Genomic DNA, 72,089 nt, shown 5'->3' with positions numbered 1-72,089 from the left:
GAATATACAAAATTACATAACAAAATGTCAAAATACAACTGATAGTCATTACACAAGATCCTAAGTCCTACCATGTATGCAGTGTAGTGCAGATGACTCTAGACTCCTATGTAGATCTGATGTCTCACCCGGTCGTAGGTCTACTGGGCTCCCCAGCTGTGTCTTCAATACCTACGCGTAGCAAAAGTAATGCGCTAAGCAATTCTGCTTAGTGGTGCCAAATATAAAGAAATATATACTAAAATAAATGAATTGTTTATGAATATATGACATCAATATTCTTTGTAGTTGTTGTTTTTACTTTTATTTGCTAACCTTTCATTTTTGCTAATTTTGGTAGTGTTGTATGTCAATAAAATAAATTTAGCTATTTGAATTTAATAATGCTTAAATTAACTGCCCGTGTAGCCTATACACTGACCAGACTGGATAAATGGATATATTGGCACTGGGTACCTAGTACCTTGAGCCGTCACACCATCGGTCACAAAGTGTCTCCCGGTGTGCAAACAGTGTGGCTAAAAAGCCATATAGTCAATCCGACGATAAGCCAAGTATAATAACACAATATGCATAGCCGTAGGCTATTAAAGTCACAATGCGGCATAATATGCCGTAAAAACACAGTATGGCATAAAGCCATTTACAGAACAGCTGTCAGAATTCTATTAGAATGCCAACCTATCCAAACTAGTCAACTAGGCAAACTAGGGCACATTACAAATTAATTGTTTAATTCTTCAATTTTAGAGTTTACTAGTTATTATGTAATTCACAAGTCAATGCAAATGTTGACCTTTTTAGATATCATGGACAAGTTGATTCTAGTATCAACATGTCACAATTTGTAATTCAATATGTTGCCAATATAGTGCAATTTACCCTTTTCACAAGTTAGCATTTATTGCCAAATTACTTCAAAGCTTCATTGTATATAAATGTCAAATTTTCAGTTTTAGTATGCTAGATTGGTCTAGCTTAATGTCCTATTTCTATTGGTTTTTAGCTTCTGGTCAAAGAAGCAAAATTGTATCTCTATGTCTTATTGAACTTTTAGCACAAATTTTAGGTCATTCTGAGTTGTATAGACCAAGATATTGTCAATTTACTAAAGCTAGACAGATTGCATCTTTAGTGCAAAATTTGGTCAATTTTAAGTCAAATTCAGTTCTGGCAGTTTTGGTACCCTAATTTGGGTAAGCAATTTGATTTGGTTCTGGCCATTTCTGGGCTTTGGTGTCTTCATAAGAATTGTAGCTCTATGTCTAAGCTTTCCATGGTATAAATTTCAGGTCATTTGGACCTGTTTTGAGTGAGTTATAGTCATTTTAGTGGCTACTATTCATATAGTCAAAAATCTGGGCTTGCACATTATCAATTCCGGATTAGGTTATTTTTAAGGTCAGTTTCTAGGCAGAATTTTGGAAACATTTCTATATGAAAGTTGGCCTATTTTGTATTTAGTTTCACCTCCCATTGGCCTTATACCAATTAGGGTTACAAATTTTCACTTATGGTTTAATTTACTTACTGCCTTCACAACACACAATCTGCACATAAAAAAACACTCCCAAATGACATTTCTCCTCCTCCAAAAACTATAATTATACATTCATAACAATTCTATACCATTCATCATATCTCAATCATGTCCATTTGGGCAGAATATACAAGTGCTCCATGTACATTATACAACCCTAATTCACAAAGTTAAATTCAACATAATATATACATGAAAACACTTAATTATTACATATACTTCCCAATCATTACTTCACATACACTGCCCTCTATTCATCTTCACCATAATTCATCAAGAAAATTCATGAAACCAAACATTAATTCATGAATTTAAAGGCTGCCAAAAGTGGCAGTTTGCTAAGGTATCCAATTTACTTTCCAAACCCTTAAATTCAAGTACTTAAGTTACATATACATGGAAATTAATTTACTACAACTTTAAAATGACTAAATCCACATTAATTTCCATCCACTAGAGGTAAGAAAAACTTAAGCAACTTAGGTTCTCATGGCTGCCAAAATTGAACAATTCAATAACTCAATAAATTCTTCCATTCTCTTCACCATTCAACTCACCTCAACCTAAACATGAAGTTTACTGAAGAAAGGGCGGGAATTTGGACACTTGCCTATTTTTGTAGCTTGCTCAAACCTCACTAAAATTCCCTCTTTTTGCTCCAAATATGCTGCCTAAGGTGTGTAGACAAGGTTTAGTGAAGAGAAGTGTGAGAATCATAGCTTGATGATGGGTTGATGAAGCTTACAAGGTGCGGCCATGGAGGTTTGGTTTGGGAGCTCCATTTTGGCAAGAAGAAGAATGAAGAAGAAGAAGATGGAGTTAGTGGGATATGCTGTCCCAAAGTCCCATATATGTGTCCTAAATTATGAGTTAGTGGAGCACTTAGGTTACTTTTATTATTTAATTATTCAAAATTTCACAATTTACATTTTATGCCTCATTTCTTTTACTATTAATATAATGCACCTCATTTTAATTTTTAATGATATTTTCAAAGTGTAATATCATTTATTTTTAATGGACATTGAGGTCAAAAGGCAACTCTAGGTGTCAAATGACCAAAATGCCCTTCTTCGGGTTGTATTCCTGATTTTTCGGTAATACCGATTATTGCCTGTTTCTCGATTTTTCGTTTTTCTTTATACTAATTTATTAATTTTTCTTTGATATTTCTAGTATCAATTACACCTCAATAAACCTTTAATTATGTCCAAAATTTTAATTTTGAGGGTTCTCCGCAGTCCTGGGGTCAGCAATTGCCTTTGCCATAACTTCCCAGTGCGGTCACCCATCGCTACGGTACCGGCTCGTTTAATTTAGTTTTATTTTCTCTCTTTTATTTTTCTTTAATTTTTTTTGTATTTTTTTTTATTTATTTCATTATTATATGTCTGTTCACCATCACCGAAGTATAGTTCCAGACATCCTGACTTACCCGAACTGATATTAGGTCACCGGAGCAACAAAACGTACAGAATACGTACAGGGAAGATGTTACAAATTTCAACTCTTTTTAAATCTAAATCAAACTTTAAACAAAAGAAATAATGATATTAGGCACTAACCTCTTGTAATTATATTCTTGACTTTATGTAAACCTTGGAATTTCTTCCCTTTATAACAATCAAAAACTTCCTCAAGATGTAGGGATCATTTTTAGTGAAGAGGGATATGAGTTTTGGGGTGAGATTTGGTGGGAATTTCAAGCTAAAAAGCTTGAAAATGGAGAGAGCCATTTCTTCTAGGTGGTTCAGCCATGGAGAACATTAAGGAAGAAGATAGCTTTTAAGTTTTATTTCTTTCATCCCCTTTTATGTCTTTTAATTAGATTTGTCAAGATTTAATTGGTTGTAAATTTTTAATGACATCATGATCACTTCATGCTTATGCAATAATTCTATTTAATTTCAATTTTCTTTTCCTTTCTCTTTTTACTCATTTTCAATGTAATTTTTATAAATTTTTATTCATATTTTATGTCATAATAATTATTTACTTAACTGTACAAGTTGGTCAAAAATCATCTCCGAATACGAAATGACCAAAATGCCTTCCGTTTGGCTTATTGAGTCAAAATCGACTGTACCGATCTAAAAATTTTTCTAAGCATTTTCTTGGCATTCTAATGCCATCGAAACCTCAATGACTCTTCTCTGGAGTCCCAAAAATTATTTCATGAATTTTCTCTAGGGTTTAGGGCTCCTAGCTGCGAGGACCGCAACTTCCCACTAGGTTATCCATCGCTAGGGCACTAGCTCATTTAACTTGGTTGTATTTTATTTTTTAAATTTTTCTTAAATTTTTCTTATTAATTTTTGAGTTAATTATGGTTCCTCACTTTAGTCTAAATGTTTTTCCAAACATTCTAGCTATCCAGACCGACACCGATCACCGGAATAGTAGAATGTACGGAATTGCTGCAGTGAGGGTGTTACAGTATCAGCAACAATGCTCTTCTTTTTTTGTTTTTCCAAGCTTCCTTCTTTACTCCTATGCTTTGGAATTCCCTCAAAACACATGAAAATATGCAGAAAACATAGAATTTAGTGCAGGGCGATGAGATTTACAAAGGTTAATGAATTTGATGATTATGCATGAAATTACCTATTTAAATGCTACGAAATGCGATATATATGTGCTTAAAAATATCTATATAATACAGGTGTATCAGTGGGCTAAAGTGCTACCATTCCCACGACTAGTACTCGTTACATTACTACCACCAATGACGTTATTTGCTTCCATTTTTTACGATGATGAGGAGCTGTTAGCCATTTTCTTTATTAGAAAGTCATCGAAACTGTGATCTTTGTTGGCTATTTCTTAGGTCTTTTGGCTATCTCTCTCACTCATTTTCAAAAAAGAAATTAAAAAAAAAAAAGAAATAAAGATGAAGAAGAAGGAAGTAGCAGTTACTTGACCTTCGTTTATCAGAGGGTCACCGGAGAAGTACACCATAAAGGAGAAAGACACGGGGTATCAGTTTAAGCAAGATGATGTCATTTTTGTATAGAGGGTTATATTAGTGATTTTTGAGGGATCTCAAAATTCGAATCTATAGCAAAAAACTTATATCAAGAACTGAAACAAGGCAACTGTCTTTTCAGATTTTCAAGAGACAATTATCAAACGCTATTAATTGCAACACAATTCCATATGCGGTACCACTTAATAATTTTTCGAACCTAAAGAGTCGGACTATAAGGGGGGGACTAATGATATAGTATGCTCAAAAGTCTAAGATAATCCCAAGGGAACATCATATCCTATTCGGATTTCTATAGCTAAGCACAGAATGTTCAAATAAGACATATGGTGTTCGGTTAGGACATGATATGTTTGAATAAGACATAAGGTGTTCAGTCAGGACATGGTATGTTTAGATAACAAGTGATGTTCAATCGAGAGACACAATATGTTTGGACAAAAAGCAAGAAGTTTAGATGAAACACAAAATGTTCGGACAAAATAAGGTGTTTGGTTAGAAGTTGGATGCATGCTAATAGGATGTGATATATTCTCACTGGGAATGTCGCTATACTATTAGTAACATTTCTGTAATATACGGAAGAAAATGATTGGATATGAGTTGGCAAATCCTAAATAGGGTGGAAAGGCATCATACTCAACCCTATAAATATGGCTTATGACACCTGCTAAGGTACGCAATTCTATTTTATTATTACTTTTCAGTATTTGCTCTTTTTTTGGCATTTACTGACTTGATTGTCGGAATGGCCCTATTTAGGCCACTGATCTCACCTCTTTTCTTGTTTTAGGCAACATTAGGATTATTCACTAACCCAAGAATCTCAAGCAACATTAGGAATTGCTGTTGAAACTGCAGTTAAAAAAAAAATCATTTTTTTAAGTATACTAGTTATAGAGCATTAAAAAATAATTTAAAATTAAATTTGATAAGTTTTAATCATAAGAACACTAAAATAATAACAGTTTTTTTTAAACTGTTTTTCTAATAGTATCTAAAATAGTGATTTTATTCAGAAAAATAGTCTTGGCCTCCCAAATCAATGCCAAACAGACACTAAATGGGTATTTATCATCTTGTTTTCATACAATCGTCAAATTTATCATATGATAAAAAAAAAAAAAAAAAAAAAAAAACTTCTCTTATAATTATTGTGCCAACCCAAGGTCTACCTTTGCTGACTTTCACCAACTTCTTTATGATTTTGATAGTTCCCATTATGAAAATTCATTTCATCGAAAATTTTAATATACAAAATATTTGCTTCCATAGTCATAATAGACACTAAAATTTAAATTAATGTAAGAATTTTAAAATTCATAATAAATTTAATTATATTAAATCCATAATTAAATCTAATTGAAAAACTTGATATTAAAAAATTAAATGGATAAAATCTTACTATATTTTTGGACAACTTAATAAAGACTACAACTTATTTAACCTACAAAAGCAACAAACATATGTAATGAAGAGTTCAAGCACCCTTAACTCAGCACAAAGGCCAATAAGCGATTCAATATATATATATATATATATATATATATATATATAATTTCACTCTTAAACTTTATCAAGAAAAAAGTTTCGTGACACCCCGAACTTTTAAAACATTTCAATACACACCTAAACTTAATAAAACTGGAATTAAGATAACTCTAAGAGTCCCAAACCAAAGAGATTGAAATACAATGGCAATGATGTGAATTTTTTAAGCTGATGTGAATTAGTGACAATACAAAAATATAATAAAAATTATTTACATATAAAACCTCGATTGACCCCTAGCATTCCACCATAGGATTTCTTCTCTCCCTTAGCTGCCTAATAGGGACCACGCCCATCAATGTCATAAAAACAAACAGCTTTAGGTCGACCAATTATTAACTTCAAGTGATCACTCATTGTTACACTATTAACATTACATCTTATCTGATCTAGTGTTTGAGGCTGGGTGTTTCATTATGCAAACTAAACAAACTCATAGAATTTGGAGTTACAACAAATAACTGAAGGGCTTGACCGTCCACTTAAATCCAAGACCTCTAATGAATGAATGGCTTTTCTCTAAAATATTATTCACCTAAAGCTTGAAGCGAGTGATACCTTCCCTAGCAAAGTCCACTTTGATGCAGTAAATACCCCATTGTCTCAGCCAATAGCTATGAGCAATATTTGTGGAGCTTCCTCTAGTTCTAAAAAGGATGTTATCTTTGCTTAAGGAAACTGACTATTGAAAATTCACAATATCCAAATTCAATAAGCTATAGATGAGCTTGTGCCCTCTAACTGCATCTTATGAACGTCAAAAACCTTAAGGAACATGGTAGATTATTGTGGAGATATTTGCTCATCCTCCCCAATGATCACAAGGAAGTTGCATTTCTCAAGTGAAATGAAGCTATTTTTTTCTCTAGCTCATTTACAACTCTGTCTGCCCAATTTCATATTCTATGAAGAAACAAAATAAGAATTTATGGAAGCGAGTTAAAGTTGTATTTGAGGGTAACAACTGACAAGGACATAGGGAGAGCAACTGCAAATATATATAGGATGGTCATGTGTCGTGGGAAGTAATTAGGATTGATTATTTGTTTTAATATTTGAGCTTTACCATTTTTGTTTTAATTAGTTTTTAGTTTTTTTTTTTTTTTTTGATAACTTGATATATAGAAGGAAAAATCAATAGCAAATGCTAGAGAAACAAGAAAGAATCAAGTGAAAATATAAATGAAAGGAAATTCTTCTTCTCTTGAGGATAACTAATAGAAGGAAAGAAAAATACAACAAACGAAAACAAGCAAGCACAAAGCTTCCTTTCAGCAATCTGGAAGTGCTTTAAGCTCTACAGCTTCTCCTTTACTTTTCTAATCTAATCCAATGGATATCTAGTGATTACTGAGGATGGCTCTCTTTTTTGCAGCAGCTTGTAGAGACGTAGTACATCGGTTTTAACCAAAAACCGAACTGAACCAATTTAGTTCAGTTTTTTGGTTTGGTTCTTGAGTTGATTGGTTAAGTTTCAAAAAAAAAAATTCAAACTAAACTAATTTTATAAGCAAATTGTGTCATTTTTATGCACCCCTACATAATATGTTTCTTTTTCTCTTCCCTTTTAATCTCACGCTACTCCATGCCTTCAGATAGCAACCTACACTCATTTTCTTTCCTCGAATCCTCATCATCTCATGCCTTCCCATTCATCATTCTTTGCCTCATGCCTTCCATTTCATAATTCCTTCCTCCATTTTAGATGTTCTTCTTCACTTGCCTCTCTTTGTTTTTTTTCGCCCATTTTGATTTTCTCATCCATTCATCTATGAAGGTTATTCTTTGAAATACAAGAAATCTTGCTACCCCAATGACCAAGCAGTGCTTTCTTCAAAGTCTTCGCACATGTAGTAAGTGATCTAGGTTAATGCTTCATCTCTCCTCATAATGGGATCTGGGTTTGGTTCCTTAAAAAGCAATTTGGATTCACCTCTAAGTTTGAGCTAGTCATCTCCTAGCCTCCATTTCCAATAATAACAGGCAACAATACTCAGTGGTCAATTTTCACATCTGTATATTTTGATTCTATGAAATGTGATTTATGAAATGTTTGAGTTAATCTCTTAAATTTCCTTTGTATTTGGTATTTTTGTTTTTGTGCCTGTGATCTTTGTTGTCGTGGTACTAAAATTCACCATTTATTATTCACCATTTATTTTTGCTCTCTGAAATATATTGGTGATTTTTACAATAGGTATTTACACATTTAAAATTGATTTTCGAAAATAATATATATATATATATATATATATATATATATATATATATATATATATAACTTTTAAAATGATCCGCTTCCTTTATCATAGCTCAATGAGTATATTAATATCAATAAATTTGAAAAATAATATATTTATAAAATGTATTTATTTATTACACCTTTACTTTATCATATAAATAATTTTTTAAAAAGTAAAAATTAAAAAATAAAAAATAACTAAACACTACCTAATTTTAGTTTTTTTTTTTCAATTCAATACAATTTTTCGGTAATAATTTCATTGAAAAATGAAATATAATTCAAATTATAAAATTTAACCTACATTTAAATAAAAAAAAATCATTTTTTTAACAAAAAGCTAAATTCCTAGTTGATTAATGGGATGTGATTTTCTTTAGCCATTATATCGTGTAAATGGGCATTTGTTTTGGTTTAATATGAAGATCAAATTTATCATATGGACCTTTGGTCTGTTTAGTATTGAAATTCTGGATAAAAAAAGTGTTTTTCAAAAAAAGCATCATTTTAAATGTTACTAAAAAAAGTTTAGAAAAAACTATTTTATTATTTTAGAGTTCTTATAATTAAAAGATATCAAATTTAATTTTAAATCAATTTTTAATACCTCTAATTAACATATTTAAAAAAGTATTTTTCTCAATGATAGTTTCAACAACAATGTCAAACAAGCCTTACATATTAAGCATGATAAAGCAAGGTTAATCGGTATGCTAACTTTCACCAACTTGTTTATGATTTTAGTAGTTCCTGGTTTGGGCCCGTGGACGGGAATAAAGAGAATTTGGTGCCTTGTCCAGACAGGATATCCTTTTCGGTTCAACTAGTATTAGAGCCTCATAACGTTCTGTGTGGTTCCGGGTTCGAGTCTCGCCCCTGCGTAAAAAATAGCTCTGCGCTAAGAGTGGGCCTGGCAAACCCAGAGTCTGCGGAAGTGGAGTCGTGGTGGGTTTGGGCCTGTGGACGGGAATAAAGAGAATTTGGTGCCTTGTCCAGATAGGATATCCTTTTCGGTTCAATTGCTGATACAAGTCAAAGCCTATCAGCAAATCCTTGTCAGGAAGATCAGACCCAATGACCGAGTCTCGCCCCTGCGTAAAAAACAGCTCTGCGCTAAGAGTGGGCCTGGCGAACCGAGAGTCTGTGCAAGTGGGGTCGTGGTGGGTTTGGGCTCATGGATGAAAATAAAGAGAATTTGGTGCCTTGTTCGGACAGGATATCCTTTTCGGTTCAATTGGTATCAGAGCCTCGTAACGTTCCGTGCTGTCCCGGGTTCGAGTCTCGCCCCTGCGTAAAAAATAGCTCTGCACTAAAAGTGGGCCTGGCAAACCTAGAGTCTGCGTAAGTGGAGTCGTGGTGGGTTTGGGCCCGTGGACGGGAATAAAGAGAATTTGGTGCCTTGTCCAGACAGGATATCCTTTTCGGTTCAAGGCACCAAATTCTCTTTATTCCCGTCCACGGGCCCAAACCCACCACGACTCCACTTGCGCAGACTCTGGATTCGCCAAGCCCACTCTTAGCCAAAGCTGTTTTTTACGCAGAGGCGAGACTCGAACTCGGGACCGTACAAAACGTTACGAGGCTCTATACCAGTTGAACAAAAAGGATAAATGTCTAATGATAAAAAAAAATCTAAACCTTTTCACATTTTGGCAAACTAATTCAAACATTTAAATCTTGACAAAATTAATCAAATTTATAAAAGTTATTAAAATTTTATCCAATTTTTGTTAATTTAATTATGAACTCCATTTTTGTACTAGTTTATAGTCACTATTCAAAATCCAAATTTACCACATTCACCAACTCTTTCATAATTTCATTTTGATAATCACTAAGCATCAAATAGTGATGAGATTTAATGGTAGTGAGGAGAAAATGTGACACCCCTCACCCGTCTATAGTATAGCCGAACAAGAAGTGCACATTCGGTGCCGGAGCACCCTATCTTATCATGTCCTGTCCATTGTTAATTTTTTTTAACTTTATAAAAAATATGTGGTAATACTTTTTTTTATCACAATTTATTTCTATAAAAATTCGGGCAGAGCCTCCTCTGTTTTATTGGCATCTGGCAGGTTCCAATAGTTACCTGTTAAAAACAATTTCATATCTGTATCATTTTTCCATGTACCATATCATATCATTTCAAGAAAAAGAAATTCAGTTCATTCATATGAAAATTTATATACAAAAATTACAAGTTTTATTTACAGTCAAAAATATAAATTCATTTAATTACAATGTTCAAAATTAATATACATCTCATTATACATGAACCAAAATGCAAAACCTAAGTACATGGACCCTACCAAAATAAATACTACTGAGGTGACTCTAAACTTGTAGTAGATCGGTCAACGTGTAGTTAGAGCACTACTGTGGCAACTGCTAGGTCTAGTCTCTAGTACATACGTGATGGAAAAACCAACACGCTAACCGAATTGCTTAGTGGTGCATAGTTTAAAAAAGAATTACTAAATAATTCAAATAATAATTCTATGTATAATGTTGCAATTCTAGGTCAATTGTATATTTTATTACACTTTGGGAATAAATTAATTATCAGGATCTTATCTGTGTATTTGTATCTTTCTCTGTCTTTTTAAACTCATATCAGTGCATTCTCAGTCTTTTAAAATCATATCAATGCCCAAGTAACCTAAAACAGACTATAAGGCTGGATACATGAGAATATTCTATCCTGCATACATCTGTCATGTTAGGCACAAGGCCAGAGGGCAGACTGTTAAAGTTAGAAATACAATGCCAGAACCAAATTAGGTGCCCAGAAATCTAGGTTAAACCAATCCAGCTAGCCATGTTCAAATAGTCATATTTTGGGCTACAAAACTCCAAATGGAGTGATTCAAAAAGGGGATTAAAGCTAAGACAATAAGGAACAACTTCTATGAAGAATACTTAGCCAAATTCCCATAGCAACATGACCAATGGAACAGTGCAAAATAGGACATCAAAACTAAAAATTTGAAATTGTGCCTAGGAGACCAAAAAATTGAAGGGGAACCAAAATCAACTAATTAAGCAACCAAAATGTGGTATGTGGGTGAAATTAAAATTTCCATACCTATTAAGTATAAGAAAGTCAACAATTTGACTTGAATAGTATCGTGAATAGTAACCCCGAAATGCAAAATTCAAAGAATGTTAAATTAAGCATATTAGAGCTAGACATAAGTAATTGTAAATTTATTATTGAATTTATTATACGTTATGATACTAAAACACTGTAAAATTGTATGTTTTAGTTGAAAAGGATACCGGAAAAGAACCCGAGATATCGAGTTGAGGCCTAGAGGCGACTCGCACAAGGTTTATGCACAACATAAAATTTTTCTGTAAATTCTCTTGACAATTTATTTTGATGAATAAATTGTGATTTATTTTTATTGCTAATTTGTGAATGAAATGAATATTATACTTTTGACTTAAATTGTTGGAAATTTAATTGTATGTGTTTGAATTGTCAATAAATATTTAGTAAAATGTTAAGATAGTTTTGAAACTACAGTGTCATGACCATATATCTGAATGCCTCACTAGCATGCCTAGTGGGAGAAATTAGTTTTGAATTTTGAATTTCCTCTCTGGCTGAAGTGTTGAGGTGTGTGCCAGTAGAGGAAGAAATTGAATGGGTACCCATAGTTTGAGCTAGCTAGCCTTGAGATTCCTTATAAGCCTCCGGCTATTGAGATGAACATTGTACTGATGGCATAATATAACTGTATATTTTTATGAAATCGGTTTTGGGACTTCCGAAATGAGATTGTTTTGACTAAAATTATAAATTGTGTTTTGTATTTATTTTCATTTTTAGTACCATATTTGAATAAATGTGATTTAATTTATGCATAAAATTTTATTTTAGTATGTTGTGAACCACTGAGTCATAGTACTCAGTGATGGCTGTTTATTACTGTTGCAAATAGATAGACTAGTAGAACAGCAGAGTGAGCTGAGGATTTCAGAGCTACTTCTGGACCTTTTGTCAGGTATAATTTTATACTATGATTGTACATGTTTATTTTGATTTAATTGATTGTATGTACATTTGTAAATTGGTCATGAGCAGTTGTACAGATTTTGTAATAATATTATTTTGGATTTTCTGATGTAATTTTTGGACTAATAACTATAAATTAATTTTTCTTTAATGCAATGTGTATGAAATTAGTTATTACTATTTTTGGAAATAATTGAATTGAAATTTTCAGTTGTGAAATATTGATTGAATTGTGGAGTTTGGAGGAAATTATGCTGAGTTGATAAAGTGTTATATTGGAAGTATTTTCTACAGGTAAAATTTTCAGTTTTCTCAAATACAGCCGGCACTCTGCCGAAATTTTTTTAAAATTTATGAAAAAATCAAAATGGACAAAAATTTTATCAAATCTTTAAACTTCAAGTAAATGTTTTTAATACTTGCTAGAAAAGCTCACCACTTTCAAAAAGTAAGAAAATTGTTTTAAAATCCCTTGTAGTGTATTTAATGGATTATCAGTAGACGGAGTCGATAATTCATTAGGTAGACTACGGGATCATGTTATGCCTTACAGAGGGGTAAGGTGTGACATGTTTTAGTGATATCAGAGCAAATTTTTTAAGTATGTTTTGACTTGTGAATTTGTTTATTTCTTTGATAAGTATAACTGCTCAATGTCCTTATTTATTACATACAGTGCATTACATTATAAATATGCACTAACGGAGGGAAATCTCCTTGTGTTATTTGTTTAGGAGATATCCTACCCCAAATTGTAATGGAAGAAGGGGACCACTCAGTTGAGCAATCTGTAGAGGCTGAGGCACAAGAGGAAGCTCCAGCTCTCCAAAATGTCAGTGGTTCAATGGCACCAGCCCCACAAATACTGCAGTTTCCTGCACAATTTGCCCATCAGATGGCTGCGATGTTCCAACAGATGGCTGGAAGTATGCCTGCTCAAGCTCCACTCCAGACACCGATGGTGCAACCTTAGGCTCCAGCCAGGCAGTATGATAAACTACTGAAAGATGGGGCTACAGAATTCAAGGGTACAGTAGATCCTCTAGGGGCAGGGTAGTGGCTGGAGAGAATGGACAGAGTATTAAAGAAACTGCACTACCCGAATGAATTAAAATTTGAATATTCAGTGTCACTACTTCAAGGGGATGCGTATGACTGGTGGAAGACCATCCCACGTAGCTTGGTGGAACCTCCAGTATTGACCTGGGACGACTTTATCAGAGAGTTCAGACAGAAATATGTCCCAGATGCATATGTGGACCAGAAAGCTACAAGAATTTTTAAGTCTAAAGCAAGGGAATCGATCTGTGGCAGAGTATGAAAGAGAGTTCTCCCACTTAAGCCACTATGTAGGTAGTCTCCTATCTACCAGCAGAGAAAGATGTAAGAGATTTGAAATTGGCTTGAAACCCAGTCTAAGGATGCAAGTGGTTGGATTCAGACATAATAACTTCTCTGAGCTCATCTCTCAAGCACTTGAGTTAGAAAGAATTGAGTTAGAAGGGGCACCAGTGAAAGAGAAAACAGAGAAGACAGAGAAATCAAAAAAAGAGAAAAGTGGAAAGGCAGTGGATCAAAGTTCCAGTGGCAATACTGGAAAAAGAAAGAAATTTGAGGGATTAGGCAGAGGTGGAAGGTCTAGTAGAGGTAGATTTTCTGGGTAGAGACCCCCTTGGTCTGGTCAGTAGACGTCTAGGAATTCTCACCCTCCCCACCCTTGTGAGACATATGGCAAGACCCATGGTGGTGTATGCTATTAGGCTTCAGGAGCTTGTTTTAATTGTGGAGGCACAGGCAATCTGGCCAAGGATTGCACCAGTGCCCATAGATTTGGGCCAGCTCCTATCATTACAGAAGGATCCATCCAGAGTTCTGCTACTAGAGGTTCACAACCGGTTAGCAGAGGAAGAGGCAGAGGTAAAGGCAACACTTCTGGCATTCAGGGTATTGTTAACCAATCAGAACAAGGGAGTGCTCCGGCCAGAGTTTACATGATGAGATAGTGAGAAGAGGCAGAGACTTCAGATATTGTGGCTGGTACATTTTCTATCTCTGATCAAGAAGTATTTATCTTGTTTGATCTGGGTTTTGCCCACTCATATGTTAGTGCTAGCATAGTCAGTTCCCTTGCTGTTCTATGTGTTAAAATGGGGTTTGAGGTGCTAGTAACTAGTTCGTTAGGACAAGAGGTCCGAGTCAACAGAATCTATAGAGATTGTCCTTTGGTGATCCAAGGACATGTTTTTCTGTCAAATTTGATTGAAATGCCCTTCAGAGATTATGATATCATCTTGGGCATAGATTGATTAGCCAGGCATCATGCAATGATTGACTGTAGACTGAAGACAGTCACTTTTGGTCTCCCTCAATATGGTGATGTGGTAATACGAGGGGAGAGGCAGTTACTGCCATCAAATATCATTTCGGCTGCACTAGCCAGAAAGATGATCAGAAAAGGGTGTGAAGCATACTTGGCACATGTGATAGACACCCAAGTGGGAAGTCTAGCATTGAGGGACATCCCTATAGTATGTAATTTTCCGGATGTGTTTCCTGATGAGTTGCCAGGATTACCTGTGGAAAGAGAGGTGTAGTTTGAATTGATGTTATGCCTAGTGTGGACCCAATCTCCATAACACTATACAGAATGGCACCAGCAGAACTGAAAGAATTGAAAGTGCAGTTGTAAGAGCTACTTGACAAGGGCTTTATCCGCCCTAATGTGTCACCTTAGGGAGCACTAGTGTTGTTTGTTAAGAAGAAAGATGGCACTCTCCACTTTATGTATTTACTATCGGCAGTTGAATAAGGTGACAATAAAGAATAGATATCCATTGCCTCGCATTGATGACTTGTTTGATCAGTTAAGGGGTGCAGCTGTATTCTCCAAAATTGACTTGAGATCAGGTTATTAGCAGCTGAAAGTGCAAAAGCAGAGTATCCCAAAAACTACCTTTAGAACTCGATATGGCCATTATGAATTCATGGTCATGCCATTCGGGTTAACTAATGCTCCGGCTACTTTTATGGATCTGATGAACACTATTTTCATACAATACCTCGATCAGTTTGTGGTGGTATTCATCAATGACATATTGGTTTATTCGAGGAGTGCAGAGGAGCATGATCGACATTTGCGGATTGTACTACAGACTTTGAGGGAGAAACAACTATATGCAAAATTATCGAAGTGTGAATTTTGGCTGAAGGAAATATCCTTGTTGAGGCACATAGTATAGACAGAAGGCATCAAGGTAGATCCAAGTAAAATAGAAGCTATCCTTAATTGGAAGCCACCCAAAAATGTCACAGAGATTCGCAGTTTTCTAGGTCTAGCTGGATACTACCATCGTTTTGTGAAAGGGTTCTCCATGTTGGCATCTCCATTGACCAAGCTACTTCGAAGTGGATGAATAAATGCAAGTAAAGTTTTGATGAGTTAAAAAAATATTTGACTGAAGCTCCAGTCCTCACTTTACCTACACTAGGTAAAGAATATATAGTTTACAGTGATGCTTCTCATAATGGGTTAGGCTGTGTATTGATGCAAGATCGAAATGTCATTGCATATGCATCATGCCAACTGAAACCGCATGATGCCAACTGGAACTATCTGACACATGACTTGGAGCTTGCAGCCATTGTATTTGCTCTTAAGATCTGGAGACACTACTTATATAGGGAGAAGTGTTACATCTACACAGATCATAAGAGTTTAAAGTATTCGGGCACTCAGAAAGAGTTGAATTTGAGATAGAGGAGATAGTTAGAGTTGATAAAAGACTATGATTATTTGATAGACTATCAGCCAGGAAAAGTTAATGTGGTGGCTGGCGCCTTAAGTCGCAAGACTATGGCAAGTTTGAGAGTTTCTCCTTTGTCTATGGTACATGAGTTGAGAGCATTGCATGCCAGCTTAGAGATTAATAATGAGGGGCAGACAGTAGTTGCATGGCATGTACAGTCAGTGTTGATTGATCAGATCAGAATGGCTACTCAGAATGATGAAAGATATCAGAAACTACTGGAAAAAGTCTGGCAGGGCAAGAAACCTGAATTCTCAGTGCGAGAAGATTGTCTACTGCTACACCAGAGCAGAATGTGCATTCCTAATGACGTTGACTTGAGACAAATTATTATGAAGGAAGCACATGAATCTCCTTTTGCTATGCACCCTGGTGGTACTAAAATGTACAGAGGATTGAAAGAACATTACTGGTGGATGGGTATGAAAAGAGATGTAGCTGAATTTGTATCCAAATGACTAACTTATCAGCAAGTGAAGGCAGAGCATCAAGTACCAGCTAGTTTGTTACATCCATTACTAGTGCCTGAATGGAAATAGGAACGAATAACTATGGATTTTGTGATGGCACTTCCAAGGATACAGAAGAGTCATGATGCAGTATGGGTCATTGTTGACAGACTGACCAAGTCTGCTCATTTTCTACCAGTTCAGATGGACTATAGTTTGGAAAGATTGGCCAAATTATATATTAATGAGATAGTGAGACTTCACAGAGTGCCAGTATCAATTGTATCAGACAGAAACCCTAGGTTCACTTCTAGATTCTGGGGTAGTCTTCAGAGAGCCCTAGGAACTAGATTGAACTTTAGTACGACATTCCACCTACAGATAGATGGCCAGTCTGAGAGGGTAATATAGATATTAGAGGATATGCTATGAGCTTGTGTGATTGAGTTTGAGGGCAGTTGGGACACACACTTGCCTCTGATTGAGTTTGCTTATAACAACAGCTACCAATGAAGCATTGGGATACCTCCATATGAAGCTTTGTATGGCAGGAAGTGCAGAACTCCCTTGTGTTGGGATGAAGTGGGTGAAAGAAAGATGATTAGGCCAGAAATTGTTTAGCAAACTGAGGAAAAATTCAGATTAATCAGAGTTCGACTCAAAACTGTATCAGTCCGTCAGAAGTCCTATATTGATCTGAAGAGAAGGGATATTGAGTATACAATGGGTGAAAAAGTATTCCTCAAGGTTTCCCCTTGGAAGAAAATTATAAGATTTGGTAGAAAGGGTAAATTGAGTCCTCGTTTCATCGGGCCATATGAGGTTTTGAAAAGAGTGGGTCCTTTGGCATACCGTTTGGCACTACCTCTAGAGTTAGAGAAGATACATACGTCTTCCATGTGTCTATGTTGAGGAGGTACAGATCTGACCCATCTCATGTGTTACCAGTGGAAGAAATTGAAGTAAATTCAGACCTCACATGTGAAGAAGAACCTATAGAGATTCTGGCTTATGAGGTGAAGCAGCTACGGAACAAGCAAATACCATTGGTAAAGGTGTTGTGAAACTATCATTTAGGCCAGGAAGCTACTTGGAAACTTGAGGAGGACATGAGAAGGCAGCACCCACAGCTATTCAGAGACTAATACCAGGTAAAATTTCGAGACAAAATTTATTTTAAGGGGGGGAGAATTGTAACACCCCTATTTACATAGCCTGGTATATTTCACTATTTCGGTGACCATTGTTAGTCCGCATAATTAAGGGAATTAGAACCACATCTAAGACACCTAAATAAGCCCTGAATTCAAATAATTAGTGATTACTAGATAGTTAAGTATAAATAAGAAAAACAGAACATAAAAGGTTAAATGAGCCGGGAGTCACAGCGATGGGTGACCTTCCCAGGAAATGACTGCAAGGTCAGTCTTAACCCTAATTTTGAACCAGAAAATGTGATGCTGCGGTCCTAAGGACTACTGCGAACATAGTGGAAAAGAGAAAATCATAGAAAAGAATTGTTAAGCAGGTCAAATAATTAGGTCAGAGATCCAGAAAAAATATTGAATTACTTGCAAACCGGATCAGACCGGCGATGGGCAATTTGATCAATTCACCCCTAGAGGTGACTCCTAACCTAATTGTTTAATAAAATTGGAGAAATGAAAATTTCAGAATCGAGAATTAAATTAAAGAAACAAGAAAAAAAAATAAAGGAAAAAGAAATATGATTAAAACTTGAACTATTACATCACCATGCTTACCTCATATATGTGACATCATAAATGAAATTTTAATTTTCCCTACATTTTTTACTAAGTCAATTAATTAAAATACACATAAATGACATGAAAATTAAAATGATAAATCACTTTTTCTTCCCCACTCATTTCGACAGCCCATCTTCCCTAGCTCTTCCATTAACAAACCTCTATGAAAGCTTGTTTCAAGCTTTTGTTCCCTCACTTAACCCTAATTTCCTCCACAATTACCTCATAAAAGCTTGTTATCTTCACTTGAGAAGAAGTTTGGGGAAGGAAAGAAAGGAAGAAAAAGGAAGAAATTGAAGAAATAGAAATCAAACAAAGGTTAGTACTTAAACTTGACATCTTTTGTTAAATTTTCATGTTCTTAGTTAAGTTAACCTAGAATTGAACTTAAACTCAAACAAAAACTATCATGGAAGGACCAAATAAAAATTTCAGCCAGCTATAGGGGGGGACTTGATTTGCAAGATTTTGATGAACTTGAATGGTTAATTAGGTTGAATTAAGCATGTAGACAATGATTATAAACTTTAATTGCATTAGATTGCATAATTGTGTAATTAGGGTTCTTAAGCATCTTGAAGATTGGGGAAAAATTTAGGGAAATAGTCAATTGGTGTAAATGACCCTAATTAAAGTGAGAAATGGTCAAATGGGACCATTTTTTGTATGTTTGAATTAGTAGAAACTAAGTGCAATTCGGATTGGTTAGGGTCACTATTCTGGCAGCTTGACCTAGGTCTATTTCAGGGACTAAAACTGAAAATTTACCAACCCAATTAGTATGAGACCAATTGGGAATGAAAATAGACACATAATGGCCCATTTTTCATTTAGGAACTATGCCCAGAAAATGACATTAACATAGTGAACAATTAGGTCAAACCCAGGGGGAGTGCACTGCCACTGTACCAAAATGATCAAATAAACTTTGTTCATTTGGCCATAACCTGGACTATATAGGTGCAAATGACCTGATTTTTGTGGCACTAGAAAGGTATAACGTAGCACTACAACTTTCATGAAGAACACTAACTCAAATTCTGCCCATAACCCAGTCATTTTGCCACTTAAATTTAGTGGTCCAAAACTGTCAGAACCAAATTAGGTGCCCAGAAATCTGGGTTAAACCAATCCGGCCAGCCATGTTCAAATGGTCATATCTCGGGCTACAAAATTTCGAATGGAGTGATTTAAAAAGAGGATTAAAGTTATGATAATAAGGAACAACTTTTATGAAGAATACTTAGCCAAATCCCATAGTAACATGACCAATGTAATAGTGCAAAATAGGACATCAAAACTAAAAATTTGAAATTGTGCCTAGGAGACCTAAAAATTGAAGGGGCAACCAAAATCAACTAATTAAGCAACCAAAATGTGGTGTGTGGGTGAAATTGAAATTTTCATACCTATTAAGCATAAGAAAGTCAATAATTTGACATGAATAGTATAATGAATAGTAACCCCGAAATGCAAAATTCAAAAAACGTTAAATTAAGCATATTAGAGCTAGACATAAGTAATTGTGAATTTATTATTGAATTTATTATATGTTATGATACTGAAACACTGTAAAATTATGTGTTTCAGTTGAAAAGAATACTGGGAAAGAACTCGAGACATCGAGTCAAGGTCTAGAGGCGACTCGCACAATGTTTGTGCACAACGTAAAATTTTTCTGTAAATTCTCTTGACAATTTGTTTTGATGCATAAATTATGATTTATTTTTATTGCAAATTTGTTAATGAAATAAATATTATGCTTTTGACTTAAATTGTTGGAAATTTAATTGTATGTGTTTGAATTGTCAATAAATGTTTAGTAAAATGTTAAGATAGTTTTGAAACCATAGTGTCATGACCATATATCTGAATGCCTCACTAGCATACCTAGTGGGAGGAATTAGTTTTGAATTTTGAATTCCCTCTTTGGCTGAAGTGTTGAGGTGTGTGCTAGTAGAGAAAGAAATTGAATGGGTACCCATAGTTTGAGCTAGCCTTGAGATTCCTTGTAAAACTCCGGCTATTGAGATGAACATTATACTGATGACATGATATAATTGTATTTTTATGAAATCTATTTTGGGACTTTCGAAATAAGACTGTTTTGACTAAAATTATAAATTATGTTTTGTATTTGTTTTCATTTTCAATACCATATTTAAATAAATGTGATTTGATTTATGCATAAAATTTTATTTTAGTATGTTGTGCACCACTGAGTCATAGTATTCACCAATGACTGTTTATTGCTGTCGCTGATAGAGAGACTAGTAGAGCAGCGGAGTGAGCTGCTAAGGATTTCAAAGCTACTTCTGGACCTTTTGTCGGGTATAATCTAATACCCTGATTGTACATGTTTATTTTGATGTAATTGATTGTATGTACATTTGTAAATTGATCATGAATAGTTGTACAGATTTTGTAATAATATTATTTTGGATTTTCTGATGTAATTTTTGGACTGATAAATGTAAATTAATTTTTCTTTAATGCAATGTGTATGAAATTAATTATTACTATTTTTGGAAATAATTGAATTGAAATTTTGAGTTATGAAATATTGATTGAATTGTGGAGTTTAGAGGAAATTATGTTGATTTGAGTTATAATGATGGTTCTGAGTTGATGAAGTGTTATAATGGAAGTGTTTTCTACAGGTAAAATTTTTTGTTTTCTCAAATATAGCAGACACTCAGCCGAAATTTTTTCAAAATTTGCTGAAAAATCAAAATGGACAAAAATTTTATCAAATCTTTAAACTTCAAGTAAATATTTTTAATACCTGCTAGAAAAGCTCATCACTTTTAAAAAGTAAGAAAATTATTTAAAAATCCCTTGTAGTGTATTTAATTGGTTATCGGTAGACAGAGTCGGTAATTCATTAGGTATACTACGGGATCATGTTATGCCTTACAAATGAGTAAGGTGTGACATGTTTTAGTGTAATGTATTTAATGGGTTATCAGTTGACGGAGTCGGTAATTCATTAGGTATACTACGGGATCTTGTTATACCTTACAGAAGGGTAAGGTGTGACATAACCCCCTAAAAAGAGGTTAAATATTAATGAGATTAAAAATTAACATATTCACTTTAAAGCATCCAAATGACATTAAAAATTACAAGGTTAATTATTAATCCTTATTAACCTCATACCAAACGCACCCTTAGAAGAAAAGAAAAGTTTTTTAAAATATTTAAGCTATATTCGACAGTAACTTTTAAGGTAATGTTTTATGTTTTGATCATAGTCAAAATACTATCTTTTTTATTTATACTATTCGAAGTGTTTTTGCGAGGATCAACGTGTTGACACCATTGTTTTTATATTTAATACTTAATCCAATTTTGTTTTAAATTACTATATAAATAGCTAATTATTAACAGCTAATATCTAATAGTTAATAGTTATCAATTATTAAAACAGTTAAAAGCTATTATAATAGCTAATATTGCCGAATAAGGTGTTAGAGGTTTTAAAAAGAAAAACCATTTTAATGAATGGGTGAAAAATTAAAGTTTTTAGAGATTTTTAAAAACTTAACTTTAAAAAACCTTCTACTCTTTCAAATACACAATTACACTCTATTTTGATAATTTATAGGAGGGGAAGGAGAATAAAATAGGGAAATTTTTTTTATTTTCCCATTTTTATGTTCTCTTTTAGTGTTTAGGTGAAAAGAAAATAAATTTATTTTCTCAATTGAAAAAAAAATGCATGAAAATAAAAAAAGAGTTAAAATTATTATTTTACCCTCACTTTATAAATTGTATTTACCATTATCTAATAAAGATATAAACAAAAAAAATTAAATACTACATATATAATTACACAAATTTTAATTTATAATTTCCCTACCTTTTATTATTTTCTCTCTCTAAATTAAAGAAAAAATAAATAGAATAAAATAATTCTTATTTTTCCTTTTTCTCTCTATTTTTTCTTTCTTTTCTAAGCGAGAAAAAATGTGAATTCTTCCTTATTTTTTACAACTTATTTTCCTTCCTTCACTTTTTCATATCCAAACATGGGATTAGGGAAGTTTCTCCCACACAAAAGCTAAAATGATAAAAAAGGATACACCGTGAAGCACAGCCACCGCAATCATCATTAATTCTAATTACCAACAATTAATTAATAATATTCCGTAAAATGTCGTATATCCACTCTACCTGTAGTGCCCATGCATCTTTTTTATTACTAGTTCACTATTTTATATTATCCTCAATCAGTACACAAAAATATAAAGATTTTACAGTTTAATGTTTAAAATATTATAAAAATTATTATTTTTTTTATAAAAATAAATTATTTATTTATTAAATAATTATCTTATTAAAATTAATTATTAATAAATTAAAAAACTATAATAATTTAATATATCATATATTTTATTTATCAAGGGTACATTTTATTAAAAGAGAATCAAATTTAAAATATTACTTAGATAAATGATATCTTAATATTAAATTAAATCTGAACCGATATATATTATATATTTTACCTTTATATCAGTTTAATTTTTATATTTTAACATTCATAATAATTTAACAATTGCTTTAATTATGATATTAACAATAATTTTTTTTATATCACAAAAAAAAATTTATAGAAAAATTTTTATTAATTTAAATTATCTCAGAATAAATTTAATTTTTATAAAAAAATTAAAAAAATAAATTTAATTAAAAAAATAAACATGAGGGCTAAATCTGCACAAAATGAAAAAACAAATGTCAGTCTGGGTAAGGCTCATCCTTATCTGCCACATAAAAAACGTTTCTCTTCAAAATGCCCATTCGGTGATAAAAATAAATAAATAAATAAAAATAAAAAGCCTGCAACTTACTTCAAAGCCAAGCCAGAGAACTTTTTTTTTGTGTTATCTTGCTCTCTATCTCTCTCTCTCCTCTTTCTTCCCTCTATTCGATAAAAACCCTCTGTTGAAAAAGGTTCGGACTTTGATCGAATCTGAGTTTCGATTCCCAAAATGGCATCTGGATCGTCGGGTCGGGCCAACTCGGGCTCGAAGGGTTTCGATTTCGGTTCTGATGACATTCTTTGCTCTTATGAAGATTACGGCAATCAGGACTCTTCCAATGGAAGTCATTCGGATCCTGTAATCGGTACTAATTCCAGCAAGGTATAGTTTTCTTGCTCAATGTTTAACTTTCTTTCTGGGTAGTTTGACTGTAAATATTCCGATTTTCTTTGTTCTTTTATGTTTAGGGGAATTGGGATTTGCTGTTGTTGGATTTTGATCTAAGAAAAGTGGTTGGTTCGCTTTTGCTTCTAGATTAACCCAGTTCCATAAGTTTGTAATTTTTTGCTTTGTGATTGTTGAAGATTTTCTTTTCATTTCGTTAGGAATCTGATGATGAGATTAATTAGGGTTATGGTTTGATTCTTTGGAATTGAGTATATGTCATTTATGCCATTTCTTAAGAGAAGATTTCCTCTTGACTGACTAAAGTTATAAAATTGTAAAAGAGAATGGTAAAAGGAAGAAAATAAATTGTAAAACCTTTGGTAGTTCAACTTCAGTTTAGTTAGAATGCAGTATCATATGTATTTACTTCAGGGTTCAATACAAAAGTGAATTAAACCTAGTTCATTTCTGAGCCTTTAACCTGCTGTGTGGCTATGCAATGTTAAATTTGCGTCCTTGGAAATGTTTTTCAAGTTTTGATTATGTTCAATGTATTACCATGGCTTGTTATTGAAGTAAGGTTGAGTTGGAATATAGTGATATGTGTGAGGACACTATTTTTTTTTTTTTTTTTTTTTGGCTTTTGGTGGAAAATCATATATTCTACAGCTTTCAGATTTATTGGAAAAGTAGGATAGACGTTTTAGATTTCTTCGTTAATAGGCTGGGAGAGAATTAGTATGCACTGCTTTCTGTGCTTGCATTGAATGGTGTGCTTGCTTTAATTTGCTGTGTTGCCATTACCCACGAAAATGGAAAGGTATATTTGAGAAAACATGGCACTAAAGTGAGAACCTAATATATTTTTTTTCCCTCAAGGAAAAATTCTATTTGAAACTGATGTTCTCTCCCGTTTCTTATGCCCAAATTTTCATGAGAGAAAAGGTGAGTGAGGTTGTAGAGGGCATAGGATTGAGCTTCCTCATATTCTTTAAGTGTGTTTCCCTTCCTCCTCTCCCACTTCACCACACACCCCCCAACCCACACCCACACCCACCACCACCACAACCCCCGGCCCCCCCTTCTTCCTTTTCCTTTCCTTTTTATTGACTTCTGATTGGTATTTGTTACTTCAATGTCTATTGAGAACACCCAAGTGACACTCTAGATACTAGAAGTCTGGAGAAGTTTACTAGAGTAGAATATAGATAGCATTGGCTAAACTTGTTGGATGTTAAAGTTTTCCATCAAATTTAATTTCTGATGATGATAATTGATGAAGTCTTCAAAACTTTTCCTGACAAGTTTTGTTTGCTCAACTGCACTACACAAGATTTGTTTAAAAATGCTCCTGTGACTGTTCTAGTGCTGGAAACTATGACTGTTGATTCTATCTGGATTCAGGAATTGAATTCTGAATTGGGATCATCATCTTGTATGACTACAGAATTCATTTCTTTCTATTTTGAATGCTGGATGTATTTTGTTTTTTAATGAATTAATCCTTTTACATAAGTAGAATTTCTACCACATCGACTAACTCAGGACTGCTGCATCACTTCAAGCAGGATTTTCACAAAAGTAGAATAGCAAGGTCATCTATGTTCCCTGCCACTTCTTACGGCCAGCCAGAAGATTCTTTCAACCAAGATATCATCGCTGTTTTTGAGAAAAGCATGAAAAAACATACTGATAACCTTATGCGCTTTCTTGAGGGGATCAGCTCACGGATGTCCCAATTGGAATTGTATTGCTACAACCTCGACAAATCAATTGGAGAAATGCGATCTGATTTAATTCGTGACCATGGAGAGGCAGATTCAAAGCTTAAATCTATTGAGAAACATCTTCAAGAAGTGAGTTACAATTATGAAATTATATGCATCAATGTCTGGACAATTTTTGTTTTACTTGTTTGGAATAAGATGTGAAATGCAGCATTGTTACATTCACAAATTAAATATTCGTTGCCATTTGATGGGAAGCTTAGCCCCCAAAAAATGATATCAGTCACATTCAATGATTGGTGAGAATGGAAGTTTCCCCAGTTTTGATATCCTAATAATACTTTTTTCATGCTTTTCATGACTGAAGAATGCACAACATTTAGTAAGCTGCTTTTAAATAATCAAGATTTTTCACTTCTGTTGGTAGTCGGAACATACACATGTTTCTTATTGGCTTCTTTTTTTTTTAATCTTTTCTTTGGCTGAAGTATAAAAGTGCATGTGGGTTCTTGATTTGGTTCTGTTGTTCAAATGAAGCACCCTAGGCTGCTGTTGTCATTTCATAGGTCAACTGTTAGATCCAGAGTTTAGTCCAGGCTTTTCATAAATATTGAGTTGAATTTCAACCTCATTCTTTCAGTTTTTTTCTTTGTTTTGTCTGTTTTATCCATTTGCCATATGCATGTGTTGGTCCATGGCCTAACTAAGGTAATTAGGTGGGTTGGCAATTTTTGTGTAGGGAGGATCATAAGGTCAAACCATGATGTTTTCTTTGTGTACCCAAATGAAATAGTTTTGACATCAGTTTGCTATCAATCTCTGTTGGAAAGAGCGAATTATATTTTAATAACAGCCTTTAAGAAAAACTAAGGAAAGAAAGAAAAGCCATTATTTGAAAAATTGCATGATTAGTTTAGAACATGTTTGAAGTGCCCTCTCTATTTTGGTTCCAATAGCCATTAGGTCAGGTGTCTCTTAGAGATTTTTGGATTGTAAAATAAACTTAGATAAAAGCTATCTCAAGCATTCAAGCTTGTAGAAGGGGTAAGGAATCTTGAATCATAATGAAGTTTAATAGCCTGTTTGAGGTTGTGATTCTGACCTGCTTTTTGAAAAAACACCATTTGCCAAAAAAAAAAAATAATAAAAAGAGAGAGAGAGAGAGAGAGAGAGAGAGAGGGAGAGAGATTGAAAAAGTTGTTTAGCTATTTTTGAGTTCTTATGATTAAAACATGCCAAATTTAACTTAACCAATTTTTGATGGCCTCTAACTAATATATTTAAAGTGGTGCTTTTCTCAACAACAATTCCAAATGGACCCAAAATCTGTTTGCTCCTGCTATTCTGAGCTCTATTTGATTTATTTAATTGCATAACTTATGTCCATTATGGGTCTTTTGATCCAAGCCCATAAAATGCCAAGAAAGCTAAGGCCCAATGACTCTTATTATGAACCTGAGGTTTTGAGCCCCGTAGCCCAATATGAGCAGTTTTTTGTTGATTCAAAATACAACATGTGGAGCAGTTTTATCTTTCAAAAACATGGAGGAGTGGAGCACGGGAGGTGTTAACAAAAACTCAACTGAAGTGTTTTTGAATATACTGCTATGGTTATGGTTTTGATATGAAGGACATTAAGGCTTGTTTAATTTTTCTGTGCGCAAGGAGACTAGCTCTTGGCAGAGGAGGTTTGTTTGGATGGCATTTTAAAGCATATTCCTTGGCGTAACTTGCAGCAATTATTAAGCCTTTAATTTAGCTTTCTTTCTTAAGTAATTTTTGTGGAGATTCACTGTGTTCTTGGTAACCCTTAGAATGTGGATATTATGGGTGATTCTTTCTACCATGTGATGATGTATGGATTGGTGATTCAAGGTTGAGTTCTAGGGTTTATACATGTTAGCCTTAGTTTCTTGAGTTTTAAATTCCAACATTGGTATCAGAGTGTCTGGTTCTTGTTTTCCTAGTCTGTGTTTGATGCATGACGTGATATACATGAGCTAAAATGATGATAATAGCTTGTGGTATATGTTTTTGCAATTCTAGATTTTTTGAAACATGATCAAGATGCCATGTTTGAGCATTTATTTCTCTTTGTTTGATTGTCCTTAGTACGTATTATTCATGCCATATGAAAGTATAGATTCTTAGCTTTCTGTAGGTATATTATTTGCTTAATTTGGATTACAAACGAGAGAGATGAACCCTCAAACTTTGAAAAAAAAAAAAAAAAGATATGTGTTTGGAAACCCTAGGGTTGAAGGAAGGATCATATGTAGTTTTTCCAGTCGGTGGCAAACCGCACCTTAGAGCCTTTATTATTGAAAATTGACCATCCCAGAATGTTTGCAGCATCCAAAAACTACGTAGTGTGCACATGCTAACTGACAGTCAGAGGGCTGTGCTTGGTGTGCACATGCTATCGTTGGCTTGTGAAGCGCCCCTTCCACATGCTTGATGCATGATAGGTGTTCACCAGGCTTTTGGGCTTGGGTCAAGGGTCAAGTGCCCTATGCTGGGCCTCCAGGCCTGGCTCACTGTGCCGGGCCACATGAGGCTAGCCATTTGGATGCAAACAACTCGTCATTTTGGGCAAACGACATTTCATTTTGACCTTAAATTATACACTGTAGAGGCATTGGCCTGAAGTTTTGAATAAAATGCAAAAATGGGGTTTCAGGATGGATTTTTTCACTGGAAAAATGAGGTTGGTTTGATATTACAGACCATAGGGACTGTGGATATCCATTTGTTGAAACTGAATTTTAAGTTGGGAATTCCTTGCATTGCTATAGTTCATTAAGCAGTTTCACTTTGTGATTAAAAAAAACTTTGTTAGTTCCTTGTGGGGCCAGGTGGGGGGAGGGCGGGGGGTGTGGGGGATAGAGAGATAAGGAGATGAAGATCAGTTGCAAGTCCAAATTTTTCCTTCTAATTTATAATTTTTTTCAAGTGTGATATTTGAAGAATAATGTGGTCAAATAAAAGAATTAAACAATAAAAGTCATTAGAGCACTTGCAAGTGCCAAATCAGATTTTAGATCGCATATCTTGAACAACTGGCCATCTGAAGTATCATATTTATGCTGACATAAGTGGCTTATGTGACATATGAGGCCACTACTGCCTAAACAACTTAAGAGTAATCAAACACAATGTCCTTATAATTTTCTATTTAATTTATCATATTAAATTAGTTTTGTGAGTTCCATTATAATTTGTTCTGTGGGTGAATGCATTAAATGGGTTGAGTTGGGTTTGATTAACTTAATTTGTGTGGTAGCTGTGGGCTCCATTTGCTACATCAGTGCTTAGTATAGCATTAAAAAGGGAATGTCAGATTTCATCCAAGTTTTGAGTCAACATTACTTGTATGTGTGATTGAAAGATATTAATTGTTCAACTTTTCATTGTTCAAGAACTTTGATTGTACTGAATTATTTTTGGGGACTAATACAAAAGTTTGAAAAAAAATTTGGGTTACACTGGTCAAAATGTATTGTGGGGTGAAGGAAAAGGTAATAAAGGAGAAAGAGAGGGAAAGAAATCAAGGGGGTAATGTGGCATGTGGATTAGAGAAATTGTCTGGTTCTGAACTATAACTTATAATGGTGTTCACACAAACTTCGTGTTAGGTTCACATAATGAGAATCAATAACATTTTTATAGGAAAAATTCAAATTATATTTGGTTGACATTTGAGATAGTTTTAATGATATTACTATTGAAATCACGCCAAAACTTTAGGGTTAATTAGAAACGGTGCTCATGTTTTAATTTGAACTTTTGCATACTTGCACATCCTAAGATGAGTGCAGTTTTCAAATAAAAACAACCTTTTGTAATTATTTCTGTTCCTTTTATTATTATTATTATTATTATTATTATTATTTTGAAGCATGTGAAAATGCATATTTGGATGATCCTAGTGAAGAGTCAATATACAATATTTATCTGTACTTCAAATTGGATTTGTTGAAGCCTTAAGTAGGGAAGAATTGGAAGTTACAGTGTAAATGCAAGTCTCCTTTTCTGTTGACAATTGAACTATGGAAATCCCTGTCTCGATTCTTTTCATGCTGATTTTGATTATCTAGTAGTTTGAGTTCTTTGAGCCAGCATATGCAGGAGTGTAAGTTGTTTATGATGCTTGCTGCAGGTGCACAGGTCTGTTCAGATCCTAAGAGACAAACAAGAACTTGCTGAGACTCAGAAAGAATTAGCTAAGCTTCATCTTGTGCAGAAGGAGTCCTCTTCACCAAGCCATTCCCAATCTGAGGAAAAAGCTTCACCACCTGCATCTGAACCCAAGAAAACTGACAACACACCTGAAATACATAACCAACAGTTGGCCCTTGCTTTGCCCCACCAGGTGGTGCCGCAACAACAGACTGCCCCTGTGCCCCCACCAGCCCAAGCACCACCTCAGAGTGTGGCCCAACAGCAATCTTATTATTTGGCTCCAGCCCAGACCCAACACCCTCAGAGCCAATATCTGTCTTCTGATCCTCAATATCGAGCACCCCAAATGCAAGACATCTCTAGGGTTGCTCCACAGCCAACGCAGACACAAATAAGTCAAACAACACCAGGCCAACAATTTCCTCAGTATCAGCAGCAGTGGGCCCAACAGTTACCACCACAGGTACAAGCAACACAACAGGCCTCCATGCAGCCTCAGATAAGGCCCTCATTGCCATCAGTTTATCCTACCTATCCACCCCCAGGCCAACCAACAAATTCATCGCCACCGGAGACGCTGCCAAACAGCATGCCTTTGCAAGTGTCATATGCAGCAGTTCCACAACCCTTATCTAGTCGTGTTGATGCCATGCCCTATGGATATGGGGCTGGTAGAACTGTTCCTCAACAAACTCCACCTCAGCAAATCAAGGGCACTTATGGAGCACAACCTGGTGATGGGTATGCAACTGCTGGTCCCCATTCCACACTTCCCACAGGGAGTGCATTCATGATGTATGATAGCGAAGGGGGAAGGACACATCATCCGCCTCAACAACCTCACTTTCCACAGGGTGGATATCCACCAGCAAATATTGGCCTACAAAATCCTCAGTCAGCTACTGGCACAAACATGTTGGCTCGAAATCCAAGCCATTCACACTTTGTTCGGAACCACCCTTACAGTGAGTTGATTGAGAAGATGGTGAGCATGGGTTTCAGGGGTGATCTTGTTGTCAGTGTGATACAAAGGATGGAGGAGAGCGGTCAGCCTGTGGATTTCAATGCTGTGCTTGATCGGTTGAATGTACATTCTTCTGGAGTTTCTCAGAGAGGATGGTCAGGGTGAGGCAGTGATTTAGGTTTGAAACCCTCCATTGTAGTGACAATGATGCTTAAGTTTGACTTGAATTTAAATAAAGTCTGTTATGATGCACTATCACTTGGATTAGTTTGTATATCGTGTATCTTTAAGGGTCATATTTTGGTAATTCCTCCTCTGTTGCTTGTGTAATGGATTTCTCCCTTGGATTTTTAGAAGGGGAAAAGTCCAGTTGCAATATTAGGCTTTTGAAGGATCATGGATTTGTGTGAAATTTGAGGCTTGCCAAATGCCAAGCGTGGCATCTATGCCCCTTTGAATAAAGTTTCCCTTTCATGGTCTATGTATGCTTGAGCTTTTCGATTCTTCTTGTGTTTGATTTCTATCTTTATGACAGTATGAAATTCTAATTTATTTAAACGTTGAAGCGTTTATTTTGAAAATTTTAATTAGCCTAGTTATTATCTTTCCTTTTTCTAATTTATTTTAATGTGTGCGCATTTGGCTCTGGTTATAATCTTTCTTTCCCAGACATAGACCTTAAACATTATATAATATCTTTATTATATAGGATAATGGATCAAATTAAGTAGCCAAGAAAAGACTCTTGCTAAATTTGTGGACGTGGTTAGCCACCCGATTCACCTACTTCATGAAGATCATTTTTCTTTTTTTTCTTTTTTTGAATATAAGAGAAAATATGTGAGAAAAGTTATTTTTTAACTAATAAAATTATAATTTTACTTCTAAATATTTAAAAATAAACTAAAAACATAGGAATAGTTTTGTAATTTTAAACATTTTTCTTCTCTCCCCATTTACAAAGAAAATGAAAGTGAAATCTAACATTTATTTTTTATTCTAATTTTTTCCTTATTTTCTCCTTAATCAAATATGAATTGAGTGAATAATAAGATTATTATCTTATCAAAATTTTCTTCCTTCTTTATTTTTTTTTTCAATTCAAACACAATTTTAAAATTTGATAAATTCCATAAAGTACAATTAATTTCTTAATGAAAGTTTGGACTCAACTGAGCCCCAAACGTTTTAAATTGGATCTATTAAATTCAAAATTAATCGTATTTATCTTCCGTTAACACTATTCAAAAGTAGCTTAGAAGCCAAACATAACAAGCACATTTCATAGAAAAAATTCAATATTAAAGAGTTCTTGCATGTTAATAGCTATTCACCACAAAGGAAATTGAACATGATTTGTCCACATAAACTCAAGAAATGCATTTTATTTAATTCATTCAAAATCTAGTATTTTATGAAACTTTCAATACAACTAGATGCCATGGATACATATGGAAACAAGTGGACACACGTAAAACGTGGGAAAAGGTTACAAAATCTTTAAAAAAATAGCCAAAAATATTTAAATGTGTAACGAATCAGTAGTACAAATAGAAACCAGAAGCATTACTTGAAACATATTTACCCAGCAATAAGCTCAATCACTTAATCCCACTTCATGAAACAAATTTTTTTTTTTTCGCATTTCATCAAACACCTTGCATGCATATTCAATTCCTCATTTGCCATAGCAGTACATTGAGTGCTATTATTATCCATTTGGCTGGCTTTCTCGTTTTCTAGCTCTTTTTCGCCAACTAAATGATCTTTTATTCAACTGATGCTTTAATTACTCTTCTAACCAATCCCCCACCTAGAAACCAACACACCCAAAAAGAAGAGAAAGGAACAACAAGAAGATGAAAGAATAATGAACTCCTGTGGATCGTTTGTCAAAACAATAATTAAAATCATTAGAACCTTAAGTGCAAGCAGCCAATTGTATATATGTAATACCGCCAGGTCCAACAAAATTGATTGGAAAATATATTTTTTAGAGGAAACATTACTGTTATTAATGGAATAATAGATAAGCAAGTCCTACATCTCCTTTTGATAGCTCGTTCTCAAGCAACATCTCAGACAGCATCTCCAATGACTCTTTGGATAGCCCTCTAACATCCAAATTTCTTTCTATCAGCATATCAAAAATTATTTTGACCAACATACTATGGCCTTTTTCAACTAAGAAAATGAGGAAAAACTTTAATAAGCTAAGTGAATAATCTAAAAGCCAAACATAGAAGACACTTTTCTAAATTAGAATAGCCATCCAAGTTCATATAAAAAGTGAAGAACTCCTTCTTTAAATGAAGTTTAAAAATAGAGAATCTGAGACATAATTCAAGAATTAAGAAGTACAAACTCAAACCTCAACGGCAAGCTTATCATTGTCAAAGGAAAAAGTGTGTTCGTAACTCTTAGGCAAAGCTATTGCCCACCCACCATGGCTCTACTGTATTTTAACAAAAGCAATGATCGTTTAACACTCGTTAAAAGCTATTTGGGGCACGTGCTCATGTGATCCAAATTGATTCTAATTGCTTATTTTTTATAATATAGGAGTTTAAAGTCTCATTTTAAAATGTTGAGATTTTAATTACGTCTAAATTTTTTTTAAGGACTTAGATATATTTTTTGGTATATTTCAGAATAGCCTTTGACCTTCCTTATTAAATCTAATTTTAAAAATATTTTTTAAATGCATGAATGTGCATTTACTGCCACCATGCTTAAGACAAGTGATTCAATATAATTAGAGGTGGCCACACTCCGGTTAAAAGATCAGAGTCGAACTAGAATCAGACTGATTAAATTCAGACTAAAATTAGTTAAAACTGAAATTATTATTAAATCAAACCTAAATTATCTGTCCATGATTTAATTCAAGTTTAAAATATTGTGAAATCATTGAACCATTAGTTTAATTTAATTTAAAATCTCCAATTTAAAACTAAATCGAACCAGCAATTTGATTAAAGTCTGCACACTGCATGCTGGACCTAGTGCCCAGCTAAGAGCTAGACACCAAGCCCAGCCGCCTGCCTCCTTGATGATTGCAATGACCATTCGATTGCTCATTCACAAGTCACTTCAATATTTTAAAAAAATATATATTTATTTATAAATTATAAGTCCTTCAAACAGTTTTATCATTATTTTTTTTATTTCAAACATTAAAAAATTTTAACCATTATATATATATTTTTTTAATTTTAATTGTAAAATTACTCTTTGACCCCCAATAACAGTAAAAAAAAAAGTTAATTTTTAGAGATAATCTTAAAATTAAAAAATTTGTAAAAACTCTATAAATACCCCAACTCATCCGCTTAATTCATTCACATAACTCTTCAAATTCTTTTAAATCTCTCAAATTTTCCATACAATTATTCTCAAGTTTCTATTTAATTCTCAATATGCTCTAAATTTCTACATTTTATTTTTTAATACACTCATAAAAAAAATCTAATGCCCTCTTATTTTACTCAATAACTCTATTACTATTACTATTATTATTATTATTATTATTATTATTATTATTATTATTATTCAATATTTTCTCTATTACTCTATTTTTTTATATCCTCATAAAAATTTATAGTATCTCTATTTTTTTTTATTTAATATTCTACACTATTTTTTTATTTTCAAATTTCTAGTATCTTTATTTTTTTTTATCTTCTACATTTTTTTTTCAATTTTCTAGTACCTTCTATTTTTTGTTGTCTTCTATACTATTTTTCTTTTTATTTTCAAATTTCATCATATTATCATACCATTTTTTTTGAGAAAATGGCAAGTAGTAGATTTGGAAGTTCATCAAGTAGCAAGGGAAAGAATAAGGTTGGGGAATCAATCTACCCAAATCTAAATGAGCCTACTACAGTTGATTTAGATAACATAATAGAGAAAATTGAGGATGATAATGATGATATTGAAGTTCAAGAGTTATTCCATCACACTCAAGAAAGCCAACATCAATAAATTGAGGAAGATAAGGCAAAAAAAACACTCACTTTCGATATTTTCAAAGTCCACTTTGCAAAAAAAGGAAGATCTGAAAATACATTTGATGTAATTTGTAACTACTATGGCTAAGTCTACAAGTTCAAAATGGAAGGTCGATATGGCATATTCAAGAGGCATTTGGAGCAAAACATTCGATCAAAATTGGGTATGATAAGTCTCAAACTCAAATACCTGAGTACACAAATTCTAAATCTTAATCTTTATTTCAATATTCTAATCATAAAAATAAAGAGGAATTAGCAAAAATGATTTGTATTGAGCATTTATTATTTAGTTTTAGAGAAAAACTTAGTTTTATTAATTATTGTTGTAACACCCTCCCAGTAGCAACTCCGTACATTCTACTGTTCCGGTGACCGGTGTCGATCCGGATAGCTAGAACGTCCAGAAAAATATTTAAACTAAAGTCAGGAACCATAATTAACTCAAATATTAATAAGAAAAATTTAGGAAAAATTTTAGAAATAAAACACAACCAAGTTAAACGAGCCAGTGCCCAAGCGATGGGTAACCAGAGGGAAGTTGCGGTTCTCGCAACGAGGAGCCCTAGACCCGGGGAAAAATTCATAAAATAATTATTGGGACTTCAGAGAAGGGTCATTAAGGTTCCTATGGCATTAGAATGCCAAGAAAATATTTAGAAAATTTTTTCAATCGGTACAGACAATTTTGACCCGTTAAGCCAAACGGAGGGCATTTTGGTCATTTCGCCTTCAGAGACGATTTTTGGCCGACTTGTCCAGTTGAGTAAATAATTATTATGGTCTAAAATATGAATAAATATTACTAAAAATTAAAGTGAAAATGAGTAGTGATGAAAAGAAAAGAAAAATGAAATAAAAAGCAAATTATGACATATGATGATGTCATTTAAAAAGCTACCACCAATCACATTTAAACAAACATTTAATTAACAAATAAAAAGAGATAAATATGACCAAAAAAATTAAAGAAAGCAGCAGCCCCTTCATTTCATTCCCGCACCAAAGAAAACAAAAAGAGGAAAACCACCATTAAAGCTCCAAATGAGCTTGATTCCATAGCCAACTACACCAAAACCTCACCCTCTCTTCACAAAAAATTTTCCTTATCACTAGAGCTAAATTTGGGCAGCCATTAGAAGAGAAGAAAGTGAAAGAAAGCTTGGGAAAATTCTGCCCTACAAGAGGTTAGTGCCTATTATGCATACATCTTTCTCTTTCCATGATTAGAGACCTAAAATAAGCAAGAATTTGTGAATTAAATGAATGAAATTTATGTGTATGTATACAATGAATTTTGGCAGCCCTAGGGAGGAACAAGATTAAGTGTTTTTGATGGACTTAGAGTGGACTAAAGATGATGTTTAAGGTATATATATATATATGTATGATGAATTGGTGTGCTAACTAAGGTAATTGGTGTAATCCTTGAAAATGAGCTAGGGTTTGGGAGTGAAACTTGGATTTAGCTTATGAAATTGTGAAAGAACATTTTAATGGTCAATTAGTGACCATTTGAGGCAAGTTCACCATAATTTGAAGAGATTTAGAGTGATGCAAACTGAATTGGTGGGCTGCCTAATGAGTGCAGCAGGGTGGCTGTGATTCCAGCCCACTTGGACTACCATATCTTTGGCTGTGTTGGTCCAATTGGTGTTTGGCCAATTGGACATGAAACTAGACTTATAATGACACATTTTTGCTGAAGAAACCATGCCCAAAAGACCAAAGCAAGTGGACCAAAAGTTGGCCCCAATCGGGTACCCTGCAAGCCAATTTTGCAGAATGACCAAATGAACAGTAACTGTTCATTTGGCCATAACTCACTGTAGAAATGGTCAATTGACCTGAAATTTTTACAGAAACAAGTTAAGACCTAGGCAAACAACTTTCATGAAGAAACCTACCCCAAATTATGGCCAGAACCTAACCCAAATGGCAGTCACAGTCACTATTCATGTTACTGTAGATTTGGTAATTCTGCAGTTTTGGCAATCCGGCCAGCTGTGGTTTTTAGACCATATCTGGAGCTACAAAACTCCAAATGGAGTGATTCAAAAAAGGAAATTCAACTAGACAAAATAAAGAACAACTTTCATGTTTACCATTTCCTCAAATTCCCACTGCAATAGGGCTTAATGGAACAGTAAAATTAGGCTTCAAAAACTGAAAATTCTGCCCTTTTGGTTTTAAGCATAGAAATGGTAATGGCAATCAATTCCAACAAGTTTTCAATACAAAATGTGGTATGTTTGGGGTGTTAAAACCAATACACCTATTTTTTATCCAAAAGTCAACATTTTTGTTGACCAATGAGGTGAATAGTGACACCAAAACTTGAAATTCAAAATTTGAAATTAGAAATGCATCTAGGGGACTTTAAATTGCAATTGGCAATTAATACTAGTAAATGTAAAACTCAAAATGTGGGATCTTGGTGTAATTAGAATTAACATATCCCTTAAGTATGAAAAAGTCAACATTTTGGTTGACTAGTAAGGTGAATAGTAATAAAAATGAGTAACAAACTAAGATGAAGACCTAGAACCAATTCTAAGCTTAAATGCTTAGAATTGTATGACAAATGTGGACTATGTATCTTAGTCAAAATTGTTAAAAGGAAATTAAGACCATAAATTTGAAATCCATGAAATATTCATGGATTACTTGAAACATGAAAAATAAGTCACCTAATTGATGTGAATAGATAGTTAGGGCTTATACGCCCATCACAAATGGAATTCATAAAATATTAATATCTCAACTTGAAATATAAAATTGTGACTACATAAGTAGATTCTTAAATGTATAAATGAGAAAGGAAAATGTTTTGAATACAATGGTACATGTGAACCATTGTTTAGAATTGTGATCAATAAGAATAACATAATGAATGAATAAATGAACTATATTAATGTATGAATGAGACATTAGTTCTCATTATTATAGAAAGGAGAAGTATTTTGAGTACAATGGTATAAAAGGATAATTGATGTGAATTGTGATCATATAAATGATCAAATGAATGTATGAATTATAATTGAAATTTCTCATGAAATAATGAATTCATAAAACACAATATATTAATATTTAATGATATTATGTGCCCTTGTATTGCCTAGACACGTGTGTCAGATTGGATAGATTGGCATGCTAATAGGGTATTGTTTTAGCGATCGCGAAAGGCTTTATGCCTGTATTCATGGCTTTATGCCCGTATTCATGGCTTTATGCCAACATTCATGGCTTTTATGCCCGATTATGTGTTATCATGGCTTTTTAGCCATACTGACTGCATACGTGGTTGACGTTCTGCGTCCCATGGTATGACGGCCCAAGGCACCGCGGTGTCCAGTGCCAACGACCCGTTATCCAGTTTAGTCAGCCTGTCGTAGGTTACTTGGGCAGTGTAATTTATTGAGATAAGTTAAGAATATTAGCAATTAAAAATATTAGAAATTAAATAAAATAAATGAGTAAGATGACCTAAAATAAATTAAGATAGTTATTTATTAGAAAGAATCGAAATGAACTGGACAGATATCAAAATTTACTTATTATGAAATAATCTGAGACAACCTAGCAAGTATAGAGAAAATGCTAAAAGATTAGCAAAGAAAATTATAACATAAATAAATATTGCAAATGTGCTTACATAACAATATAAGCATAAATTTATTATTTTCAAATCATTTTTCTTTGTACATTATTACTGTACATTGGCAAATAAACACTTTCAAAGAAGACTAAATTAGGATATAACACATTAAATTTTAGAAACGGCATGTGAAGAATAAACAAATCTTAATTATTTGAATTATGTTTTATTTCTATCTTTATTTGTATATTATTTCCTTATTATATTATTGCACCACTAAGCAGCAATGCTTAGCGCGATGGAATTGTTTCCTTCGCGTAGGTACTGAAGCTAGAACCCAATGGACGTTTGACTGGAAATTTTGGGAGTTCTGATCTGCAGAAGTGTCTGAAGTATTCAAGGTTGTCACCTCCTCAGCAATGCATGTAGATAGGGCCCATATAGATCATATTTTGTATTTTGTATAAAATGCTAGATATTGTATTATAATGTAGATTATGAACAGGTAATTAATAGGAATGTGATGTAAATTAATAAATTAGTTTTTTCATATGTAATTAATTTATATATCATGTAAATTATGAAATTATGTAAATTAATGAAATTTGAAAATTTTACTTATGTGATTTGAGCATGAATGAGATTGTATGGATTTGAAGACAGATTTGAAATATATAGATAATGCATGGAAATGAATATAAAATTGAGATATATGAATGAGATTTGATATATGAGAAAATTATGAGATGAATGATTGAGAAATGAAATTGAAAAATGTTGAGATTTGATATTGGAGTTTGAGAGTGATGAGATATAAATATTGGAAGTGTTTTTCACAGGTTCCGAAGAACTGTTTTCTCCATTTTTAGCCGGTACTCTGTCGGATTTTCTTTAAAATTTTCGGAACCTCAAATAAATAATAATTTTGATAAATGGCTTAAATAAATTATATTCCATAAACTATATTCAAAACTATGACAAAAAAATTAATTAAGGAAAAAAATAGAGTGTGCCGGTACACCGTGTGACATATCTTACCCGGATATACTGTAGACGGGTAAGGGGTGTCACAATTGTCAAAATGCTTTAAATCCTAATGCAAAACGTATTTCTAGAAGTACTTCAAAATGCACAGTTTTTTCTTTATTTAGAAAAAGAAAAAAATTAACAAGAAATTTTTTTAAATATGAATGCACGAGTTTCTATTTAGAGTGATCATTGGCAAATGCATTCTTATATGGGCATTACATATCATTGGATTAGTGATTATTTGTAACACCCCTATTGGCATAGTCTAATACATTTTACTATTTCGGTGACCGGTATCAGTATGGACAATTAAGGGGATTAGAATCACGTCTAAGACTCCTAATTAAGCCCTGAATATAAATAATTAGTAATTGCCATATAGTTAAGTATAAAGAAGAAAAATAAAGCATAAAAAGTTAAATGAGCCGAGAGTTACATCGATGGGTGACCTTCTCGGGAATGACTGCGAGGTTAGTCTAAACTCAAATTTCGAACCGTAAAATGTGACGCTGCAGTCCTTAGGATCATTGCAAACACAGTGAAAAAGAGAAAATCACAGAAAATAATTATTAAGCAGGTCAAATAATTAGGTTAGGGATCTGGAAGAAATATCAAATAACTTACAAACAGGATTGAACCGGCGAGGAGCGATTTAGTCAATTCACCCCTAGAGCTGACCTAACTATCCAATAAAATCGGAGAAATGAATCTTTGGGAATTGAGAATTAAATTAAAGAACTAATAGAAAAATAAATACAAAAGAAAAAGAAAATTGAAAAAAGTTTATTACATCATGCTTACATCACTTGGATGACATCATGGGTGATGTCAAAAATCCAATTTAATTTTTCCTACAAATATTGACCAAGTCAATTAAGTTAATTATCTATAAAATAACAAAAAGGAAGAGAAAAAGAAAAATCAAATTACTCTTCTTCTTCCCAAGTGGCCGCCCTTCCTCTCTCTCACACCACCATTATAGAACCACCATTAAAGCTTGAGTCCAAGCTTGATTCTAACCACTAAAACCTACTTTGATCCCAAAATTCCCCACTAAAACTTGCTAGACCAACTTGAGAAGGTGATTGAAGAAGAAAAGAAAAGAGAAAAAGGGAAGAAATTGAAAAATTGAAATTCAAGTGGAGGTAAGTAATTGAATTTAAAAATCTTAGTTTATATGTTGTGTTTGTAGCTCAATTAAACTAGAAATCAACTTAAAATCAAACAAAAACAATTGTTGAGGGACCAAACATGAATTTCATCCAGCTAGGGTTAGGGTTTGATATGAATGAGTTAAATGGTTTTGAATGGTTATTTGATGTGAATTAGGTGTATAGATCATGAATGTACACTTTGAATGCATTAGATTAAACTTTATGTGTAGCTAGGGTTTTGAGCATGTGAAAAATTGAAGAAAAAAGTTGAGAATTGGTCAATTGATGTAGTTGACCTTATTTGAGTTGAGAAATGGTCAATTGTGACTATTTTTGGTGTGTATGAATTGTTGGAAACAAGTTCCAATTCGGATAGGTGAGGGTCAATCTGCAGGCAGCTTGACCTAGGTCCCTTTCAGGGATCAAAACTGAAAATTTACCAACCCAATTGGTGCGAGGTCAATTGAGAATGAAACTAGACACAAAATGACACATTTTTCATTTAGGAATTATGCCTAGAAAGTGACCATAACTTAGTGAACAATTAGGCCAAATCTGGAATTGGGCACACTGCCCTGTGCAAAATGACCAAATGAACAGTAGTTACGTAAATGACCATAACTTGGTCTAGGAAGGTTCAAATGACCTGAATTTTATACCGATAGAAAGCTGAGACATAGCGCTACAACTTTCATGAAGAAAATAAACCCAAAATTTGACCATAACCTATTTGAAAAACCACCTACAGTCAACCCAAAAAAACTGCCAATAACCAAGAATTTGCCCAGAATTCTGGGTAACACCAAGTCTGGCTAGCCATGTTCAAATGGCTATAACTAGGGCTACAAAACTCCAAATGGAGTGATTCAAAAAGGGAAATAAATTAAGACAATAAGGAATAACTTCTATGAAGAAAATTTAGCCAAATTACCATAGCAGCTTGACCAATGGAACAGTGTAAAACAGGACACCAAATCTGAAATTTTGGAATTTCACATAAGAGACTTAAGATTTGAGGAAAACAACCAAAACCAATAAGTTAGGTAACCAAAATATGGTATGTGGGTGAAATTAGAATTTCCATATCTATTAAGCATTAGAAAGTCAATAAATTGACTTGAATAGTATCGTAAATAGTAACTCTGAAATGAAAATTTCCAAAAACGTTAGTTTTAGTATATTGGGGCTAGAATTAAGTATATATGAATCAATTATTGAATTTATTATGAAATAAGATACAGAAACACTACAAATTGCGTGTTTCAGCTGAAAAAGACCTGGAAAAGAATAGGGCAAACTGAGTCAAGGCCTAGAAGCTACTCACATCAGGTTTGTGCACAATAAACTTTAATTTATCGTTTTCTAATTGAAAACTTATTTAGCTATGCATTATGAATTAGTTGTACTAATTATGGGTTTCGAGAAATGCTGTGTTGCCATTTTATAAATAGAAATTTGAATTGGAAATTGATTTGTATTTTGCGTGAAATGTTTGAATAACTTGATTTAAATTATTTTTGATTCACACTTGGCATGACAATATCACTATGTTACTCCTCCATTTATGGGGTGAGTTTGACTATATTCCTCCTTCTCTGGCTTGCCAGTCTGAGGTGAGTTTGGATGAGTACTTATTAGCTAGCTAGCCACCTCCCTCATTGATTTTGATTAATGAGGTGAGTTTGCCTTGTCGTGATGTACACACGACATGTTTGAAAATTTTGTGTCATGACCTACGTTGTGTTATTGATTGGCAACACTATGATTATTAAATTGTTTGATCAAATTGTATTATATTAAGCTTTGAAAATTGTGAAATATTTAAATTGTGATTTGTTATAAATGTGATTTGAAAAATTGTGAAATGTGATTGTGAAATATTTGAACTGTGAATTAATGACAAATATTTTATATTTTGCATTTTATATTTTATTGTGCATCACTGAGTGTTTTTATACTCAGCTATAGCTTTCTTTGCTATCGCAGATAGAGACAAGGAAAAAGCAGTAGAGTGAGCTACTGATTGTTGGGACTACACGGAGGCTTTTGTATGGGTATTTAGTTATACACTTGTAGTTTAGTTTGATGTAAATAGTTTAGTGTCATATGTGTTAATGTAAAATTGAGCAGTTGTACATTAAGTTGTAATAATATTGTTTTGGTTTTGCTAATGTAAAGTTTGGTTGATGAATGTAAATTGTTTTTACTTTAATGAAAAATGAATGAAATTATTGAGTGTTGTTTTTGATGACAATTGAATTGAGAAACAATGTTGAATAGTGTTGAAGTAGTAATGAGTTTGATGAAATGAGATATTGGAAGTATTTTTACAGGTTTTTGAAGAACTGTTTTCTTAAAATACGGACGGCACTTTGTCGAAAATTTTCTAAAATTTGTGTAAAAATAAAATGGACAAAAATTTGAACTAGTTTTTAAACTACTAGTAAATGTAAGAAGATGCTCACTACTTCTAAAAAGTAAGAAAATTGTTTTAAAATCTCTTGCAGTATATTTAATGGGTTACCGGTAGGCAAAGTACGGTAAATCATTAGATGTACTACGGGATCATATTACATCTTACTGAGGAGTAGGGTATGACATGTTTAGTGGTATCAGAGCAATGGTTTTTAAATAAATTTTGAACTATGAATTTGAAATATTTTGTCGGTAAATACAACTGCTCAAATGTTTGATACATATGACACATTTACAGTATGAATATGCACTAACAGAGGTCAACCTCCTTGTGTTAGTTATGAGAGAGTAGAAAATTTCTGAAAAAATGGAATGGAAGAGGGAGATCATTCCGTAGAGCAATCTGTCGAGGCTAAGGCCCAAGGAGAAGCCCCAGCAATCCAGAATGTGAGTGGGTTAGCCACTCCAACTCCTCCTCAAGCACCGCAGTTTCCTGCTTAGTTTGCACAGCAGATGGCTGCGTACTTTCAATAAATAGCGGGAAACTTGCCAACACAAGCTTAGACACAAGCTCCTACAGCACAACCACATCCCCCAGTAAGACAATATGAGAAGTTAATGAAATTTGGGGCTACAGAATTCAAAGGAACAGTGGATCCACTAGAAGCAGAATAGTGGTTAGAGAGGATGGAATGGGTTTTCAGAAAACTACAGTGTGCTGAAGAGCTGAAGTTCGAATATTCAATATCACTTCTACAAGGGGATGCATATGAGTGGTGGAAGACCATCTCCCACAGCCTGGTAGAGCCACCAGTCTTCAAATGGGCAGAATTTTTAAGGGAATTTCGGCAAAAGTGGGTTTTCGATACTTATGTAGACATGAAGCTGCAAGAGTTTTTAAGTCTGAAGTAAGGGGACAGAACTATAGCAGAGTATGAGCGGGATTTCTCTCGACTAAGCTACTATGCCGGAAGCTTGGTCACCACCACCAAAGACCAGTGTAAGAGGTTTGAGACTGGGTTGAGGCCTAGCTTGAGAATGACACTAGAATTTTTCTGAATTGATTTCACAAGCCCTAGAATTGAAAAGGATAGAATCAGAAGGGGCAGTAAAAAAGAGTATAGAAGAGAAAGAGAAAATAGAAAAAGCTACTGGTCAAACTACAGAAAGTAGTTCGAGAAAGAGAAAACATTTTGGAGGATCTAGCTCACGTGAATTGGGTAGAGGTAGATCTTCTGGACAAAAACCACCCTGATTCGATTAGCAAACTTAGCAAACACATAGAAATATGCTGTCGGATCGACTTTGTGAGACTTGTGGTAAACCACATAGTGAAGTATGTTATAGAGCTATAGGAGCATGTTTTAATTGTGGAGGGACTGGTCATTGTGCTAAGGATTGCTGATAAGTGCATAATTTATTAATTTTACTCCCATCACATTTAGTGTTTCTAGTATGTTTTTATGTTTAATTCAGTTGGTTAAGTATATTTATCATCTAGGCATATGTTTAGAGAGTTATTGAAATAATTGTGTTAATAGAGAAATTGTTAGCATTAGCATTAATTTGGTTCTTGCTTTATTTTTCAGGGTTTTGGTGAAGTCCCAGAACATAGAAGTGAGGAAGGAAGCTTGGAAAGGTTGAAGGATTGAGAAGCGTTAAAGAAACAAAGTACACGGGTCGTGTAAACACAGCCATAGACCCGTGTAACATTCTTCCATAAGAAATCCAGAGAACCAAGGAAGAGACAAAGTACATGGGTTGTGTAACTTGACCCGTGTAAATCTTGGAGACCCGTGTAACTTTCTGTGCTAGTACAAAACCTACCCACTCAGCTCCAGTAAGTTACACGACCCTGGGCCGTGTAGTGATACACGGGTCGTGTATCCGTTGACAATCAGTTTCCTGATTTTGCTCTAGTTGCAATTTTTGGCAAAGACTCTAAAAACATAACCCTAGACCATTTATTATAAATAGAAGAGACGGCAGACCTTCAGCCTCTAATACCATTCAGCAGCCTTTACATTCGTCTTTGAGAACTCTTCTTTTTCTTCTTTAATTTTCTGTAAGCCATGAATATGAGTGGCTAAGTTTTTAATTCAGTTCAAGGAATTCAAGTTCTTTTGCTTGATTTGTGAGACCAGGTTCTTAATTTAATTTATGTCTTTTGAATATCTATTGTTTTCTGATTTCTTTGTCTTTGATCTATTGAATGATTTGCTAAAAAGGCCTATTAGTTAATTGTTAAATGAGATCAATTGCTAGTTCATCTTCATAATCCGTAATTGTTGTGTAAGATTGAACATGAGTAGCAATTAGGTTTTATTGATTATGATCCCAGTTTTCAATAATAACCTAAGGAAACAATAGGGTGGATTAAATAATTTATGCTTCATAAATTGTTGTTCAGCTTAACTACTTCCTTTTCTTAAAGCAGTTATTAATTTGATGAGAATTGCTTAATACCAACTCAGTTAATAATTAGAGTCAGTAAGAGTGCTGGGCTCGAATTGATAAGTATAGGGAAGTTAGGGGTTTACCTCGCTGTTTGGTAAATCTACGTTAAGTATTCAATAAGATATGATCGTATTTCTTTTGTCTATGATCAAATCAATGCATTGGAATGTGAATTACCTAGGACTGAAGTTTGTTTAAATTGAGATTTTCATATTTATTTCTTGAATTTCTGAGTTCTTCTGATTTTGTGTTACAAAACCCCCACAATCTTTGTTTCTTCCGTTTTCCATTACACAAGTGCATGAAATTTAATAATTCAGTCTCCAGGGTTCAACCTGGATTTACCACTTACTACAGAAAATATTTTATAATTGGTAATTTCAGTTAATTTAGTTTCTGGTGGATTCGACACCCATCAAGAATTTTGGCGCCATTGCCGGGAAACTGAAATTCATTGGATTTCGTGTTTTCTGTGTTAGAATATTCTGTTATTAATTTTTGAGTTATTGCTATTTTCAGGTTTTTGAAAAAGAAAAAAAATATTACTGTGTTACTATTCAGTGTTACTGTTCATTAAGAATTTTGGTTGAATTTGGAGGGTGGCCCATACCTATTTTGAAGGAAACGATGCTCTGATCAAGACCTATCAATCTATAGGATTCTTTGGCCCCACCCTCTTGAGGCCAAATTCGATTGTTTTCTAGGGTTTTGAGGCATTTTTCTGTTTTTACTTTGATTTCTCTTTGTTTATGACAAGAACTTCTCAATCTGGTGAGTTGATCTTTGATCCAGAAGTAGAAAAAATAACTAAACAGTTGAGAAAATTGGCTAAGCAAGGTAGGCTAATTCCGAGTACATCTAAAGGAGTCCAATCTCCAAGGGAATTAAGTTTGGATTTAGATTCAGAATCAAATTCTGAAAACGAAACCATGGTTGCTAGAACTCTAAAAGAGTTGGCTGCTCCTGATCTAAACTAACAACCTTTGTGTATTCAATACCTTGCTTTAAATGTTGCTTTTGAGTTGAAATTTGGACTAATCCATTTGTTGCCTAAGTTTCATGGTCTTGCAGGTGAGTATCCACATAAGCATCTAAAGGAATTTCATGTTGTGTGTTCTAGCATAAAACCTCAAGAAGTTTCAGAGGATCAAATCAAGCTTCGAGCTTTTCCCTTCTCACTAGAAAGTACAGCTAAGGATTGGTTGTATTACCTTCCTTCTGGATCTGTTAACTCATGGAATGGAATGAAGCAGATATTTTTGGAGAAGTATTTTCCTACTTCCCGTGCTACCAACATAAGAAAAGAAATTTGTGGCATCCGCCAGTACAATGGAGAGAGTTTGTATGAGTACTGGGAGAGATTTAAGAAACTGTGTGCAAGCTGTCCCCATCATTAAATAAGTGAGCAGTTGTTGATTCAATATTTCTATGAGGGACTTCTACCAATGGACCGCAGTATGATAGATGCTGCTAGTGGAGGAGCTTTGGTTGACAAGACACCAGAAGAGGCAAGGAGGCTGATTGCTAACATGGCAGAAAATTCTCAGCAGTTTGGAATGAAAATGGATCACTCACCTATGAAGGTTAATGAGGTAAGTACATCTAACATTGAGAAACAAATCTCTGATTTAACTTCTTTGGTGAGGCAGTTGGTTGTAGGGAACATGCAAACTGTTAAAGTATGTGGAATTTGTTCGGGTTCGGGTTTGGGTCATGCTATTGATATGTGTCCTGTGTTACAAGAGGATGAATCAGTGCAACATTTTAATGCAGTAGGATATTATGGACAGCCACAATGCAGGTATGATCCCTATTCTAGTACTTATAATCCAGGATGGTGAGATTATCCCAACTTGAGTTATGGGAATCAACCGGTGCAAAATTGATACCAACAGCAAAGACCATAAGTGAATCAACCACCTCTGCCTGATACACTTGAATTGTATAGATGTTTTTAAGCACATTTACATTCTATTTCATAGTATTTAGGCAAGTATTTTCATGCATAATAGTTGATTTCATTAGTTTTCGTAATTTCTATTGTAAAGCCCTTAATTCCATGTTTTCTGCATCATTTCAGGTGTTTGGGTGAAGCTACAAAAGTATAGGAGTGCAAAAAAAGCTTAGAGGAGTCAAGAGACAGAGAATTATTGCTGATACAAAGTACACGGGTCGTGTAAACTAAGCCCCAAACCCGTGTAAATCTCTGCTAGAAGAAAGCCAAGAGAATCGATGAAAAACACAAGTACACAAGTCGTGTAATCAGACCCATGTAATCTGCAGGGACCCGTGTAAGTCTCTGTTGAGCGCAAGTTTGAAGAAACTTATGGGAACAATAGTACATAGCCCATGTAATCAGGCCCGTGTAGTTGGCATAATCCCATGTAACTTTCTGTGCCAAAACAAGACCACGCGATTCTCCTCCAGCAAGTTACACGACCCTATTTTGCGGGACCTGTATAGTGACACACGGGCCGTGTACTATGCTGCAGCTAGTTTTATGACTCTAATTTCCCTCTTATTTTCAGATAAAAACGAGACTCCTAAGGCCCTTTGGACTCAGAGCAACCTAACCCTAGAGCAACCAATATAAATAGAAAAGAAAACGTCAAAAGAGAGGGGTTGAAAAAAAGACGACTGTCACGGAGAGACTGTAACATCCTCACTGTACGTGTTCTGTACGTTCTATTGCTCCAGTAGCCTAATATCAGTCCAGGCAAGTCGGGATGTCAGGAACTACACTTCAGTGATAGTGAACAGACATATATTGATGAAATAAATAAAAAAGAAAATACAAGAAAAATCAAAGAAAAATGAAAGAGAGAAAATGAAGCTAAGTTAAACGAGCCGGCACCGCAGTGATGGGTGACCGCATCGGGAAGGCCGTTGCCGACCCCAAGACCGCGGAGAACCCTCGAAATTAAATTTTGGGACATAACTAAAGGTTTATCGAAATATAATTGACACTAGAAATATCAAAGAAAAATTAATAAATTAGTATAAAGAAAAACGAAAAATTGAGAAACAGACAAAAATCGATGTTACCGAAAAATCAGAAATACAACCCGAAGAGGGGCATTTTGGTCATTTGACACCTATAGTTGCCTTTTGACCTCAATTTCCATTAAAAATAAATGATATTATACTTTAGAAATTTCATGAAAAATTTAATTGTGATACATTATGTAAATAGTGAAAAAGGGGAGATAAATGTGTAAATAATGGAACTTGAAATAATTGAACAATAAAAATAGGATGAGTGCTCCTCTAACTTGAATATTGGGACACAAAAATAAGCTTTGGGACAGCAGGTTCCACTCATTATCATCATCTTCAACCTCAAGCAAAAACCAGCCGAAATGAAATCCTCCATGGAAGCACCATTGCTGCGCCACATGCAAGCTCCATTGGTGCATGATCAAGCCATCCTTTCCACTTGGTTCCTTCATTTAAACTTGCCTACTCACCTTGGGGAAGATATTGGCAACAAGAAAAACAAGATTTGGTGAAGTTTAAAGGAAGCACCAAAAGTGTAAGTGTCCAAATCCTCTCCCTTGCTTTAGTAAACCTTGCGTTTAGGTTGAGGTGAGTAATTTGGTGAAGAGAAAGGAAGGAAATATTGAGATATGAACTTGTCCATTTTCGGTAGCCATGAAGGTTTGTTGTATTTGAGTTTTCTTACCTCTAATGGATGGGAATTAAGGTTGATTAACTCAAATAGAAGTTGTAGTAGGTTAATATCCAAGTATGTGCATGTTAGTGCTTGAATTAAGGTTTTGAAAATGGGACTTTGATGCTTTGGCAAACTACCATGTTTGGCAGCCTATAATATCATGAATTTGTGTATGTGAATATGAAGTTTATTAATAAAATATGATGGTGTTGAATTGTGGGCAGTTTGTATAATTGCCATGGAAGTGTATGTGTAATATAAGTGTTGATGTACATTTGGGTGGATGTAAATGTTGAACTTGAATGGTATATTGTGTGCAATGAGCACTTTAGTGTTCTGCTCAAAATGTTTGCTGGAATTGTGTACAATATATATAGAAGTGCCATTGATTGAATATTGAAGTATTGGGAGGAGGAGGATTGTCAAAATTAGAAGTGTGATGCTCAAATACAGGTTGTGTATGTTGGCAGTACCTAAATTAGGTAATAAGTGCAAAACTGTGAACCCAATTGGTATGAGGCTAATGTGGAGTGAAACTAGACACCAAATAGGCCAACTTTCATGTAGAAATATTATCAAAATTCTGCCTAGAAACTGACCTGAAAAATGACGAAATCTGGAATGGCAACCTTGCAAACCCAGATTTTTGACCATATGAACAGTGGTCATTAGGATGACCATAACTCACTAAAAAAATGTCCAATTGACCTAAAATTTACCATGGATAGCTTAGACATAGAGCTACAATTCTTATGAAGACACCAAAGCCCATAAATGGCCAGAACCAAGTCAAATAGCTTGTAAAATTTCGGGTACCAAAACTGCCAGAACTAAATATGACCTAAAATGGACCAAATTTTGTACTAAAAGTGCAATCTGTCCAGCTTTAGTAAATTGATCATATCTTGGTCTATACAACTCAGAATGACCTGAAATTTTGCCCAGAGTGCAATAAGACATAGAGCTACAATTTTGCTTCTTTGACCAAAAGCTAAAAACCAACAGAAATAGGACTTTAAGCTAGACTAATCTAGCACACAAAAATTAAGAATTTGACATTTACATACAATGATGCTTGAGGTAATTTGGCAATGAAAGCCAACTTGTAAAAAGGGTAAATTGTATTATATTGACAGCATATTAAATTGTAAATTGTGATATGTTAATGCTAGAAACAACTTATCTATATTACCTAAAAAGGTCAACATATGCATTGACTTATGAAATTACATAATAGCTAGTAAACTCTAGAAATTGAAGAATTAAACAATTAATTTGTAATGTGCCCTAATTTGCTTAGTTGACTAGTTTGGATAGGTTGGCATGCCAATAGGATTCTGACAGTTGTTCTGTAAATGGCTTTATGTCATACTGTGTTTTTACGGCATATTATGCGGCACTGTGACTTTAATAGCCTACGGCTATACATATTATGTTATTATACTTGGCTTATTGCCAGATTGATTATATGGCTTTTTAGTCACACTGTTTGCACACTGGGAGACACTTTGTGACTGATGGTGTGATGGCCTGAGGTACTAGGTACCTAGTGCCAGTATATCCATTTATCCAGTTTAGTCAGTGTATAGGCTACACGGGTAGTTAATTTAAGCACTATTAAATTCAAATAGCTAAATCCAGTCTTCTGACATACAGCACCACCAAAATTAGCAAAAATGAAAGGTTAGCAAATAAAAGTAGAATCAACAACTGTAAAGAATATTGATGTCATAAATTCATAAACAATTCATTTACCTTATTTTAGTGTATATTTCTTTATATTTGGCACCACTAAGAAAAATTGCTTAGCGCGTTGCTTTTGTAATGCGTAGGTATTGGAGATACAGGTGGGGAGCCCAGCAGACCTACGACCGGGTGAGACATCAGATCTGCACAGGAGTCCAGAGTCATCTGCACTACACTGCATACATGGTAGGATTTAGTATCTTGTGTAATGACAATCAGTTGTATTTTGACATTTTGTTATGTAATATGTATAGATATCATAAAACTTTAAAGTTTGTAATAATTTTTATATATTAAACTCCTATGGATAGTGTTTTGATGAATGTAAAATATGATGGACTGTATTTTGAAATTATGAAATTGTGAGACTGAAAAATTAGTTGGATGGTTGAGATTATCATATTGAACTATTTTTAACAGGTTTAGAAGGACAGTTTGTCCGAAATACAAACGGCACCTTGCCAGATTTTTATTACCATTTTTGAAACACTAATTTCATTAAAGTATGAAAATAGAACCAATATGTTATGAATATCACATAAAGACTTATTAAATCAATAAGTTCAGAAAATGAGATAATCACAGACTAAATGCTCCGGTATGCCGTGTAGCACTCCTTGCTCGGCTATACTGTAGACAGGTGAGGGGTGTTACAGAGACTACTGAAGGCTACTGTTGTCGGGTTCTGCGTTAGTACCAAAAGAAGTTCTCCAGCTGAAGTTCCACAAGATCAAAGTTGCAAACTATCTTAGGTTTCTTCGTTTCATCCCCCTAGACAGATTCCTATTGCTTTATTTCTTTACATGGTTTTCTTTTTACTGTCTTTACTTTTTATCATGATGTTTGCTAAACTCACCATGAGTGAGTAGTTTCCTTATTCTGGATCTAGGAGAGTAATGCTTGTAATTATTATTATGGATAAACATTAAGTTTTATTTACTGGATTTGAGATTCGTTTCTTAATTTAATTTCTTGTGATCCTAATGCATGCTATGTGATGGTACTCACTTAGACATGATTGTAGATGTTGATTGAAGGACTGAAAGGTGAAGATTAACATTAGAAAATCAAGATCTTGAACGTAGGAATTCTGACCTAGACATAGGCTGATACCTTTGTGGAACCTAAAAATTGGTCAAAGGTTTTAAAGGATTTTAATTAATTTGATCACCACGAAAGTAGGGTTTGAATTAATTAAAATACACTCTAGATGCCTTGAGAGAGGATTTAGGATAACTTAGGGCTAATTTCCATTAAAGAAAACAAACCTCAATTCAGTAAATAAACGAGATAACATACCTAATAAGATTCAAGTGTGAAATCTTAACTCCAGGATTGTTCCAAAATAGATTACTTCATTTTAAGTTTACTATTCTAGTGTTAAAGTTAACAAACTTTATTCCCTAAATATTTGATAGCCTAGATAGTCAAAATTACTGTATAGATTGGTACTTGCTAAACAAAGGTCCTCATGAGAACGATACTCTACTTATTACTTTATTACTTGTTAGTGATCCATGCACTTGCGGGGTTGTAAAACCAGGAAAACAAGTTTTTGGTGCTTTTGCCGGTGATTGTTTGGTACTAGTAATATCAAGCGATAGGCAATTTAGCTGATTTAGGCAATTATATTTATTATATAATTTTATTTTACTGGTTATATTTCTCTTCTTTTCTCTCAGGTGCTCAATCTGCTATATGACCAGAACATGGCTAGAAAAAGAAATATTGGACTATGATTCGGAGATAGACAGAACTCTGAAAGCCATCAGGAGGGAAAGGAAACATCAAGAGCACGGTCAAGAAGATCCTGAAATTCCATCCATGGGCGATAATAATGACAGACCGAGACTCTTGAGAGATTACGGAGCTCCATCTGTCCAAGGATTTCAGCCCAGTGTCACTAGACCAACAGTGGAAGCCAACAACTTTGAATTAAAACTAGCATGGCTCCAAATGATTCAACAAACCCAGTTTGCAAGTTCGCCTGCAGAAGACCCACACTATCACCTCCAATGCTTTCTTGCCCTATGTGATACATTCAAGATGAATGGAGTGTCTGATCAAGCAATAAGACTCAGAGTATTCCCATTCTCCCTTCGAGACAGAGCAAGGAAGTGGTTACTTTCTCAACTAGCTGGAACATTCACTACTTGGGAGAATCTCTCTCAAGCTTTTCTAGCAAGGTATTTTCCACCTGCAAAGATTACAAAACTAAGGCTTGAGCTCAACACCTTCAGACAAAAGGAGGGAGAATCACTCTATGACGCATGGGAAAGATACAAAGACCTACAAAGAGAATATCCACACCATGGTATAGAAGATTGGCTATTAGTGCAAAACGTCTATAATGGGTTACTACCCTCTACAAGGAGCATAGTTGATTCAGCTACAGAAGGTGATCTAATGGAGAAAACAGTGCCACAAGCACTTAAACTTCTAGAAAAGGTGGCATACCATAACTATGAGTGGTCAAATGAAAGAGGAAATGCAAGGAAAACTGCAGGGGTACTAGAAGTAGATGCCCTAAGCATGATAAATGCTCAATTTGATCAGCTCACAAGGAAACTCGAAAAGATGCAAGCTGACGCAGTAGGTACAAACAGTCAACCTGAAGACAGCTATGGAGGAGGATACGTGAGTTCAGAATACAACAATTTCAATGAACCCTTCTCTGAACAGATGAACTATGTGAATAATGGAGGAAACTTCAACCAGAGGCAGTCAAATAATCCATATTCAAATACTTATAACCTTGGATGGAGGAACCACCCAAATTTCTCATGGTCTAATCAGCAAAACTAGCCAATAAACAAGCAACAAGGGTACAAACCACTAGCAACCCATGGATTTCAGAACAGAGGACAAAACTTTGCATAGCCATCACTACCTCCCCAACCTTAACAACCTGAATTGAAAATGGCTATGGAAACCATGATGGAAGGGTTCCTAGTAGCTCAACAACAACAAACTGAATTGATTAAATAGCTAACTTCTAGAGTGGACCAACTTGCTACTCATAATAAGATGCTAGAGAATCAGATTGTTCAGCAAGCAAGCTCTTCAAGTAAGGCTGCTGGCAAATTGCCTAGCCAACCAGAAATGAACCCAAGGGAGCATTGTAAAGTAGTTACATTAAGGAGTGGGAGAACTCTAGTACAACCAGAGGTAGAACCAACAGAGGAAACCATAGAAAAATCTAAAGACCAAGCAAAGAAAAAGGAGGAAGAAGCTAAGAAAGATTAGGAAGAGGAAGCAAGGAAGACAAAGAAATTACCAGAACCATACCAGCCTCCCCTACCTTTTCCTCAGAGATTTTAGAAAGCCAAATTGGACAAGCAGTTTGGAAAGTTTTTGGAAGTCTTACAAAAGCTTTACATCAATATCCCCTTCACTGAAACACTTTCTCAGATGTCATCCTATGCCAAATTTCTTGAGAAAATTCTATCAAATAAGAGAAAGCTAGAAGACTATGGAACAGTAGCTCTAACAGAGGAATGTAGTGTCATACTACAAAACAAACTGCCTCCAAAGTTGACAGATCCATGAAGTTTCTCCATACCTTGCCTCATTGGTGACAAGATAATAGATAAGGCCCTCTGTGATATTGGGGCAAGCGTTAGTCTAATGCCTCTATCAATATGCAAAAAGATGGAGATCGGGGAACTGAAACCAACAACAATCTCATTGCAATTGGCTAATCGATCTGTTAAATATCCTGTTGGAATACTAGAGAACATTCCAATCAAAGTGGGCAAATTCTTCATTCCAGTGGATTTTATTGTCCTCGAGATGGAAGAAGATGTTAAAATTCCTATCATCTTGGGAAGACCATTCTTCGTAATTGCCGGAGCTATCATAGATGTCAAAAATGGGCAACTAACTCTTAAAGTAGGAGAAGAAGAAGAAGTGGAGTTCAACTTGTTCGACACAATGAAAAACAAATTTGAACTTAATGAATGCTTCAAAGCTGACATAATTGACAAACACGTTGAAAAGGAATTTCATGAGACACATCCTAAAGATCCTCTTGAAGCATGTATTGTCCACAGCCACACAGTGGATGATGAAAATATAGAAATAGTAGCCTGTGCACAATAGTTAGCAGCTCATCCACCCTACCATTAGCTAACGCTTTCGAGATGGAGGATTTGAAGGAGGAACAAATCGAAGGTAAGCTCCAGGAAAATGCCAAACAGGTAGAGCTTAAACCTCTCCCCTCCTCGCTAAGGTATGCATTTCTGGACTCAAATTCTAAATATCCTACTATAATCAATGCTAGCTTGTCTAAATTAGAAGAGGAAAAATTGCTAAGAGAACTTAGGATCCATAGCAAAGCCATAGGGTATAAGATAGAAGACCTGAAGGGAATCAACCCTTCGATTTGTATGCATAGGATACCCATGGAAGAAAATAGTAAACCCACAATTGAACACCAAAGAAGACTTAACCCAAGCATGAAAGAAGTAGTCAAGAAAGAAATTTTAAAACTATTAGATACAGGTATCACATACCCAATCTCTGATAGTAAATGGGTTAGTCTAGTACATATAGTTCCTAAGAAAGGTGGGAAAACTGTTATCCAAAATGCAAGCAATGAACTAATCCCTACTATAGTAGTCGCTGGTTGGCGAATGTGCATAGACTATAGGAAATTAAACGGTGCTATCAGAAAAGACCATTTCCCTTTTCCCTTCATTGACCAAATGTTAGAAAGATTAGCGAAACACTCTTATTTCTGTTACCTAGATGGGTATTCGGGATTCTTTCAAATTCCTATTTACCCAAAAGACCAAGAAAAGACAATATTCACTTGCCCCTATGGAACATTTGCATATAGGAGAATGCCTTTTGGTCTTTGTAATGCCCCTGCTACCTTTCAAAGATCATGATGGCTATCTTTTTTTATTATATTGAAGATATCATGGAAGTTTTTATGGATGATTTTTCCATCTATGGAACTACTTTTGATGATTACGTAGCTAATTTATCTAAGGTGTTGCAAAGATGTGAAGAATCAAACCTGGTCCTAAATTGGGAAAAATGCCACTTTATGGTAAGAGAAGGCATAGTTCTGGGACATTTGATATCAGAGAGAGAATTGAAGTAGATAAGGCAAAACTCGAGATCATTGAAAACATGCCACCACCAACATCAGTCAAGGGAGTGCGAAGCTTTTTGGGACATGCAGGATTCTATAGAAGATTTATCAAGGACTTTTCCAGAATAGCTAAGCTACTTACTAACTTGTTAAGTCAAGATGTTCCCTTTGATTTTGATGAAAATTGCCTTGTTTCCTTTAACAGGATCAAAGAAGCCCTGATATCAGCACCAATAATGCAGCCACTGAATTGGGAGCTACCATTCGAGGTTATGTGCATAGTTTGATATATTTTACTGTTTTGTTGACCGTTGTCAGTCCAGACAATTAAGAGAATTAGAACCACGCCTAAGACACTTGGTTAAGTCCTGAATACAAATAATTAGTAATTGTCAATTAGTTAAGTATAAATAAGAAAAACAGAACACAAGAAGTTAAATGAGCCGAGAGTCACAGCGATAGGTGACCTTCGCGGAAAGTTTCTGCGAGGTCAGTCTAAACTCAAATTTTGAACCGTAAAATGTGACGCCGTGGTCCTTAGAACTATTATGAACACAGTAGAAAAGAGAAAATCACAAAAAAGAATTGTTAAGCAGGTCAAATAATTAGGTCAGGGATCCAGAAGAAATATTAAATTATTTGCAAACCAGATCGAACCGGCGAGGGGCAATTTGGTCAATTTACCCCTAGAGCTGACTCCTGACCTAACTGTCCAATAAAATTAGAGAAAAGAAAATTTTGGAATCGAGAATTAAATTAAAGAACTATGGAAAAAGAAAGGAAAAAAAAAAGAAAAGGAAATAGGAATAATGACATCATACAAGTGACATCATGCATGACATCAAAATTAATTTTAATTTAATTAACTAAATTGACTAAGTCTAAATTTGTATAAAATAATTAAAAGAAAAAAAATAAATGAAAAAAATGGAAAAAGAAAAAGTTGAAAAAGTTATTACATCATGCATGATGCAATAAATCTAATAATTTTATAATTTGAGGATAATCATTTAAAGAGACAATAAAATAAATCAAAAAGCCATTTTTTTTCATTTCTATCTTCTTCTTGCCGTGGGCCTTTCTTTCTCTTATCTCTCTCATTTCTTTCATCTTCCTCCATTGAAGCTCATTTAAAAGCTTCTTAAACCCCAAAATTTAGCCATAAAATTTATAGATTTCTTAGCTAAAACTTGTAATTGAGTCTTGTTAAGAAGATTGAAGAAAGAAAATTTGAAGAAAACTTGAAGAATCAAGAAGTTAGAAAGCTCTATTTGAGGTACGCTCTCTTTTTTAACTTTAATTGAATTATAAGCATAGAATTAAGATTAAAGTTAGAATTACATGAAAACATGAAAAATCATGCCTATCTAGAACCCTATAAAATTCAGCCAGCATGAGGAAGTTTAAGGTTTGATAGTTTTGAATGGAATTAACCATGTAATTGAACTTGGATGATGAAGAGTGTGTTACTTGTATGTTAGAATGACATTAATTGCATAAAAAATTATAAGATGGATGAATTAGGGTTTGGAGATTGTGAAAAATTGGAGAATTGATTAAATGGTGTGTTTGAGCTGAAAAATGGTCATTTGTGACCAATTGAGGTATGTTGGAAGTGTTAGAATTAGGTTTAAATTCGGATTGGATATAGCCATTTTGCAGGCAGCAAGACCAAGGTCTCTTTTAGGGACCAAAACTAAAAGTTTACAAACCCAATTGGTGTGAAGCCAATTGGAAATGAAATTAGACACAAAATGACACATTTTTTATTTAGGAATCATGCCCAAAAAGTGACCATAGCATAGTGAACAAATTGACCAAATCTGAAAATGGGTGTTCTGACCTATACAAAAATGACCAAATGAACAGTATTTGTTCATTTGGCCATAACTTGGGCTAGGTGGGTCCAAATGACCTGAAATTTTACCAGTAAAAAACTGAGATATAGACCTACAACTTTCATGAAGAACACAAACCCAAATTATGCCCTTAACCAAGTCATTTAGCTACTCAAACTTAGTGACATAAAACTGCTAGAACCCAGAAATTGTCCAGAATTCTGGATAAAACCAAATCCTGCTAGCCATGTTCAAATGGCTATAACTTGAGCTAAAAAACTCCAATTGGAGTGATTAAAAAAGTAGAATAAAGTTAAGACAATAAGAACAATTTCTATGAAGAAAACTTAGCCAAATTCTAACAGCAACATGACCAATGGAACAGTACAACATAAGACACAAAAACTGAAATTTTGAAATTTTGCCTAAAGGACTTAAGTTTTGAGAAAATGACCAAAACCAACAAGTTAGGTAACCAAAATGTGGTATGTAGGTATAATTGGATTTCTCATACCTATTAAGTATAAGAAAGTCAATATTTTGACTTGAATAGTATCATGAATAGTAACCTCAACATGAAAATTTTCTAGAATGTAAGTTTAAGCATATTGGTGCTAGAATTGAACATATATAAATTAATTATTGGAATTATTGTGAGATAAGATACTGAAACACTATAAATTTCGTGTTTTAGCTGAAAAAGACCTGGAAAAGGATAGGGCAAACTGAGTCAAGGCCTAGAGGCGACTCACATCAGGTTTGTGCACAACAAACTTAAAATTTTTTGTTTCTACTTGACAATTCTTGAAAAAAATTTTGTGAATAATTTTGATTATTATGGCTTTGAAAATATTATTTGAAAATAGCGTGTTGCCTACTTTGTAAATGAAAAGTTTGGAATGAAATATGATTTGTGAATTTTATGAAATGTTTGAATAACTTGATTTAAATTATTTTTAATTCACACTTGGCATGGCAATATTAATATGTTCCTCCTCCACTTGTGGGGTGAGTTTGATATTTGACTATATTCCTCCCTCTCTGGCTTCCCAATCTGAGGGGTGATTTTGGATGAGTACTCATTAGATAGCTAGCCATCTCCCTCATTGATTTTGATTAGTGGGGTGAGTTTGCCTTGTTGTGATGTACACACTGCATGTTCGGAAATTTTATGTCATGGTCTAAGTTGTGTTATTGATTGGCAACACCGTGTTTATTAAATTGTTTGATTAAATTTGTGTTATATTAAGCTTTGAAAATTATTATTTGTTATAAATGTGATTTGAAAAATTGTGAAATGCGATTATGAGATTTTTGAATTATAATTTGTTCATAAATGTTTTATGTTATGTATTTTGTACTTTATTGTGCACCATTAAGTATTTTTATACTTAGCGATAGCTTTAACTTGCTGTCGCTGATAGAAAAAAGGCCATAGCAGTAGAGTGAGCTGCTACAGTCAAAGCACAGTTGAAGAATTTTTGTATGGGTATTTGTCTATACCCTGGTAGTTTAGTTTGATGTAAATATGATACTATGCATATGTATCTCTGTAATTTGAGCAGCTGTACAGATAAAATTGTAATAATATTATTTTGGATTTTCTTTCTATATATTAAGATTATGTATGTAAAATTAATTTTAATGCCACTTTTATGAATGGAATTATTTTAACAATATTTTAAAAAGTGAATTTTGATTTAAATTGTGGTTGACTATATTATTTTGGGATATTATTGAACATTGAGGCTGTGAAATGAAATTATCTAGAAGTGTTTTTCACAGGTTTTGAAGAACTGTTTTTCCTAAATATAGACGACACTCTACCGAAATTTTTGTAAAAATTACGGAGATTTTAAATATCTAAAAAAATTTGATTTAGGTTTGGACTTCAAATAAAGGTTTTTAATATTTGAAAAAAAAATTTTACCTACCAATTTAAAAATGAACAAAAATTATTTTAAAATCCCTTATAGTATATTTAATGGATTACCGGTAGGCGAAGTACGATAATTCATTAGATGTACTACGGGATCATGTTACATCTTATGGAGGGGTAGGGTGTGACAAGGATACTGCCTCCAAACATGACTTATTAGCAAAGGAAGAAATTCCTACATGATGTAAGATATTACTTATGGGAGGAACCTCTACTATACGAGAGATGTAATGATAGGCTGATAAGAAGATGCATGCTAAAGGAAGATAAGGAAAGTGTCATTTATCACTACCATTCATCACTATATGGAGGACATTTCGGCATCACAAAAATAGCAGCAAAAATTTTGTAAGCAGGGTTTTACTGGCCACATCTGTTTAAGGATGTAAGATCCTTTGTGCTAGGCTGTGATCAATGCCAAAGAATAGGTAATAGTTCAAGAAGGAATGAAATGCCACTGCATGGTATACTTGAGATAGAATTGTTTGATGTATGGGGAATAGACTTCATGGGCCCATTTCCCTCTTCCTGTGGAAACAAGTATATTCTGGTTGGAGTTGATTATGCATCAAAATGGGTAGAAGCAATTGCAACACCAACCAATGATGCTAGAGTAGTCATAAGGTTCCTTAAGAAAAACATTTTCATAAGATTTTGTAACACCCTCCCGGTAGCAACTCCGTACATTCTACTGTTCCGGTGACCAGTGTCAGTCCGGACAGCTAGAACGTCCGGAAAAATATTTAAACTAAAGTGAGGAACCATAATTAACTCAAATATTAATAAGAAAAATTCAGTAAAAATTTTAAAAATAAAATACAACCAAGTTAAATGAGCCGGTGCCCTAGCGATGGGTAACCTAGTGAGAAGTTGCGATTCTCGCAACTAGGAGCCCTAGACCCGGGGGAAAAATTATAAAATAATTATTGAAACTCCAGAGAAGGGTTATTGAGGTTCTTATGGCATTAGAATGCCAAGGAAATACTTAGAAAAATTTTTCAATCGGTACAGACAATTTTGGCCCGTTAAGCCAAACGGAGGGCATTTTGGTCATTTCGCCTTCAGAGGTGATTTTTGGCCGACTTGTCCAGTTAAGTAAATAATTATTATGACACAAAATATGAATAAATATTGCTAAAAATTAAATTGAAATTTGATAGAAAAGAAAAGAAAGAAAAAGGAGCTAAATTGGGAATTATGATATCATGCTTAGGTAATTAAAAATGCTATGGCCAATCACATTAAAGCAAGACAATTAAAATTCAATAAAAAGGGATAAATGAGGCAGAATTCTAGAAAATTTCAGCAGCCCTTTCTCTCTTCAAAAACGTCACCCATGCTCTCCCATTGTCCACCATAGCCAAGCTTTACCAAGCTTGATTTTCTTGATTTTTACCCAACTAAAGCCTAAGTTCCCAACACAAATTCTTGTTCTTTCCTCTTAGTAAAGCTTTTGGGAGCAAAAAGAAATCAAAACGAAGAGTTCTTACAAGCTTGAGATTAGCTCCATTAAAGGTTAGTGACAATTAATTCTTTAAACTTATATATGCATCATTAGGAGTGTGAATTGATCCATTGATTTTATGTGTTTGAAAAGTTGAAATGGTAGAGCTAGGGTTTGGACCCAAAATTGAGATGTTGATCATGTAATGGTGAAATTAAGTTTTAGTGGTCAATTAGTGACCATTTGGTTTTGTTTGAATAAAAAAAATGAAGTGAATTGGGTTGTGGGATTTGAGGTTGGAGTGGCTGCCTTGTGTGACCTGCAGGTTTGGATGTGAGTCCAGCCTGTTTGGACAGCCATAACTTAAATTGTAGAGGTTCATTTGATTTTTGGCCAATTGGACATTAAACTAGACACAAAATGGCACAACTTTGGTGAAGAAACCATGCCCATAAGACCAAACTAAGTGGACCAAAACCTTGCTCCAATTCGGGTGACCTGCAATCTGCCTGGGCAAAATGACCAAATGAACAGTATTTGGTCATTTGGCCATAACTCAATTTAGCAAGGTCCAATTGACCTGAAATTTTACCAGAAACAAGCTGACATATAGACCAAAAACTTTCATGAAGAAACTTGACCCAAATTATGACCATAACTTAGTCAAATTGCCAACCAAACTTAGATTACCAAATCTGGCAGAACCAGTTTTGCCCAGATTTTTGGAATCTGCCCAATCCGGCCAGTTATGGTTTTTAGGCCATAACTTGAGTTACAAAACTCCAAATGGAGTGATTCAAAAAAGGAAATTCAACTAGACAAAATGTGGAACAACTTTCACGTTTACCATTTTTCCAAATTCCCACTGCAACAGTAACTAATAGAATAGTAAACCCAAGGTTTGAAAATTGAAAATTCTGTCCAATTCACATTAAGCTTAGAGATGGTATTGGCAACCAATACCAACAAGTTTAAAATGCAAAATGTGGTATGTTGATGATATTTAAACTAAATTACCTATTGTCAATGTAAAAGTCAACATTTTGGTTGACTAATGAAATGAATAGTGGTCATAAAAAATTCAATTTCAAAGAATTACACAAATTAAAAGTGTTAAATGCCCTAGTAGGCCTAATGTGATTGGTTTGGATAGGTTGGCATGCCAATAGGGTTCTGTTAGCAGTACTGCATATGGCTTTATGCCATTTTATATTTCATGGCTTCCCATGCCATTCTGTGACATAATAGCCTTTGGCTATGATAATGAGTTATTACACTCAGGTTTAATCCCCGATAATTATCACAGCTTATTAGCTATTCTGTTGCACACCGGGAGACACAATGTGACCGATGGTGTGATGGTCCGAGGTAATTAGTACCCAGTACCAGTTTACCCATTTATCTAGTCCAGTCAATCAGTGTAGGTTACTCGGGCAGTATTAATAAATTTGACCAAACTTTAATCGAATGATATTGCAATAAATATTTGAAATTTAGTCCACCCCAAAAATATAAATATACATTTTGCACACATGTCTTATTTTATTTTATATTATTTTATTTTATTTTATTTTATAGTGTCACCACTAAGCAGAATTGCTTAGCGCGTCGCTTTTGCCACGCGCAGGTACTGGAGACATAGCTGGGGAGTCCAGCAGACCTCACACAGGGTGAGCCTTCATATCTGCACTCAGAGTTAAGAGTCACTTCACATTGCAGTGCATTTGGTAGGACATTAGGCCATTTTGATATTTTGATATTTTGTATTTTGTAACCTTCTGTAATGTATATTATAAATTCATGTAATTATGCTTTTAATGTAAATATCTATGAAACATGTTCAGTAATAAATTGAGCTTTTTTTTTTTTTATTGAGTTGACTGTGGTTTGAATTTAATTGAATTTTGAGATATTGAAGTGAATTGAGAAATTGTTGAGAATATATTGGAGGTTGATTGAGAATAAGGTGATGATATTATTGTTAGTGTTTTTAACAGGTTTAGAAGAACTGTTTTTCCAATTTATAGCCGACACTCTGCCGGATTTTCGATAAAATTATCAAAAATTATAAATAAATGAATTAAAAGAGATTAATTGAAATTAAATATGAATTGGTGTTCCGACACACTGAGTGGCATAACTTGCTCGGCTACACTATAGACGGGTAAGGGGTGTCACAGATTTGGCACACCACGAGCAATAATCAGTGATGTAGGAAGTCACTTCTGCAACCAACAATTCGAAACACTACTGAAAAAGTATGGAGTGACTCATAAAGTGGCCACACCTTATCATCCTCAAACCAGCGGTCAAGTATAAATCTCAAATAGGGAACTGAAGCAGATTCTGGAGAAAACTATAAACAGATCCAGAAAGGACTGGTGCATGAAGTTAGATGATGTACTTTGGGCATACCGCACTGCATGAAAAACCCTAATTGGCACAACACACTTTCGTCTGGTTTATGGAAAATCATGTCATCTCCCTGTTGAACTTGAGCATAAAGCTTATTGGGTAATTCAGATCTTAAACTTCGACCTCAAAGCTGCTGGTGAGAAAAGGGTCTTATAACTGAATGAGTTGGAAGAAATCCGACAGGATGCATACGAAAATGCCAAAATCTTCAAGGATAAAACCAAAAGATGGCATGACAGGCGCATAGCAAGGAAAGAGATAAAAGAAGGAGATCTTGTCCTCTTATTCAACTCTCGATTGAAACACTTTCTAGTGAAGCTGAAATCAAGATGGTCTGGACCATTCAAGGTCACCCAAGTCTTCCCACATGGAGTAGTAGAGGTATGAAGCGAAACCTCAGGCGCATTCAAGGTCAATGGGCAGAGGTTGAAGCCTTACTTTCAGGGAGAACCCATAGAAACAAGAGTCAATTACACTCTCAATCCTCCTACTGACAGACCATAAACAAGCAAAGTCTAGCTAAAGACTATAAACGAGCGTTTTTTGGGAGGCAACCTAAAATTTTTCTGAACTTTTTTTCTTTTCTTTTTTCTTTAATATTGAATTTTTGTTTCATACTCATTAGCATTTCATTTTGTAGGATTTTTCAAAAGGGGAATAGAGATCAAGAGAGGAGGGAATCACAAAGTCAAAACCATAAAAGAGAAAATTGAACAAAACCAGGGAAGTAACTCTATTGTTAATCTTTGCATCCATTTCATGTGTTGTGATGATAAGATTTTTCATTTGCCAAAGATTTGAAAAATCAGAAAATTACACGGGTCATGTACTGGTTTTACACGCCCCGTGTACCTTTCTGGAAGTCCATAAATTTCATGCAATTTTAACTTTTTGGGAGACAGAAAGTTACACGGGTCCACATCCCAATTTACTCGGACCATGTAATGTCTCTAGCGGAATAACTTAGAGACAGGAAGTACATGACCCTCCTTGAATTTTACACGGGCCGTGTAACATATCCAGTAAAGCAACCCGAGAGACAGAAAGTTACACGGGTCCCATAGCTCATTTACATGGGCCGTGTATTACGACAGATTTTGAAAATTGTGGGTAGGAATTTACATGGCCCTACATGTCGGGACCCGTGTAGTGATACACAACCCATGTATTTCGTCGCAGCCTCAACTCCTGAGGCGAGAAACGCTCGAAACGAAGAGTCCTAATGGCTCTTTAAATGCACCCCTAGCATTAAAACCCTTCATAAACATAAAACCCTTCATCTACTCCCTTCCTAGCCTACAAAAACCTCTCAAATATCATCTGCCTTCACCAAAATCCTACTCTTCTCCTTCCCAAAAACACATCCGTGGCTCCTGCGAAGAGATCTGCAAGAAGGGCAAGGGCAGATGTTCGAAGAGTCCCCCGTTCGAGTGCCCCCATACACACCACCACTGACAGATCCAGTCCTCGCATACCTGCAATGCATGAAGGCCACAATATACGGCAGGATGCGAGCTATCAAAGATAGCCTCCAAGAAGCACACAATAAGCTGGACATGTTAATGGACAAGTTAGATGAGGAGGATGAGGAGGAAGAGGAGCAAGGATCACCAGTATCACCATCATCATCATCAAAGGCCTTTTAGAGATAGAACTATAGGATAGGATCTTTATTGTAATATCTTACATGCCCTAGTCCTAACTTGCAACCATAGGTCTCTTTTATTTGCTTTATGTTCAAAAATTTTCCATCTTAATAAATAATATGCTTCCTTAAAATATTTGTACATTTGCTCTGATTTTGCACATTATATTGACATTGAGGACAATGTCTGGTTTGAGTTTAAAGGGGGATACATTTGCACTTGCATATCATTACATGCACATCATTGCATTGTTTAAATTCAGCTACATTATTCTTGTGTATCAAAATTTTTGAGAATTTTTGAAAATTTTTGGATTGTAAATTGTGAAACTTAGCACTATAACCAAATTTTTAGTAAGCTAATAATTGGACTCCATGGGATAAAGAAATGAACGTATCTAGATAGGCAAAAAGGGATTCTAACATGTTATTTATGAAAAAACTAATATCTTTTATGGAACTAGACTAGTTAAACCTCTTCATAACTATTAATTTATCACATTGAACTTCTAAAATTAGAAACCAATTTTTGAAATACAAGCAAACTTAAAAATTGCCTCACTAGCTCTAGAACATATCTCTTGGACCTATCAAGGCGAAATCTTAGCATATGCTTTATAAAGAAATGATTAAGGAATTCTTTGATACAGCCTCACGAAGCCTTAGCTACCCCTAATTAAAATGTATATCCCTTGTAGCCAACTTGAAGCCTATGTTTATCCCTTAAAATTTATTGCTTAACCATGTTATTTACCTAGCCCCTAACCTAAACACCTACCATACCCTTTTGAGGAAGCAAAATGCATAAAGAAAATAAAGAGAGGATGTGGAACTCAAAAAAGAATGCGAGTATGTAATTGAAACCAAAGAAAAATTTGGTTTTCCAACCCAGTAAAAGCAATGAGTTTGGGGGAGAGGACAAAAAGGAAAAAGAAAAGAAGTCCCAAGATAAGTATTATGGAAGCATGCTTGGCAATATAAAAAGCCAAAAGCCTTTCCTCTCCACACAAAATATATAGAAATGAACTCAGTATACTTGGATTTTATGCATACATGCTATCCTCATAATTGCATTCCCTAAAAACCTTTTCATTGGCAACCAAGTTCATCCCTCTAGCCCCATTACAACCCTGTTAAAGACATTTTGATCTTTTGAAAAAGCACATGCTACATTAGTGGAGATAGAAAATTGAGATATGCCTATGGAGTTGGAATTGAAATAATTTATCTCAATTACTCACGAAAGAGGCAGATTTGAAGGAGTTAGTGTTTCTTAATTCTATCCTGATAAAATAGGTTGTTTATAGCTTATTAATGGTGTCACACCCTACCCCTCTGTAAGGCATAACATGATCCCATAGTATACCTAATGAATTACCAACTCCATCTACTGATAACCCATTAAATACACTACAAGGGATTTTAAAAACTTTTCTTACTTCTTTTACAGTGGTGAGCACTATTTACAGGTGTGAAAAACCTTTTTGAACTGAAGTGATAGAACTGACACATTTGACTTATTTGGAGTTTCTGTAAAAATTTTGGCAGAGTGCCATCTGTATTTTGGATAAAACAGTTCTTCAGAAAACCTGTAAAAAGCACTTCAATATGTATTTTCAAATCTCAACTCCAACATATTTCTCAACACAACATTTTTCTCAAACTCAAATCCACAGTAATTTTTCAAAGACTGAGATACAAGAAATATAATACAAAACTATTCAAGTAAATGAAATCTCAAATTTACATTTATAATAAATTACATTTAATTACATACCAAAATATTTTACAAGAGTTTTTATACAACTGCTCAAATAATTTACATACATATTATTACATGCATACATCAAAACCTGTGTACATGGGTATACCTATGATATACCTGGAGCTGATCTGAATATATCTTCAAGGAAATTTACTTACTGCTCTATGCTCTTCTTACCTGCGACAGCATACAAAGCTATCGCTGAGTGGTGAACTCAGTGGTGCACAACTATAATTTAAAACATAGTACAATATACATTGACAAAATTTACAGTAAATAATTTAGAAATCTGAATACTCATCAAATTCCACAACTCAAAATATTCATTGCCAATAATGTAAATCATTTGTATAAATGACTTTGATCACAAAATTCAATTTATCAAATCATGACTATCCATTTAAATAATTCTAACGAAATCAATTATACATAAACCATAATTGAAATCAAAATTCCTTACCATTCAAAAGCCATTCTGTATCTCAAAAATTATTATGTATTTCAAAAATCATACTGTATCTCAAAAATCATACTGTATCTCAAAACTCATTCTTTATCTCAAAAATCATTCTTTATCTCACTAAACATGCAAGACTAATCCGAAAGGGCCATATTCGATGTGATTCTAACTCCTATGGTCGGGAGGTTGAATCGATTCTAAATCCCTATTGTCTGGGAGGTCGAATCATCGTGCAAATTACCATCACAATAATGAATCTTCCGCAAGGGCCATAACGATAAAATAAACTTAGATCTAACCTCAAATCAGAGGAAAATCTAAGCCTGTGCACGTACCATGGTAATCAAAACACAACTAACTCCATTGTCTTCTCAACAAATGAGAGAGACGGGTAATAACCTAGTCAAGCATCTATAGTGAGATATAAAACAATATCACAATCCATTTAGTGAGCATAAATCACAATACAATTCGATTCAAAGTCAATTTCAATATCCAATAAAGTTTTATGCTCATCACAATTCAAATCATACAATTGCATTTTCCATGAAAATTACCATCACAATTCAAAACATGTTCTATAACAATTTTCCAAAACATAATTTATTCAATCCATAACAATGCTTAATACTTGTGGAAATACCATTTCACAAAGCTAAATTCATACATACTATAACAATTTTCAATAATCATTGAATTAAATCAAATGCTTGTTAAACATAATACATAAGAAAATATGTCATTTAATCATATGAAATATTCAAAATAAAATCAGTTAAAAACTAGTTGTACACAAACCTCTGATGACTGTCTCCTGGTCTGGACTCAGCGTTTCCTTCCCTTTCTCTGAGTCTTTACTAACTGAGAAACACAATTTAAAGTGTTTCAGTACTAAATTAAATTGTCTCTATCGATAATGCTTGTTAAGTGGTTCACTGAAATCTATTATTTGCTTAATCACTTAATATACCGACCCTCAATATTTTCTAGGTAAATTAGGTTTTGGTGTCCTTAATATGTCACATTCGATAATGTTTTAGGATTGGTACGTGTTACCAAACTCAATTCTATGTATATTGCGTTTTCTTGCATTTCATTGCAAATTGCTGGATTTCGGGATACTAGTTTGACCTAGCCAGACGGCCTAGTTCCCTCGGTTTTCGGGTTTCGGTCAAAACTACAAACTTGTAGATCTATGTCTTATTGCACGCGGGGAAAAATTTCAGGTCAATCCGAGTTAATTAGACCAAGTTATGATCATTATACTATTGCTGGTCAAATGGCATCAAATTAGGTCAATTTTAGGTCAATTTGGTCAACTTTGGTTCGGCCAGTTTTTGGACCCAAACTTGTGCAAGCTTTTTGACTTGCTTATGATCATTTCTGGACTTTGGTGTCTTCATAAGACTTGTAGGTATGGGTCTTAACTATTCATGGTTAAAATTTCAGTTCAATTGGACCTGTTTTGAGTGAGTTATGGCCTAAACACTCACTGCTGCCCAATTGGTCATTTTCCAGGTCCTAATTGCACCTAATCCGAATTGGTCATTTTCTTAGGTCACCTTGCAAGCAGAATGTTGGTATGTTTTCTCAATGAAAGTTGGCACATTTTGTGCCTAGTTCCACCTCCAATTGGTCTCATACCAATTGAGGTTACACATTTAAACTTATTGGCTAGAATGTACACTGCCCTTGGTTACTTTGCTTAACACACATCAATTACACACATTTACCTTGCAATATGTTTACTTCCCTACCAAATCTGTTTTGGTACATTACCAAAACTATATATTACTTTACATTAACATCACTTTGGGCAGATTACAATTATCCTCAACATACCAAATATAACTCTAATTCCCAAAGTTCAAATACCATTACACATACACATAAACATCACTAGTTTTTACATACTCTTTACACAACAATTTCATACACATATCCATCAATCCTTCTATGTCAATATTCTGCCAACACTTCCATGAATACATACATTTATTCAAGTGTCCCCAAGCTGCTGAAAATCTTCTTCAACACCAAATTGTCCTACAATTCATCAATTCCCATCCAAGTGCCAAAATCACCATATAAATATGAAGTAATTCACTAGGTTATTAAATCATCACAACCAACATAATTCTCATCAATTATATGTACAAATATTTCATCAAATACATAGCTCCATAGCTGTCCAAAATGAACACATCAATAACTTCTCAAACTTGAAAATTTTCTTCACAAATCCAACACCCATAACATGTACACAAAGTTTAACAAAGCAATCTTCAAAAATGTAAACTTACCTCATATGTGTGACCCTTGCTGCCCTTGACAACTCCACTATTTCCTCTCCTAATGGCTGCCCAAGGATTGTTCTTGATGTGAGGATAAACTTTCATGAAGGGACTTGTTGGATTTATGGCATGAAAGTGAAGATTGGAGTTCATGCATGGAGCTTGGAAGCTTTGGCCATGGAGTTCTTCTTGGAGGCTCACGGCTGAATTTTTGAGGTTGAAGAAGGAAATGAATCTGCTGTCCAAATGCAGATTAAGTGGTCCACTTTAGGTGTGAGTGGAGCACTAAGTGGAAAGATAATGTTAATTTATTCAAAAGTTTCAATTTCCCACATTTAACTCCCCATTTTTGCTATTTACATTAGGTACCCCTAAATTAATTTTTCATTATATTTTCCAAGTGTAATATTATTTATTTTTGATGGACATTTAGGTCAAAAGACAATTCGGGATGTCAAATGACCATAATGCCCCTGTTCGGGTTGCATTCCCGATTTTTCGGTAACACCAGGTTTTGTCTGTTTTTCGATTTCTCACTTTTCTTTGTACTAATTATTTAATTTTTCTTTGATCTTTCTAATGATATTTATTCTTCAATAAGGTTCTATTTAAGTCCTAAAAATGTTTTCCAGGGTTCCCATGATCCAGGGGCTAGTCAACGGTCCACGCGTAGCTTCCAGTCTTGATCACCCATCGTTAGGTTTCCCGGCTCGTTTAACTTGATCACATTTCTTTGCTATTATTTTTCCTTTGTTTTTCTTGTATTTTCTTTTCTTGTATTTCATTATTTTATGTCTCCTCACTCATATTGAAGTGTAGTTCTAGGCATCCTAGCTGTCCGGACAACACTGGTCACCGGAACAGCAGAACGCACTACCGAACTTAGGGGTGTTACAATTCTCCCCCCCTTAAATAAATTTCGTCTCGAAATTTTACCTGGCATTAGTCTCTGAACAGCTGTGGGTGCTGTCTCCTCATATCCTCTTAACATTCCCAAGTAGCTTCCTGGCCTGAATGATGGTTCCACAGTAGTTTAACCAGGTGTATCTGTTTGTTCCTCAGCTGCTTCACCTCATAAGCCAGAATTTCTATGGGTTCTTCCTTGTATGAGAGGTCTGGATTTACTTCAATCTCTTCAACTGATAGTACATGAGATGGGTCAGATCTGTACCTCCTTAACATGGACACATGGAAGACACTGTGTATCCTTGCTAGCTCTGGAGGTAATGCCAACCGATATGCCAAAGGACCCACTCTTTCCAGAACTTCATATGGTCCGATGAAACGAGGACTCAGTTTCCCCTTTCTGCCAAATCTCATAATCCTCTTCCAAGGAGAAACTTTGAGGAATACCTTATCACCCACTGCGTACTCAATATCTCTTCTTTTCATATCAACATAGGACTTCTGACGGTCTGATGCATCCTTGAGTCTATCTCTAATCAATCTGATCTTTTCCTCTGTCTGCTGAACAATTTCTGACCCAATCATCTTCCTTTCACCTACCTCATCCCAACATAGGGGAGTTCTGCACTTTCTACCATACAAAGCTTCATATGGAGGCATCCCAATGCTTGATTGGTAGCTGTTGTTATAAGCAAACTCAATCAAAGGCAAGTGTGTATCCCAACTACCTTCAAATTCAATCACACAAGCCCGTAGCATATCCTCCAGTATCTGAATAACCCTCTCAGATTGGCCATCTGTCTGTGGTGGAATGCCGTGCTAAAGTTCAATCTAGTTCTTAGGGCTCTCTGAAGACTACCCTAGAATCTAGAAGTGAACCTAGGATCTCTGTCAGACACAATTGATACTGGCACTCTATGCAATTTTACAATCTCATATACGTACAATCTGGCCAATCTTTCCAGGCTATAGTCCATCCGGACTGGCAAAGAGTGATTAGACTTGGTTAGTCTGTCAACTATAACCTATACTGCATCATGACTATTCTGTGTCTTCAGAAGTTTCATCACAAATCCATAGTTATCCATTCCCTTACAATGTTTCGTAGGGTGCCGTTTGTATGCTAGCTTGACACTTATTCGTATACAAATTACATTAGTGGGATGTATCATCCCATCTCCTCGCGGATTCAATGACACAAGTTCTCGTTATATTCTTGAGGGCTTATCACCTTTTCTGAGTTATTTTTATCATTTCATTTCATTATTTATAGGAACTCAATGAGTTTCCGAATTTACCTGAATTACTTGTTTCGACTGTCCATCCGTTTGAGGATGATAAGTCGTACTGATATCTTTAAGCTTATAGCAATTATTGTGGTACAGGTAATTCACATTAATATAACTGAGTCACTGACTCTAGCTACCTTACAAGTGTAGTAATTTGATAGGCTAGTTCTGAAGTCTTAAATTTCTGACTAAAATTTTCACATTTATTTCCAGTAATAGTATTCTATTCGATGCAACTGTATCAATTTATAGATTACTTACAAATATTCTTAATTTATTATACCACGAGGAAGCACGTAGCTCTACACAATAATCCCGTGTTGGTACTATAATCTGCAGCTTACAATACGAACATCGAGAACATTATATAGTCACTACGTTATAACCTCATGGACTAGGTTTTCTAACATCTTATCCTTCTCGAATCCACTAATATCCCAAACCGATTCTGATTACAATTTCCTTTGACAATTATTAACAGTAACATTTTTGCCCTCATCTAGAGCAATTCTATT

At 34.4% G+C, this 72,089-nt stretch overlaps 1 protein-coding gene, 1 long non-coding RNA gene and 3 other non-coding genes across 5 annotated transcripts; 1 reads left to right on the top strand and 4 right to left on the bottom strand.

Moving 5' to 3' along the window:
- Positions 1-23,127: 23,127 nt before the first annotated feature.
- LOC110660394 (uncharacterized) lies at positions 23,128-30,872 on the top strand. Its single transcript, XM_021818703.2, has 3 exons — positions 23,128-23,514; positions 25,089-25,376; positions 29,407-30,872. Exons 1-3 carry the CDS (start codon positions 23,362-23,364, stop codon positions 30,556-30,558), a joined length of 1,593 nt encoding a protein of 530 aa, XP_021674395.2. The 5' UTR covers positions 23,128-23,361; the 3' UTR covers positions 30,559-30,872.
- Positions 30,873-31,643: 771 nt separating this feature from the next.
- Positions 31,644-31,733, bottom strand: LOC131181906 (small nucleolar RNA R24). Its single transcript, XR_009150380.1, has one exon. It is a non-coding gene; the product is annotated as a small nucleolar RNA R24 (small nucleolar RNA).
- Positions 31,734-32,314: 581 nt separating this feature from the next.
- Positions 32,315-32,898, bottom strand: LOC110662078 (uncharacterized). Its single transcript, XR_002496249.2, has 2 exons — positions 32,765-32,898; positions 32,315-32,577 (listed from the first exon to the last, which is right to left on the bottom strand). It is a non-coding gene; the product is annotated as an uncharacterized LOC110662078 (long non-coding RNA).
- Positions 32,899-46,351: 13,453 nt separating this feature from the next.
- Positions 46,352-46,458, bottom strand: LOC131181753 (small nucleolar RNA R71). The gene has a single exon (XR_009150232.1). It is a non-coding gene; the product is annotated as a small nucleolar RNA R71 (small nucleolar RNA).
- Positions 46,459-52,689: 6,231 nt separating this feature from the next.
- Positions 52,690-52,796, bottom strand: LOC131181869 (small nucleolar RNA R71). The gene has a single exon (XR_009150344.1). It is a non-coding gene; the product is annotated as a small nucleolar RNA R71 (small nucleolar RNA).
- Positions 52,797-72,089: the final 19,293 nt, after the last annotated feature.

Source organism: Hevea brasiliensis, chromosome 7 (genome assembly GCF_030052815.1).
Source record: "Hevea brasiliensis isolate MT/VB/25A 57/8 chromosome 7, ASM3005281v1, whole genome shotgun sequence".
Lineage (NCBI taxonomy): Eukaryota > Viridiplantae > Streptophyta > Magnoliopsida > Malpighiales > Euphorbiaceae > Hevea > Hevea brasiliensis.
Note: the sequence above shows the minus strand (reverse complement) of the source record. Positions and strands in the feature narration are given on the sequence as shown.

Bases quoted from the DNA above. Each gene is read 5' to 3' on its own strand.
- LOC110660394 (XM_021818703.2), top strand. From the start codon at position 23,362: ATGGCATCTGGATCGTCGGGTCGGGCCAACTCGGGCTCGAAGGGTTTC. The intron at 23,515-25,088 runs GTATAGTTTTCT...CACTTCAAGCAG, and splicing joins TCGGTACTAATTCCAGCAAG to GATTTTCACAAAAGTAGAAT. The intron at 25,377-29,406 runs GTGAGTTACAAT...TGCTTGCTGCAG, and splicing joins TTGAGAAACATCTTCAAGAA to GTGCACAGGTCTGTTCAGAT.